The following is a 71,359-nucleotide window of genomic DNA, read 5'->3' on the forward strand; positions in this document are numbered from 1 at the left end:
ATAATCTACTACCTTGGGCATACCCCTAGGTAGACTGCCGACCATATTTCGTCGACAGTGGCGCGCCAGGTAGGGGGTGTGCGTACTGCTCTCTAAGCAAACAAGATGGTCATCATCTCCGGCTCCATGGCTATGCCCAACGGCCTCACGTTCACCGTTGGCCAGATCACCTGGACCACCGGCTCCGACGACTCCATCGCCATGACCACGGAGGAGGCGTGGTTTCAACCTGCGCCGACGACTACTTCACCTGCATCGGCTACGGCTCCGACCACGGTGAACATGGCTCCGACCACGGTGAACACGGCTCCAACCACGACGAATACAGTTCCGACCACGATGGATCTGGCTCCGACCATGGTACATCGGGCTCCTGACCACGCCTACAGCCATGCCGACAACCCGTCATCCGCTTCCCCGCTACAGAGGAAGGCAGATCGACAACACCGACCTGCTCGACTCCATCAATCGGGTTGGCATCAAACTCGCTGAAACCCTAGCTCTGGTAAGTACGATTCAAAGCCAACCTAATGAGCAGGTAATAGCTCCCCATGACAGATCTACCCAACCAGCTCGGACCAGTCGTCCTACGCAACTTGGAACAGATCTCGTGGTCGTATCTACTCCTGAGGGGCGTTTCGCTCGCCGCCAGCCAGCCTTCGCGATGAGTCTCCGACTCTGCGAGTACGAAGTCCCAATGGAAAACCACCTAGGTCCAGCCCTACAGCCTGCAAAACGTTGCCTCCAGCTACGCGTACAATCTACTGACGCCGCTCAGATCTGTGTCCTATATACCGATCTCAGCCGAAGCCATGCAACATCGTCAACATGGTCCAGATTGAAGATTATCAAGAAGGATCCATCCACACGGTCTGAGAGGGTGACTCCAGCTCCTCATCCGGCATTGCATCCAACGCATCTGTCCACACCGAGCTTCAGCATCATGAAGATGAAGGCGTCAAATACGATCTGGATCTACCAGACCACGCCCCGGGTTTCCCCCAATTTCCGTCTTTCCCACCAAGATGAGGGGACTTGATCCACGTTGTCAGTAATGACGAGCCGCCAGAGTTGGCGAAACAGAACAAGAAAAGACTGCACGCGAAGCACGCAATATTGACCGGTTTAATCGCCAGCAAATCGAAGCTGAAGCAGACCAGGAGGCACGACGCATAAGGGTTCAACCACGTGACCTCAACAATGCTTTCGATAGGGTGGGGGACAAACAAGTCTTCAAGACTCCAAGCGCCAACATAGCCATTGCCATGGCGACAATGCAGCGGCTGCCCAACACTCCTGAGACCCAAGCAGTCCGTGATGACATACAAGCTTATCTGATAGCTGCTATGGCTTAAACCGCAGAGATGAATCAAGCCCGAGCTCCATCCATTTCAGTTGAATCAAGCCACAGCCGCCAATACTCAAGTCGCTCATAGCCGCTCAACCAACGTGGCTCGCACAACAACGACCCGTCGGACCACCAGTCAAGGCGGAAACATGTGGTCATGATGGTGGTCGGGATGAAAACCGCCGCCAGGAGGATAACCGCCACGACGTTCGAGGTGACAACCGCCGAGATAACCGCGACAGTCAGCCGTGATAACCACGGTCGTAGGGCTAATCTAGATGGCAATTGAGATCGCCAGCGATGGCAATAACGATCTCTGCCATTACCTCGGTGCACGTGATCTGCGTGCTCGCATCAACCAGAGAGCCAACGATCGTGCATCCCATGAAAGCTATCGCCGTATGGAGTATGACACCACCCACGGCCCGCCGGGTCTGAAGCAGTTCACTCCACACCTTCTCCAAGTCATATGGCCCAAGAATTTCAAGCTCGAGAAACTTCAGAAGTACGACGGCAAGAAAAACCCCAAATTATGGGTCATGCTCTACTGAAACTGCATGCCGATCAGCCATGGCTGACTGAGCACGTCATGTCTAACTACTTCCCAGTCGATGTTGGTCATATAGGTCACCAATGGCTGGTTAGCTTGCTAGCAAACTATTTTGACTCTTGGCAGGAGCTCAAGCAGGCCTTCATTCGACAATTTCATCGCTACTTGTGAACAACCCGGCAACAAGTACGATCTGCAACGGATCCGAGATCGGAAAGACGAACCACTGCGCGAGTATGTTCGGTGTTTCTCGGAGATGCGCATCAAGGTCCCATCAATCTCCAACAATGAAGCAATCGAGGCTTTCATCACCGGCCTCCGCTTCCACGACGCCCTAAGAGACAAGCTCCTTCGGAAGAGACCTGAATCAGTTACAGCGCTCTTGGCCACCGCTAAGAAATACGCGGACGCCGACGACGCTAAAAAGATAATCGTTGACTGAAGCAGCAAGGGTTCCACGCTCCGACCACCCTCCACACCGCGACAATTACCGCGGCAATCGTGGTCAGAATGACAATTTTGACCACCGCAACCGACATAATGACTCCTGCGACCACCGTGACCAATGTAATCAGCGGCGCAACCGCCGTGACGATTACAGGAGCAAGCATGCTCGGGAAGACGACGGCGAGGTCAATACCGTGAAAAAGGGCGGCGGACGTCATAACTACGAGGACGACTACGCCAAAGCATTGAAGGGGCCCTACCAGCTCCATCCTAAGTCGAACCACACCATGGAGAATTGCCGCGTCCTCAAGACTATCTACACGCGTCAACAGGCTCCAGATACGTCCGACAAGCCTAACGATGCAGGGGGAACAGCGCAACGAGGACAACAACGACGATGATGCAGACCCTCGCCATAAATACGTCAAGCCGACTGATCGCGTGCACATCATCATCGGTGGCAAGGTGTCCATTGAGACCAAATGAGAATGCAAGCTGCTCGCCCGCGCTTGCTTGAACGTGGCAAACACCGACAACCTTCTCACCGATCTGCGGCTTCCTCCGTGGTCTCACCGTGAAATCCACTTTAGCAGGAAGGACCAATGGGCCGCCATACCTGAGCCAGGGCGTTTTCCCCTAGTCCTCGATCCTTGTATCAACAAGGTTTAGTTCGACAGGGTACTGATCGACGGTGGCAGCTCCATTGATATACTATTCAAGAACAGCCTGCCCGCCCTAAAAATATCCAAGGCGGACCTGAAGCCGTACGAGGCATAGTTCTAGGGCGTTCTCCCGGACTAGAGCTCTACACCTCTCGGGCAGATCACGCTACCTGTGCAATTCAGGACCCCGGACCACTTCCGCACCGACTACGTCAACTTCGTGGTCGCTGACTTCGACGGCACCTACCATGCTATTCTTGGTCGACCGTCGCTCACCAAGTTCATGGCCATACCTCATTATAGGTATCTGGTGCTCAAGATGCCTACCGAGAAAGGAGTTTTAACCCTCAGGGGCAACGTATACGCAGCTTATACCTAGCGAGGATGACAGCTTCAAAATAGCAGAGGCCCACGACCTCTCTATTCGTATGGTCTGAGACCATGCTCGATGCTAAGAAGACCTCGGTCGACCACCTGGAGATCCTAGAGCTCGAGGCTCCATGCAAGAACATCAGGTCCAAGGAGCACAAGATGATCTAGCTGGTCGATGGCGATCCCAGCAAAACGGCCCTCATCGGGGCCAACCTGGATCCCAAATAGGAAGACGCGCTCAGTCAGGTTCTTGAGGAGCAACGTGAAGGTGTTTGCATGGAAACCTTCCGACATGCCCGATGTACCTCGGAACTTGATTGAGCACTCCTTAAATGTCAACAGCAAGGCCAAACCAATCAAGCAGAAGCTACGATGGTTCGCTCGCGACAAGAAGGAGGCGATTAGGGTAGAAGTTACATGGCTTTTGGCAGTCGGATTTATCAAAGAAGTGTATCATCCAGAATGGTTAGCCAACCCGGTTCTTGTACGCAAAAAGAATAATGAATGGAGAATGTGCGTTGATTACACTGATCTCAACAAACACTGCCCTAAGGACCCCTTCGGCTTACCTCGCATAGACAAGGTCGTAGATTCAACCGCTGGTTGCGAGCTGCTCTCCTTTCTCGATTGTTACTCTGGTTATCACCAGATCGCTCTCAAAAAGGATGATCAGATCAAGACATCTTTCATCACGCCTTTCGGCGCCTACTGCTACACGACTATGTCGTTCAGGGCTCAAAAACGCCAGGAGCTACCTACCAACGCGCTATACAGGCTTAGCCTCAACGATGAGATAAGAGACGGCCTCGTCGAGGCTTATGTTGACGATGTAGTTGTCAAAACCAAGGAAGTACTGTACCCTTGTTGACAATCTGGAACGCACCTTTGCAGCCCTCAATACGTTCCAATGGAAATTAAACCCAAAGAAGTGTATCTTTGGCGTTCCTTCTGGCATACTGCTCGGCAACAGTCGTCAGCCACGACGGCATATGCCCTAACCCAGAGAAAGTCAAAGCTGTCTTAGACATGAAGCCCCCAAAAAAGGTGAAAGATGTCCAGAAGCTTACCAGGATGCATGGCCACTCTAAGCCGTTTCATATCAAGATTAGGAGAAAAAGGGCTACCGTTCTTCAAACTGCTCAAAGCATCTGAGAAGTTTGAGTGGTCAGGAGGAAGCAGACGCTGCTTTCACACAGCTAAAAGAATACCTCACATCACCCCCGGTGCTTACTGCTCCCAGAAAAGACGAAACTCTCCTACTTTACATTGCGGCGACCGATCAGGTGGTTTCCACTACAATGGTGGTCGAGCGCGACAAGCTGGGCCACGCCTACAAGGTACAGCGGCCAATTTATTTCATTAGTGAGGTACTCAACGAATCCAAGACTAGGTACCCACAGATTCAGAAACTGCTCTACACCATACTGATAACATCCCGAAAGTTGAGACATTACTTCGACGGATATCGTGTGGTGGTCATGACCGAGTATCCTCTGGGGGACATCATTCGCAATAAGGATGCGAATGGACACATCGTCAAATGGGCAATGGAGCTATGCCCCTTTTCCTTAGGAATTTGCAAGCCGTACTACAATCAAGTCTCAGGCACTCATCGATTTCATCATCGAGTGGACAGACTTAAGCACGCCTGCCTCTCCGGGATCTGACGAATATTGGACGATGTACTTCGACGGTTCTCTCAACATTGACGGTGCGGGAGCAGGAGTTCTTTTTGTATCACCATCCAAGGAGCAGCTCCGGTACAGTCCTTAGGATTTGTTTCCCAGCATCTAATAACGCTGCTGAGTATGAAGCGTGCCTACACAGGTTTACAGCATTGCGGTTGAGCTTGGTGTTAAATGTCTCTATGTCTACTGGAGACTCGGCTCTGGTCATCAACCAACTCAACAAGGACTGGGATACGACCAGCGAAAAGATGGACGCGTACTGCAAATCGATAAGAAAGCTGGAAGGCAGGTTCTATGGCATCGAGTACATACATGTGGTCCAGGACAAGAACCAGGGAGCGGATGCGCTAGTCAAAGTTAGGATCATCCTGAGCCAAAATCCCACATGGTGTATTCGTCCAAGACCTGCTCACGCCTTCCATCGAAAATGAAGATTCTACAGTCGACAAAACTCCAGATCAACAATTAGTGGCAGCGGTTCTGGCGCCTGAGCACAATTGAGCTGCTTTCCGACCACTCATGAGCCAGACTAGGAGAACACCTTTCATCAAGTACTTAACAGATGGTAGCGGTTATATCGATCGAACAGAAAACGAGCGCCTGATGCGTCGCGGTAAGCAGTATCTGCTCGTCGATGGCAAGTTATGGCGCAAAAACGCTAAGGAGGAAATCTTGATGAAGTGTATAACCCACGAGGAAGGCGAGCATCTCCTAGACCAAATCCACTCTGGCTTCTGCTGGCAACCACGCTGGCCTCAAGAACACTGGTCGGTAAGGCTTTCCGAGCAGGGTTCTATTGGCCGTCAGTAGTAGCCGACGTAAGAGAAGCTAGTCCACCGCTGTGAGGGTTGTCAGTTCTTCTCCAAGAGAACCCATGTACCAGCACATGAGATCCAGACGATTCCAGCCTCTTGGCCCTTCGCATGCTGGGGACTCAACATGATCGGGCCTTTCAAACCGGCTCCTGGGAAATTTACATGCGTCTTCGTGCTAATTGATAAATTTTCTAAGTGGATAGAATACATGCCTCTGGTATAGGCATCCTCAGAGAAAGCTATCACGTTCCTCGACTAGGTCATCCACCAGTTTTGGCGTGCCCAACAGCATCATTACTGATCTAGGTACTCAGTTCACCGGGAACGCTTTTTGGGACTTTTGCGATGAAAGGAGCATAGTTGTAAAATACGTCTCGGTGGCGCACCCCAGAGCTAATGGACAAGTCGAGCGAGCAAATGGCATGATCTTGGACGCATTGAAGAAGAGGATGTACAGAGAAAATGATAAAGCTCCCGGAAGATGGCTTAAGGAGTTACCAGCCATGGTCTGGGGCCTCCGGACTCAGTCTAGTCATAACACCGGTGTCTCACCATACTTTATGGTTTACGGCGCTGAGGCAGTCCTCCCACCAGATATAGCTTTCAGATCAGCACGGGTAGAGAACTTCGACTGAGGGCAAGGTCAATGAAGTACGGGAGCTAGAAGTCAACAGCGCAGAGGAGAAAAGGCTCGATTCTTGTATACGCACGGCCAAATACCTTGCTGTTTTGCGCAGGTACTACAACAAGAACGTTAAAGAGCTGTTTCTTCATGGTTGGGGACTTAGTCCTGAAGTGGAAGACGAACTAGGCTAGTGTCCACAAACTTGCAACCCCATGGGAGGGACCCTTCATGATCAAGGAAGTCACACGTCCAACGTCTTACAGGTTAGCTCACCTGGACGGCATGGATGTACCAAACTCAGTGGCACATCGACAAGCTTAGACGTTTCTATGCTTAACTACTGAGATATGTACTTTACTTGTATTTTCTATTTACTTTAATAAAGCAATTATGATTTCTCCGACCACTCTAATGTGTCACTCCGAATTTTATGGTTATTCTGACTTAGCCAGTACAAGTCGACCACCACTCCTTCTACGGTTTTCGGAGCAGGTCCTGTCTCCGGTTCCTCCCAACACGTGCACAGGATCCGCTCTCTACGTTGCGGGTGATCGGCAGGTCCCCCCTAGTTTGACTTGTCCGCGTCCACGTGTGCACAGGTCATAGTACCTCACACTCCGACCACATGCCAACTAGGGCCGCACAAACCCTTTAGGATGATGTGTCGAGCAAAACGGTACAACTAAACAGAACGTTAACACGTTCCCACTTAGTTACACCAACAAAAAATTTCAAGCTTAAATACGTTTTGTATAAAGCAAACAAGCTTATAATGATATACAGTTATGTTATTACAAGCTTGCTTGAAGAGGCTCAAGTTTACAATAACACAACTATGTCCTCCTTCTATAGCTCTAAGCCTATTACATTGGCTGGTCAGGGCGCATGGCATTTACTGCTCGCCGCCTCTAATACCCTACTCGAGTCTCGGGGACTCTTGCGCTAGTCGAGCTGAAGGGGATGGCCCCGCCGGTGCCTGGCTGGTCGAGACCGCAGGCTTCGTTGGTTGGCTTTCAGCTGATGGCATTTCCAGCTGGCTTGTCGACGGCATACCCGGTATAGGTGCTGTCCCACCTCCACATAGGTTAATATCGCCAATTATCTTTGACGACAAGTCCAGCTGGGCCGTCCGAAGCTCTTCTGCCTTGTCTGGGTCTATCTCCTTCGGGTACCCAGCCTCCAGGCATTTGAGATCGATCAGGGGGTAGTGAGCACGCACCATGCTTAGCACATGGGCACCCGTGTACTCACCCGCCTCCTTCACGAACTCTTGGAACCATCCCCATGCTTGTTTGCATCTCTCAACCAGTCCGAGCTGGGGACATCCTTAGCTCTTCCTCTATGAGCGCTGCGTCGATAAGATTGAGGACTGGGCACAATGCCAGTTGCCATTTCTTGGCACCGCTTGTTCCACGTGTCCCGCTCCTCGGTGGCCTTGAGGCATCGTACTCTCTAGTTGTCGCGCTCTTTGATCATGGCCTCTAGGTGCCTCTTAGCATTGACTTTCAAAACTGAACGTAGTACAAGACATTAAACGTGGTGACACGACAAGGCAAGGTGGGCGATAGAATGAGAAGGGTGATCTAGAATACTTACTTTTTAGGTCATCCTTCATTCTGGTGGTGTGGTCTTGGAGTTCAGACTGGCTGCGTGCCAGTTTCTCGTTGCCCTCCTTCAGGCGACCACATTCTACGGTCACACGGCTATTTTCCCCTTGGAGGCGGGTCACTTCAGCTTCTAAACCTGCATTACAGCTGTTACTACCAAGAACACAATAACACAAGTCCTGCACTTGCTATGATACGGTGAAAAACTTACTTGTTTTCTCCCGCTCTTTGTTATTGAGCTGGCCGACTAGGTTTTGGTTCTGTGCTTCTCGATCTATCCTCTCTTGGTCGACAGCTTCAAGTTGGCGCCGTAAGCGTTCCACTTCAGCCGTCAGCTCCTTATTGGTCGTCATGATTCCTTCAATCTGGTCGAAGCACCTTTTCCGGTATCTTGCAGTTTTCATCAAGTCCTACATACAGACAAGCTACGTCAGACAGTTTGACTACACAACAGGGTCAAGGACTCAAGCCAAATATACCTGGACTTTTGTCACCAGATGCTTGGCCACCTGTTCGACTCTTAAGGTCTCTTCGACCTCTGGGATTTCTTCATGCATGACCCATTCGTCGTTCCGATAGCGTGACACATATACATGTTGTCGCCTATCTTAGGGATGGCCTAGGACCTCTTCCACTTCTTCCTCTTCAGCCTCCTGTTCGGGAGGCAGCGCTGGTCTAGAGTTTGCAGACTCCACGACCACAAGGGCTTTTCCACGAGCCATTGCATTGGCAAGAATGTTCTAGGCCACTTCTGGCTGCTGCTCCTCGGCTAGACCCGGCTCCCTTGGCGCCATGGTATCCATCTCAACAGGGTTCGTGCTCGGAGCACTTCTACTCTACTCGGCTAGTCTTCTCGACCAGCTGCTCGGGGACTGGCGTCTGGTCGACCACCTGCTGAGGTCCAGGCAGAGTTCCTACTACAGGCCCCTCCATGGCTGGCTGCTGGGCAGCTTGTCCCTGCCGTTGCTGGCAAAGTTGTGCCGCACCCGGCTAGCTGGTCGGGGCTCTCGGTGGATGCCGATCTAATGCATCAGAGACAAGTTCAGACGATAATAGTATCCAATGCAAATTGCAAGCTTACATAAAAAATATAGATACTTATAGCTTCGATTTGCGGAATGATGTGGCGAAGGAACGTCTCCTCGACCGCCCCTGCTCCGCTTGCTCGGCAGTTTCCACTAGGACTCTTTCCATCTTCCGGTATAGGCGTTAGGGGTATGATGCTCGATGTTTCCCTCGTTTATCCTCTATGTTGCAATTGGTCGAGGGTGTGACCACTGCTGGCACAGAGGAGCCACCCTGCTCCGTCGACCCCATTTGCCTTCTCCTCTTTCGAGGGACTGAGCTGGAAGATGTCTGCATCCTCTGCTTCGTCAGTCTGACAGGGGGAAGATGGCTTGGCGTCGTTTGCTGGTAGCCGGACTGCTTGCCAACGGCTCTAGTCGATGCATCAGTCCACAGTCTCGAGTACCGCCCAGTGGACGTCGTCGATCCTGGCGCTGGTCTGGGCGGCTGGGCCTGGTAGCTTGCGGCCACTCTACACCGGGGGGAGGCAACACGAACACTACTGCCCGGTCATGACCATTAAACTGAGACACAAAACGGGGACAAACAGTTATTTTCTTGCTATAACATGACTCTACAGTTAAAAGGAGGCATCATTTACCTTTGGGGGAGGTTGAGCCAGCTTGAAGGCGTGCTCGATGGCGTTCAGCGCGACATAATTGGGATCGGCCAGGTTGAACAGCTCTCCAATCCTGGCTTTGATTTCCATCTTGTCAAGCGGCTCCTTTCTGGTCCTCGTTAATACCCCCAATTATGACTCAATTGCAAGAGTTGATTGATAAAGGTACTATCCAACCTAGTTCATCACCTTAGGGATGTCCTGCAATTTTTGTAAAAAAAGAAAGATGAGACCCTGAAGATTGTGTGTTGACTATCGACCATTGAATGAAGTGACAATTAAAAATAAATATCCCTTACCTCGGATAGATTTGCTTTTTGATCAATTGGCTGGAGCCAAGGTTTTCTCCAAGATTGATTTGAAGTCAGGATATCATCAAATTAAAATTAAGCCTGAAGATATTTCCAAAACAACATTTACCACCAGATATGGATTATATGAGTACCTAGTAATGTCTTTTGGTTTGATGAATGCCCCAGCTCACTTCATGTATCTGATGAATTCAGTGTTCATGCCTGAACTAGACAAGTTTGTAGTAGTCTTCATTGATGACATCTTAGTATATTCCAAGAACAAGAAAGAACATGCTGACCATCTTAGAGTTGTTCTGACACACCTAAGAGAACATCAGTTATATACCAAGTTCAGTAAGTGTGACTTCTGGTTAAAGGAAGTATAGTTCTTAGGGCATGTCTTGTCAGCTGAAGGAGTTGCAGTAGATCCAAGCAAAGTTAAGGATATACTAGATTGGGAACCACCAACCACTGTTCATCAGGTTCGGAGTTTTCTGGGAATGGCGAGTTATTATCATCGTTTTATTCCAGATTTCTCTAGAATATCCAAGTCCATCACGGGATTGTTGAAGAACCAAGCCAAGTTTGTCTAGTCACCTGAATGTGAAGAAGCTTTCCAGACTTTGAAGAGATTATTAACCACTACACCAGTGTTAGCACAGCTAGATATCGAGAAGCTGTTTGATGTTTATTGTGATGCTTCGGGTATTGGTATTGGGTGTGCATTAATGCAAGAAGGCTGAGTCATTGCCTATGCTTCCAGACAACTTAAGCAACATGAAGAACATTATCCAATTCATGATCTAGGAGTTAGCAGCAGTTGTCCATGCTTTGAAGATTTAGCGGCATTACCTGCTTGGTAATACTTGTCATATTTATATAGATCACAAGAGTTTAAAGTATATCTTTACTCAATCGGAATTGAATATGCAGGCAAAGAAGATGGTTAGAATTGATTAAAGATTATGACTTAGAGGTGCATTATCATCCTAGTAAGGCAAATGTGGTTGCAGATGCACTCAGTCGTAAGAGTCATTGCAATTGCCTGACAGTAAAAACAATGGATTTGACTTTGTGTCATGAGATGGAGAAGTTGAAAATAGAGATAATTCAACAAGGTAGTTTGACTAATATAATTGTTGAATTGACTATTAGAGACCAAATTATTGCCGCCTAGAAAGAAAACAAGGGTATAGCCCATATAAAAGAAAGAGTCAGGTAAGGGAAAAGCGGCATGCTTTAGAATAGATGATGCAGGTGTGCTATGGTTCAAGAATCGTTTAGTGGTACCAAAGGTTCCTGAGTTGCGATAGTCAATTCTTGAAGAGGCACATACAACCTAGGTTATCTGTCCATCCGCGAAGTAATAAAATGTACCATGACTTGAAATAGAGATTTTGGTGGACCAAAATGAAGATAGAGAATGCTCGATATATAGCCAAGTGTGATACCTATCAAAGAGTAAAAGCTATACATTTGAGGTCCACTAGAGAGTTACAGCCATTGCCTATTCCAGCTTGGAAGTGGGAGGATATTAGTATGGACTTTATCATTGGTCTACCCAAGACATCAAAAGGTTTTGACTCAATATGGGTTATTGTAGATCGACTAACTAAGTCAGCATATTTTCTTCCAGTCAAGAGTATATATCCTACTATCCAATATGCCAAGATGTATTTAGCGAGAATCGTAAGCTTACATGGTATACCAAAGACCTATTGTGTCGGATAGAGGTACATAGTTTGTCTCCAACTTTTGGAAACAATTGCATGCTTTGTTGGGTACCAAACTTCTATATAGTACCACTTATCATCCATAGACTGATGGTCAGACTGAAAGAGTAAATCAAGTACTTGAAGATTTGTTAAGGTGTTGTGTCCTTAACTATTCCAATAAGTGGGATGAATGTTTGCCTTTGGCTGAATTCTCATACAACAATAGTTATCAAGAGAGCATTAAGATGGCTCCGTTTGAAGCACTCTATGGTCGTAGATGTAGAACATCACTAAATTGGTCTGAACCCGGGGAAAGATGGTTCTTTGGAGTTGACCTTGTGAAAGAAACAGAAGAGAAGGTTAGGCAGATACAAAGTAATTTAAAGATAGCTTAGTCCTGACAAAAGAGTTATGTGGATAAACGACATAGACCATTGGTGTTTAACAAGGGAGATTTTGTATATCTGAAGGTATCACCAATGAAGGGAGTTACTCGTTTTGGTGTTAAAGGCAAGTTGGCACCTCGTTATATTGGACCATTTCAAATTTTGGAAAGGTGTGGAAAAGTGGCATATCGCTTGAAGTTACCAGAACATCTCTCAGCTATACACGATGTATTCCATGTTTCCCAATTAAAGAAATGTCTTCGAGTGCCTGATCAGAATGTTGAGGTTGAAGGAGTTGAACTTGAACCTGATTTGACCTATTCGGAATATCCTATCCAAGTTCTGGATCAGAAAGACCATGTCACACTGAAGGAGGACAATTAAGTTCTACAAGATACAATGGAATCAACATTCCGAAGAAGAAGCTACTTTGGGAATCTAAAGATTTCTTGCTAGAACGGATTTTAGAATTTCTTGTGTCAATATAGAATAATGTTAGTTGTGTTTGTCTTTATGAACCATGTTTTGTAAAGGGACCTTAGCTATTTTATGGATAGGTTTTGAATGTTTTTGCTTAACACATTTCCTTTTCCATTACTTACCCTACGACTCTAAATCTCGAGACGAGATTCCTTTTAGGGGGAAGATTGTAACACCTCTGGTGTTTTAAACCCTAAAACATGCCATGTCATCATATGCAATGCACATCATTCATGTGTTAGTGAAAACTTTGATATGCATCCAATAAAACAAGTTTACTTTTATGTTATATGTGTTGACTTGTATGGATTGAATCAAGTTCAAAATCTTTGTATTGATTTAGAATTTCCAAAAAACCCTAATTTTCAGCATTTAAATTCTACCCTAGGAAACCTAATTCAAAATCTAAGCACATTTTGGGGTTGAGTCTAAAAGGAAAAGTGTAGAGCTTGTCAAGGTGTACAAAGTTGGTTTTTGGAGTTTTCAAAGTTGTTATATAAAATTTGAAGTAATTTGAAAAGGCTGATAAGTTCTTAAAGTGCCCCCTTTTGATTTTAAACTTGTATTTCAAAATGTAGACATAATTTGGGTATGGCTATTAAAGCAAAGTTGTAGAACTTTGAATTTGGAACAACTTTCATGTTTGGAGATTTTTGAGTTACCATGCAAATTTGGGAGTAATTTGAGAAATTAGATGAGTGGCAATTCGGTAAATTCACTAAACAGTACTAGGCGGGCAACACCTCACCGTCGGTGAGCTTCCGACGGCTTCCAGTCGCGCCCATGGCCATCTTTGGCTTTGCTGCTGGCATAGGAAGGCCACTGATGTGGCTTCTCCTTGCTTCCTAGCCATGCTATAAAGCCTACGCCATCGTCGTTCTTCTCTCTTTCTTCTCCTCTGTTTTTCCCGTCATCACCGCCAGCTCCGACGAGCTTGCGCCGTCACCGTAGCGTCCACCCAGTCACTAGCAAAGCTAGTCATAGCTCCGCCTGCTCCTTGTGAACCCAGCTGACCAGTCCTTGAAGCCTGACTCCATTGGGAAATGTCGCGCGTTGCCTTTCTTCCTCGTGGCCGACAGCATCGCCATCGAGTGCGCGTCACCGTGGTCAGCACTCTACGGTGCGTCTTTGCTCTTGCTCAGGATAGTTCCAACTTCACCATGTTGCCGTGATGCTTTATGCCTTGTTGATTGATCCTTTCATCCACCGCAGCCACCGGAACACTACCGTCGACACCAGTTGAGCCGCCGTGACTACCTCGATCGTCGACCGGCTCCTCTGTTGCTCCTCTGGCTCCTCTTTCAGCTCAGGCGTGTTTGGGGTGAGCTACTGAGTCCTCCCAAGCACTTTATTTAACTGCTACTACCCTCACTTCGCTGGCGTAGCACTGGCCGCACCGCCGTGTCCTGCCATGGCCGGCGTCAAGCAAGGCTTGTGCAGTAATCGGTGCAATTAGTGCCACTAATAGGTGCGCCTGGATGTGGTGATCACGTTGATACCGTGGCCATCGTTGGAGACCTCACCGTCGGCAAGAAATCACTGGTCAGCGAGCTTTGCCACCATGGTCAGCGCGGGATACTATGCTGACGAGTGGGACCCCACTGTCAGTGACGGTTTGAATTAGAAATTGAATTTTTTTTTCTTTTTCAGAAATGTTTAAACAGTGTTGTGTTTTGTTTATTATATGTAGAATTATTTAGAGCTCAAAAAATTATGAAAATTTTTTTGTGACCTCTCTGAGATGTAAACTATTTAGGAAAAATATTAAATGTTGTTTTTCAGTACATTTTGAATGTGATAAAAAATGCTCAATTTAATTAATAAATGGGTTCCATGATTTTTCTAGGCTTAAATAATTATCCAAAAATTTTGAAAATTGTTTTGCCACTTAATTATCATGTGATGAGTCTTCACAAAAAAATTTAGCTCATTTGGAGAAAGTTGATTTATTTCATATTTATTAATTAGTTTTAATTAATAAAAACAAATAGTAAACCCTAATGACTTAGGTTTTGTTTGAAATTTTGGATTGAGTGATGACCTTGGGTCATTAGCATATGATGATCATTGGCAATTAAAGTAAGTACATGAGTTTATGAAAAGGTTTATTTAGTTGTTGGTTTGCAACTGTACCACGAAGGAAAGTTGTATTCCTGTTACTAACTTTTGCATCCATCGTCAAGCATCATGTTTTATATCGCGCATCATATTAAACATGGCATTGTTACTACGTGTAGTGAACGAAAGTGAGAACGTGGTAGTCAACCAAGTTCTTGTTTTAGAGGATCTAAGGGTAGGTTGGTATATGTAGGTTAGGGACCTGTATATGTCATGTGGTTGGGAATCCTCAGCTAGGTTATAATCGGTTCGAATCGTCGTTGCTCCTCAGTTATGGAGACTCCACTCACTGTTCATCATCGTAGTTAATAAATGAAACTTGAGAAAGGGTTTGATATGAAGTTCATGATCTCAATATGGAGCATGGCAGATTCATATATGATTTTGGTAAGGATTAAATGTTGAAAGAAAGAATCTTTTTAAAGAGCTTTTATGCAAAAGAACCTTGTTTATTGCTAAAGCCATACCTTGAACCCCTGAGCCTGCATTCCTGAGTCTTATCAGTTTTTATTTCAGTTAAGTCTTGTTGAGTACTTTTGTACTCACGGTTTGTTAACCCTTGTTGCAGGTGAGCCTCATGGGCAGGTCTGTCTTGGACCGTGCTGCACGACGGTTGTTCAAATCAATGATGCTGAGTAACGGTGTGGCCCTTGGGCAGGGCACTTTCTTTGTGTGTTATGTTTATGTTACTAATGTCACTCCACTACTATGGTTTGTAATAATAATCATACTTAGTTTGTGAAACAACTATTTTGTAACTAAGTTATTGTAAGACTTCCGCTATTTTACTCTGATGTATATTAATGAATAAACTGTTGTAATACTGCAATGACTCTGTAATGGGATCTTGCTCAAAAAATCATGGATGATTCAGGGTTCTCCGAGGACACCCGACAGTCTTCTTAAGTTACCGAGAACATATGCATAGTCGTCAGAGGTCATTAGACAGTGACAGGTGCATGTGGGCCCTATAACTTAGGAGGTTTTACCATAGTTTACTGGCCATCACTTCTAGGACTTCTACAAAGACCATTGCATCTCCATCAAATATGTCTCTGTTGCCCATCCAAGAGCCAACGGCCAGGTCTAATGGGCGAATGGCATGATCCTTGATGCCCTCAAGAAGCGACTATATCAGAAAGAAGAAAAGCACCCAAGCAGATGGCTCAAGGAGCTTCTAGTTGTAGTCTGGGGACTACGTACTCAAGCTAGTCGCAGCACCGGCATGACTCCATACTTCTTGGTCTATGGTTCAGAAGCCATACTACCAGCAGACATTACTTTCCGAGCACCTAGGGTGGAAAACTATGATGAAGAGCAGGCCAAGGCTGTTCGGTCAAAGGACGTCAATAGGGCCGAGGAAGAACGCCTAATCACCTGTGTCCACATAGCTAAATATCTGGTATGCTTGTGGAGGTACTACAACCGAAACATCAAAGGTCGTTCATTTGTTGTCGGCGATCTCGTTCTCCATAGAAAACAAAAAACTGAAGGGATGCACAAGCTCTCCTCCCCTTGCGAAGGGTCGTATGTCGTCAAAGAGGTTACTCGACTAGGGTCTTATCGCCTAAGTGACTTAGAAGGAGTCGATGTTCCCAACTCGTGGCACATCGAACACCTTATACATTTCTATCCTTGAAACACTCCAGATATGTACTCTCCACTTTTATATTAAGTAAAGTTTTGGTCTCCATAACTTGCCTCCGTTTTGTCTCCATTGTGGTTTAACATCCACTCGCGGTCGCCGAGCACCATGCTACTTCATAACGAACTCCAATATGTAATCGCCATAACTACACCGACCACGTTTCTCTAAATCGCCGACCACATTTCTCCAAAATCGCCGAACACATTTTCTCCAGCATAATCGCCGAACACGATTCCTCCAACGTTATCGCCGAACATGATTCCTCCAAAATCACTGAACATGATTTCTCCAAAATCGCCGAACATATCTCCCCTAAATCGCTAATGAATTTTGCCACATTTTTTCTCCAAATCGCCGAACACTTTTCTCCAAACCTCCAAGATATTTCTTCAATCAGCGAGCAACATACTTTCTTTTTGTTCCCTTCGGAGAAGACCCAGTCTCCGATCGCTCCCTACACATGCTATGGGCTCCGCGCTCTACATTATGGGTGGTCGGCTACGGTTCCTTGGTGACACCTATTTGTCCTACACATCTACGGGCTCCGCGCTCGATGTTATGGACTATGGGTCGGCTAAGGCCGAGAGTTCAGCATAGAATACATTGCTCGGACGCCGCCTATACTACTATTATCTACAAGTTCATACAGCAACCGCCGAACAGCACATGTTCCGTGCTATTTTCTATGGAAAAGACCCAGTCTCTAATCGCTCCCTACACATGCTACGGGCTCTGCGCTCTACGTCATGGGTGGTCAGCTGCGGTTCCTAGGTCACGCCTGTTACTCCTACACATGCACGGGCTCCACGCTCGACGTTATGGACTATGGGCTGGCCAAGGCCATAGGGATCAGTAGCAAACCAACTGTTCAGACGCTACTTGAACTATGCATAATCGCGTCAGGATTATAACTGTGGAGATTTTTTGTCGAAGTACAATCTAACCGCATACACATGCACCTTATAATATTTAAGTGTTTTTATGCCTTCGCGCGTTTTCACTACACTATCTAGAAATTACAGGTGATATCCGCCAGGCGAATCATTGTGCCTTGCCATCGCCGTCCATTTCACCGAACAGGTCTATATTGTTTGCTAACTTCTTCACTGCTTCTTCCACCTCATCCTCAAGTTGCTGGGTCTTCGCTTTGCTTAGTCCTTCTATGAACCCGCCCCCTATCGCCTAAAGGTCAGTGGCTGGATAGTGGGACCGAACCACAGCAAGGGCGTGGGTAGCAGCGGTAATAACGGTGTCACGGTTGAAGCCCTTGAAGCTCTCCCACATCGTCTGGCACCTTTAGATGATGATGTCTGGGCGCGGAGGCCTATCGTCGGGCTGAGAAGCCACTTCTGGTTGAACGCATTTGAGCACTGGTCTAATTCCGGCAACCATGGTGTTGAACTTGTCCCTTTGGGTTCGGGCGTCCTGCTCTAGCACATCGAATTGTGCCTTAACCCTCTAATGGTAGTCTGCAAGCAATATAAAGATCCATCAGGCGAGGAAGCTACTTCAGCAGTAACCCCAACTAGGGAATTCTCATCGTTCAGCTCCTCGACAAACTCGTTCGCTCACCCTATCTCCTTTGCCTTCTCCTCTCGGAGTTGCTTGAGGGCCTAGCATAGCTGACCAAGCTCTACATCTTGTGCTATAAGTACAATAGTCAGCACCAAAAGTAAGCATATCCAACTATGCAGAGCACTTTCGTCGATCACACATACCTTTCTTCTGCTCAGAGATTTTCTGCAGCTGTTCCAAATGCTCAGAAGTATCCTTCAGTTGTGTGGAGGCAGTGGCCAGCTGCTCGGACTTGATCTGCAGTTGCTCTTTTGCACTCGCTAGCTGTTCAGATAGGACTCCTTTTTGGTGCTCCAGATCCCACGCATTGGATTTAGCGAGGTCTCGCTCACGCCAGGCCCTCTGAGTGTGTTTCTCCAAGAGTTTTATTGCCTCTTTGAGTTTTTGGTTTTCCTCGGTGAGGGGCTCCATCCTCTTTATTAACTGATGCCGCTGCTCGGCAATCCGATTTATTCCCTGAAATTCACAAGGACAATAATGGTATTCGATCTCCAACTTCAACAACGAATGATCTGGATTCAATACTAACCTCGATTTGTTTTACTACTCCGGCGAGGGCAGATTTCAGCCTCCTTATTTCCTTAGGGGTGTCTTCTTCTTCTACAACCACCACCTCATCACCGTGCCTGCGGAGGATTTAGATGGATTGGGTTTGGGTTTCAGCGTAAACGATCTCTTCTACCTCGTCCTATTCATCCGCAGCAGCGGGAGAAACTATCAGGGGGCTTTGTGGCCGGACAAAGGGCTTGACCATGCCCTGTGACACCTTCGGGGGTGCCTTTAGCTCTGGGGGGGTCTGTCGGTTCGGTCGACCCGGACTCTGGTTTTTCGCTGGCAATTCCAGCTTCAGCTCCTGAATGTCCGACAGTAACCACCGTCACTTCAGGTGTTGTCGCCGACTCATTCCCTATCGGCGCCGACCTCTCACCATGTCCAAGTCCTCCCACAGCAGTGGTTAAATCTTCCGCTTGCTACCGAGCACCTAGGGACCCCGGCGTGGGAGCTAACGGTGTTACCTTCGCTCCAGGATCAGCCTAGGGTTGCTCGGACGGGTCAGGGTCCTCCGTTTGCCTTGCACTACATCAGATCATATGGTCAAGCAGCAAAATAGCTAAGACAAGACAGCGTAGTAACTCCAACACGAGAATACTAACCGTTTGGTCTGCCGATGCAATTTTTTGAATCGACGATGCCTGCCCGAGCCCCCAAGCGCGGCTGTGGGGTTGACCCCCTTATCCTAGGGTAAAGGTCTCGCCTCCTTAGTCGGCCTTTGCTCCATCTACTGCTCAGGGACTTCCGCTGCCTGCCTAGCGGGAACCTCTATCGCTTGAAGCTCAGGGACTTCATCGCTTCCCCTTGGTTGCTTCTCCGTGTGTGTATTGCTTGGAGGTGCTTGGGTGCTCGGAGGAGCAACCGGATCTTCATCGTCATCCAACCACTCGAGCACCGCGGTCCTTCATGGTCGAGTGGTCTGGTCGCCACCAATCGAGATGCCATCCCGTTTGCGCGGAGTGGCAGCTGCCATTTTTCTCTTCTTCTGGGCCAGCTCGTCTACCACTACCCTCTTTCCCTGCACTTTCTCCGTCGTCAGGGGTAAAGTTTCCGTCCAATCAGTGTTGGTGCCTCCGGATGCTGATGAGGTGCTAGCCGCATCTTCTTTAGACCGAGCTATTCACCGGGCATCTACTCCCCTCGGCCAATCAACCCTCGGGACATCGGAGAAGTACACCATTCTCCTGCGAATGGATCTTTGCATAAGTAAATCGGTTCATAGTTGGTCGATGTTTTAGGATTGACAGTCTTGGGAATACAAATTGAGATGATTACCTCCGGGGGCGGATATGAGCAATTGAAGGCTCTTGTTTGCTTTGGCCAGACGAACGAAATGTTGGACGCGAATAGCTCTGTGGCCCGCCCCATGACATCCTTCTTCATCAGTCGTTCTGGCCTTTCCCGGGTCCCGTCATCATCACCTCTGTAGTTAAAACCCAGGTGGGCCCTCTTCTTGCAGGGCTGGACGCGGTGCACTATGAAGCTTGCTGCCACCAGTTCGCCTCTAATTTCCACGCCTCTAATCAGGTCGAGGAGCTCCGTCACTTGTTCCATTTCAGCACTATTTGGTTTCTCCAACCAGCTCCTCTGGTTCTCTGGGATATGGTGGACGTCGCAGCGGATTGCAGGGTGGCTCTGCTTCATGTAAAACCATTTGGAATCCCACCCTTTCAGAGAAGTGCTCAGCGGTACGTTGATATACTCGTTGGTCATTCCATCCCGTAGCTGCAAGTAGACGCCGCCGACCACCTTGGAACCACCGCCGCCTTTCTTCTTCAACCAGAATAAGTGTCTGAAGAGGTTGAAATGCGGCAGAACCCCCAAAAATGACTCGCAGAAATAGATAAAGATTGAGATGTGCAATATGGTATTTGGGTGGAGATTGCACAAACTGACCACCCAAAACTCCATCAAATCCCTAAGGAATGGGTGAACCGAAAATCCCAACCCACGTTAGAAATAATTTTCAAAGACTACAACTTCATCGGTGTTAGGCATTAGGAATGGCTCACCAATGGCTGGCCACCATCCGGCGGATACGCGGTCAGGGAGAACGCTGGCTTCCACCAATCTGTTCAACTCCGCTTCTCCCGTACACAACGGCACCCACTCTTCATCTCGCCGTGCTTCGGTTCCCGCTTTCTTCAGGCTCGCCTTCTTCGATTTGGTGTTTCCCTTCTTCGGCGCCATCCCTCGGAATCAATTAGGGTTTGGTAGCGGAGGTTTCTGTGGAAGCGAATCTAGAAATGTGAGAGCTTTGGAGGAAGACGAAGTGGCAAAGGTGGGAGCCCCGGTGGCGGCCGCGCAGTTATAAAGCATTTTCCCCGCCTCTTCGTAGTTGAGGGTTTTTGGGAAACCGTTCCCGTGATTTACGCCTCTCCGAATCCTCCGTAACAGCAAGGTGGGCCATAACGTGGGCTCTCGCACAACCGCAGCCCACGTCACCCATTTATCACCGCTATTAGTTGCTACTCGCCGAATAATCGCCGACTTCTCCGCCATTTATTAAGGCTCAGTAATCGACACTGTACAGCCGTTACACCGGTTTTTTCTCCACGGTTTGATTTCTCCGATATCCCTGTTTGTAGCTCGGGGACTGGCTGCCTGCTCGGATGGTCTTTGATTATTTTCTTTTGTTTCTGACCCTAGCACCACGTGACTGCGTCAACTACTGTCAGGCTCGGAGACTAAGTGGGCACACTTCACCTTGCGGTGAATGTGCTTTGTCTCTTCTTTTTTGGGTCACACCCAGGGACTGGCTAACTACTCGGCTGGTTTCCTACTATTCTTCTACTTTCTGACCCTGGCACCACATGACTACATCATCTACTGTCAGGTTCGGGGACTAAGTGGGCACACTTCACCTTACGGTGAATGTGCTTGTTTTTTCTTGAAGACTCCGTGCCTCTTGATGCTAAAAAAGATTATCTCTTTTTCTCGTGGTCGGACTCTAAGTGGGCATACTTGGTTTACTGCGAAAACATTTTCAATTTTTGGACTTGAGCTCCCTACACCCTTATGGCAAGCCGAACTTGGAATATGTTACTCAGCTGCGGTTCACGCTGCTTGGCGATGGCGCACGAAGTTCGGCAACTGCTCACAACTGCTCGGCGACTCATCGCGGTGGTCGGACCATGAGTTTGACTGCTCGGCTTTATTCGCACCTGCTCGGACGAGCTCAAGATGGTGTTGCACAACGGGTACAAGGCGCTCGGGGACTAGCTGTGGGGTGTACGACCCCGGATACCCACAGCAGACCACATGGGCTGCGTCCACAGAGGTGGCCCAGCCCACAAGACGAAGCCTTGCGGGGCACGACTCTGCTCGGCGCCTTCCGCAAGACACCGGAAAGATATCCTGAAGATACTATGAGATCTGTTAGGATATGTATGATCTCAAGATTCCTGTAATCAGTTATTACTTTCCGGTTATCTCTCAGATCTAACCGACTTGTAACCCTGCTCCCCAGACTATATAAGGCGGGCAGGGACCCCCTCCAAACGTACGCAATATCATACGATAGCTAATACAAACCAACAGACCACACGAGTAGAGTATTACGTCGTACTGACGGCCTGAACCTGTCTAACTCGTGTGTCTCTGTTGCCTTCTTGTTCTTGATCTCACGCTCCTCTATCGATTAATCTATCTTCATGGGATACCTCTCGGAGGACTGCCGACGATATTCTGTCGACGAAGTTGCAAACCGAGGTCCTCAAGGACGCAATCTCCCAGGTCGCTGCAGAGGCTAGGGAGAAGAACAGGAATTTTACAGAGACCATCGAGCTCAAGATTGGACTGAAGAACTATGATCCGCAAAAGGACAAGCGTTTCAGTGGCTCCCATAAGTTGCCCCACATCCCTCGCCCAATGATGAAGGTCTGCATGCTTGGCGATGCGCAACATGTGGAGGAGGTACCTCTCTTACGGCGCTGCTGTTGGTTCATCCTTTTACTTGGCCAAATATATCATTATTATTGAACTATGATTGTCAAAACTGTGGTAGAACCTCCTTACGTCGCTGTTGACTATTGTGCAATGAGACCAATCTTTTATACTTCCTGTTGAAATCGAGATGTTTGAAACAGGATCATAAATCTTTGAACTTTTAGAAACTGTCTTCTGTGTAAAGTTTTCTTTTGTTTTTGTTCTGATGATGTCATGCTTGTGTGTTCATTTGTTTGCAGGCTGAGAAGATCGGTCTTGATTACATGGATGTTGAATCTCTCAAGAGGATGAACAAGAACAAGAAGCTTGCCAAGAAGTACCCTGCTTTCTTATAATCCGTCTTTTTCAGCTTCTCTTATAATCCGTCTTTTTCAGTTTCTCTTATAATCCGTCTTTTTCAGCTGTGTTTTCATCTCATAACAAATCAGCTGGAACAGTGTTTCGGCTTGTTTTTCCAGCAAAGCGAACGGGGCCTTATAGCATCTGAGGCTATTATCAAGCCATGTTCGCTTCTCTTATAATCCGTTTTTTTCGGCTTGTTTTTTCAGCCGGAACAGTGTTTTTCTCTCATAACAAATCAGCCGAAAATAGCGTTTCGGCTTGTTTTTCCAGCGAAGCGAACGGGGCCTTAGCATCTGAGGCTATTATCAAGTAGATTCCTCGTCTCCTTGGTCCTGGTCTTAACAAGGCAGGCAAGTATTCTGATCTGTCATCTGCTGGCTGTCACCATTCATAATTAGAATGACTGTTGCACTTGACAGTTAGAATGAGCTTATGTTCATGTTGCTATCTGCCCTGTACATCCCTGCTATTGTTGTTAATTATATGATGGTAATTTTGCCTTTTTTCTGTAAGAAAAAGTATCTTTTAGCCCTTTGTGAGCACAACTTCAGTTACGTGTGTGGCATTCCCTAAGCATACTCATATGAATATATGTCTGGGAATTTTTTTTTTTTGTACAGCATAGTTGGTATGTTGCAAGATTATGTACCTTGTTGGTTGTAGTGAGTAGTGACTCCACATGGTATGCCAAACTTGAAACTTCTATAATGGAAGCTCATTTTCTTTAAAACCGGAACCCTCTGTTTTGTGCTATATGTTCTACATCTTTTTAGCTAGCACTATATCATGTTAGGTTCTGTATGTGATGAGGAACGAGTTTTTATCATATCATAATCACATTTGATATCCTGGTATTGACCCTGGTTATTGATAATGTTTCAATGTCATCACAGGCAAGTTCCCCACTTTGGTTACTCACCAGGACTCTCGGGAATCAAAAGTAAATGAGACGAAAGCTACAATCAAGTTCCAGCTCAAGAAGGTTCTGTGCATGGGCGTCGCAGTGGGCAACCTGTCGATGGAGGAGAAGCAGATCCAGCAAAACATCCAGATGAGCGTCAACTTCCTGGTTTCGTTGCTGAAGAAGAACTGGCAGAACGTGAGTCATGTTTTACTTTTACCCTCCCTCTGTTTGGTTGCATCTTCTGGATTTGCTGCTCCAACACAAGTTGACTTGGCTTGGCCGTGATGTTTATTTTTGCAGGTACGGTGCCTGTACATCAAGAGCACGATGGGGAAGCCAAACAGAGTGTTCTGAGTTATTGTTCTCCTGGCGTGATACCGTAGTGGAGTTTGTTATATGATATAAGTTTAGTAGTGGAAGTTTTTGTGTCTAGTATTCAAGTGAACAAGATAGAACTGCTTTGCCAGTCTTTGAATTGATAGTGTTTTTACCTTCCACCAGAGCTGATAAATCAGTGTGGTTCAGCCTTGGCGGCTGGTTTTTATGCTCCTAGCGAAGCTGTGCTCTGTTTACGCTAACGCTCTGAGTTTATGTATGATGCATGTTTGATCTGTTGCTGTGATGCCATGCTCTTATTCCTGAAACGTTCAAAGAACAACTGTCGTAGTAGTATTATTATCGTAGCGTTGTCTATTGGAAAATATAGTAGTATATTACTATTATCGTAGTGTTGTCTTACTATTATCGTAGTGTTGTCTATTGGAAAATATACTGAATCTGTTTGAATCTGTTTGCTGAGGTTACGTGCCATACATTGTGATTTTGCTGTCAGCCTCACAAGAGAGGACAAAAGAGATCGTTCACAAGAACGCACTTACGCACACGAGGTCCATTGCGAAGGCGAAAGATAGGCTCAACACAACCCAAAGAGTTTTACCTATGTACCATTAAAAAAATAACCTTTTTCTACACATATCACTAAAAAAATTCGAACACAGACATCATAACATTTTATTTTATCTTTCTCCTGAGCCATTCCGTCCATTTTCGCTGGTGCCGGAAAAAGTCCCAATGCCTCGGGTCTGAACACGGTGCTTTGCCGAAGTGCAGGCGCGAGCTCCATGTCCGGCCGTCGGGGAGACGCCGGTGCGAGCTCCATCTCCGCGATTCCCCACCTGCGCGTGCTCGGGCGCCTCCGCCCCCACATCCTCCAACAGCCGCGGATGCAAGCGAGCGCCGCCCCCGCCACGCACGAGCTCCACGCTGGCCGGCTCCAGCCTCACCGCCCGACTGGCTGCGGCGTCCTCCATGAGCTGCGGGTCGAAGCGCGCGCCTCGCTCCGTGCGGGATGGCGGCGGGGCGCGCGGCCGGCGGCATCTGGGCAGCTGCGGCGGCGGCGCCATCTGATGTAGCTCGGGTAGTCGGGTGCAGCGGCTGTTCGCGCGCATCTCTGAGGCCACGGCGGCAGCCGGACTCGTCTATCTGCCCCAGCTCAGGCAGCGGCGCGCACTTGTCTCAGCGGCAGCGGCTGCAAGCAAGCAAGGTCGAGCCGCATCTCTTCCTATGCAAACAAGCAAGCAAGGGAGCTGCAGCGGCCAGCGGCGCCATGCGTCAGGTCAAAAAAAAGGAAAACATAGCGGCGGGGCGCGCGGCCGGCGGCGGGGCGCGCGGCCGGCAGCGGGGTGCGCGGCTGGCGGCGGTGCGGCGCACAGGGGCAGCGGGCTCCAGCCGCATGTGGCTCCTCGTCTCCAGCCCTGCCCCTGCAGAGGTGCACAGCAGAGCAGCAATGGCGATGCGAACGCTCCGTGCCAGCCAGGAAGTGGCTCACGGGGTCTTTCAACCTCACCAGTCACTTCACCCTCTACCTCCACAGCGACGCCGTCATCCTTGCCTCCGAGCTACGTGCGGGCAGCATCCAGCTCGGGTGACAGATTGAGGAGGAAGAAGGTGGGGAAAATTAGCTCAGTACCATTAAAAGATCCGATCTTTAGAAAACTACCACCGAAAGATTCAACGGTAGAAAAGTACCATGGAAAGCTTTCTCCGTTATATCTTTTACCATCCCCATTTACTGCACGTTAGCTGAAGGGAAAAATAAAAAAAGAACAGAGCCAACAGCAGAAACGCACGCAGCCTGAGAAGGTCTCGGACCTGAGCGTGACCTCGAGCGGCGCTCTTTCTCTCGCAGCGGCGGTCTTCCCCTCGGCGACAGCGCTCCTCCCCTCAGCGATGACAGCAGTGGTAGTGACTTCACAGGCCTATCCTCCATGGTGAGCCCCTCTTCTTCCCTACTTTTCTTGTTCTCCATTCTTTTTGTCCTCTTCTCATGGTCTGAACCCTAGGTATTGGGGATTTTGTAGTGCTGTGACAAGAGATTAGGGATTTGATTGAAGATGGATGCTACTGAAATTCCAGAAGGGTAATCTCCTTGGACACATTCTACATTCTTCCAATTTGTATCTATTTTGCTGGGTTTTTTAGGGTGGACATAGCTATCTAAACGTACTGAATGAGGACCTGATTTATTTTTGTGAAATTGGGCCTTACTGTTTTTCCTTTGTTCTATGTGTTTCGGACTGCATATCACATGATTGATCCAAAGAATGCTTGTAGAGTAGAGGTCACAGTGAACTCATACTTTAGTATTGTACATGGTAAAAAGGTCTACAATAGGGGCAGAGATGTAAGCTGGTTGTTGATTCAGAAAAATATTCAGTCATTAATCTAGAGAAGGATATTGCTTCGCACTTTGCATGGGACAACAACCAGCAGGCAAATTTCTGGGTTGTAAAAGGGATGCATTGGACAGACAAATTAATTTCAGATGATCAGCTTCACAGATTGCTAAGGGCATCTCAATTGGTGAAATTTATGATGATAGTGGGCAATCGTGTGGAGGGGGATGAGATGCCTCCTGCAGTGAACATGGATTGTGAGGGCATGCCTAATGAAGTGCCAGTTGTTGAGAAGAAGATGGAATTTGAGGGATTTGAATGGGCAGAAATACCACAATATGGAGAAACCATAGCAGGGCCACCAATGCCTGAAGAGGAGGAGAAGGAGCACTTCATGACTGTTGGGTGTGACCCTGATGGGGATGAGCCAACCGGAGTAGATGAAGAGTGGAGATACTTAAAACCAGTTGATGCTGCAGTTAATGATGCACAGCCAACAGAAAATATTGAAGTGGAGTTGCAGAAAAGAAAGAGGGCAAGGCCTGTTCTGGACTTTGATTCTAAATGTGTTCATGATGATGAGGCTACTATGCTAGATGATTATGCTGCACCTTTCACAACATATGACAAAGAGAATCCGATCATTAATGAAGGAGATAGTTCATCATGACCTTGAGGACATATGCCATAAAAAATGAGTTTGGTACTAGGGTTGAACATAGTGACAAAGAGAGGTACATGGCAAGGTGTGCTGATGCAAACTGCGATTGGAGAATTTTTGCAAAGAGACTTCATGGTGGTGACACATTCATGGTTATTATTCTTTCTTTATAGCTTATAATCAAATATTCGTTGTACAATGATACATTTTTTGCAAGCTGTAGCTTATAATCAAATATTCGTTGTACAATGATACTTTTTTTTACAAGCTGTAGCTTATAATCAAATTTATTTGCAGGTGGTCAAACTCTCAAAATTGGATGATCACACTTGTCCTAGTTCAGAAACGGTGAAAGGCCATCAAGCTTCTACAGCCTGGATATCTCAAAGAGCAAAACAAATTATTAAAGAAGATCCCACTCTTAGCGCAAAGAAGTTACAGAGAAGATTGGAAAAGAATTACAATATTGAGTTGTCATATTTTAAAGTGTGGTCTGGGAAAAAATCAGCAATGGATGATATTCATGGCACTTGGGAGGAGAGTTTCATAATGTTATGGAGATTGAAAGCAGCTCTAGAAGAAACATGCCCGGGTAGCATTGTTGAGATTGATTGCAAGAAGATCAAAGGCAAAATATATTTCTCAAGGATGTTTGTGTGCATTAGAGCATGTGTTGATGGTTTTTTGTCAGGGTGTCGGCCATATCTTGGTGTCGATTCTACTCACTTGACTGGAAAATATAATGGACAATTGGCTGCAGCAACTGCAATTGATGGACACAACTGGATGTATCCAGTTGCGTATGGGATTTTTGATAAGGAAACAAATGCCAACTGGGCATGGTTCATGGCAAACCTAAAGAAAGCAATTGGTACTCCACCTGGGTTGACAATCCATACTGATGCGTGCAAAGGATTAGCATATGGTGTCAACAAAGCCTTCAAAGGTGATGCAGAGCACCGTGAGTGCTTTAGGCACCTAATGGCTAATTTTAGGAAGAAATTCAGAGGTGAGGTGTTGAAATACATGTGGCCTCTTGCATGGGCATGTACAGCTCGAAGGCATGATGCATTGTTGGAGAAAATTGGAACTGAATGTCCTAAAGCAATTATCTTTTTAGACAACCATCACAAGCTGATATGGAGTAGATCTAAATTCTCCAAAGAATGCAAAGTTGATTATGGCCCCGTTCGCTGGTCTGAAACTTGGCTGAAACTGGCTGAAAAACACTGTTCCGGCTGAATTGTTGTGAGAGAAAAACACTGTTCTGGCTGAAAAAAGAAGCCGAACAAGCCATTTTTAAGACAAGCGAACGGGGCCTATGTTAACAATAACATATCTGAATGTTTCAATAATTGGATTAAGGATTATAAAAGACCTTCCAGTTGTTGATCTGATGGATAAGATCAGAGAGAAGATCATGGAAAAAATCTACACAAGGCAAGAGATAGCCGGCAGACTTCAAGGGCACATCCTCCCTAGTGTGATACATGAGCTGAACATGAAGAGTCGAGGGCTACAATATGATATCAACAAAAGTGGTCCAATGTCAGCTGAAATTTTAGGAACAACGAAGGAAGGAAAAACTTGGAAGTATGCAGTTGACCTTTCGAAAAGAGAATGTGGCTGTGGGCAATGGGAGGTGTCTGGAAAACCATGCACTCATGCTATATACTTATTTGGGAAAGTGAGGCAACTAAACATTGAGGACTTTGTACATGATTACTATTCTGTGGAGAGATTCAAGATGGCTTACCAATTTCAAATCGCTCCTATAAATGACAAGTCTCAATGGCCAAAGGTTAATCTTGGTTTTGAAATGATTCCTCCACCACTACAAAGGGCTGCTGGTAGACCAAGGAAACAAAGAGTAAAGGCTAGAGGAGAGCCAGGAAAAAGAGGACCATACCAATGCAAAAGGTGTTTTCAATTTGGACATATAGAGAAGGGTTATAATGCTACTCAAGCTGAATTAGAACAAGAACTTCCACCACCTCGTCCAAAAAAGGGAAAAAACAAAGGTAATATAATATTTTGTTTCTTTTACGTGCTCAAAAAGTAGTTTTACCAATCCAAATTTTCAAATGTAGGATAAACAACTATGAATCTGTTGGAGCCTCCACAACTGATGCTAGGACATCTAAAGTAGCTGTTGAACCCTCTCCAATGCCTCATTCAAGCCCGGGTGTAGCAACTAGAAGGATGTCATCCATTTCTCCGACTAGCCCAGGTGTAACAACTAGAAGGATGGCTGCAATCTCACCTGGTGGAATCAATCGGAGGCTCATCATTGAGTAGATGAATTAGCTATATTAGTACTGTAGTGTGTGAACTGTGGTTTTGTGTGTGTAATTTCTGGACAAATCTTGCTGAAACTTTTAGAGAAACCATGCTGAAATTTCTGTAATAAATTTCTGGAGAAACCATGCTGTAGTGTGTGAATTGTGGTCTTATATGTGTGTAATTTCTGAACAAACCTTGCTAGAACTTCTAAAGAAATCATGCTGAAATTTCTACCTTGACGAGTGTTATATCCTGTGGGTTTAGGCAAGGCAACAACATATATGCTGCAGTCAGGTCTGGAGGGCTACTCAGTGTTTGCTTTTTTTTACGTGTTTGCTGAAATGAATCAGGTGTGAAAGGTTGCTCAAATGAACCTTTCAGTAGGAGTTAACGTTGAGTTAACAGATGTGCTAGAAGTCTACGACGTAGAAAGCTTTCAATGGTATTTTTCTATAGTTGAATCTTTTAATGGTATTTTTCTAAAGATTGGATCTTTTAATGGTACTCAGCTAATTTTCCCAAGAAGGTGCCCTTACAGCTTGGCCCCACCGGGCAGTGAAAAAGAGCCATCTTTTTATGGTACACAACTAAGAACCCGTTTGGAGGAGCTCCGGGAGGCTCCGGCTCCGGTACTGTTCACACACTGTAGCATGGCGCCGGCGAAGCTCGAAATCGTGGCTTCGCCGGCTCCTCCTCTTTTCGGCTTCTTTTCAGTTCATTTTGCGGCTCGATTTCTGAAACGGCTCCTGCTACAGTGTCGCTACAGTACCGGGGTGAGGAGCCGGAGCCGCCAGGAGCAGCGCCAAACGCGTCCTAAAACTCTCGGACACAAACCCACGCCACTCTAGCTACGGAGCGAGGCAGCAATGTCGCCTGCGCGGCCTCCTCCGACCTCCCCTTGCCTCCGCGATGGAGTCTTCCCCTCCTTTGATGCCGGTCGATTCCCCAGTATCCCTGGACGCCTTAGTCTCCGCTCCTTCGCCCGCGCCGGCCGCGTCCTCTGCCTCTTCTCCGGCGGTGATAGCCGCAAGAAACAGGTGCGCGCAACGTTGATTGATTTGCCCCGCGAATTCGGGGTTCGTTGGTAGTTTGGTTTATCTGGGATGATTTTTCGTGGATTCCCGTCTTCATATGTGACGATGAGGCCCAAGTTCTAGCGTCGCGGGGTTGGGATTGAACACATTAAGCTGTACATAATGCCATAATGGGATCGATTAAGGGCGTAGCCTGTAGAGAGCTCCCGCTCTATGCGGGGTCTGGGGAAGGGTGTTAGTGGCAAGCCTTACCCTCGCATGTGCAATGCGAGGAGACCGCGACTCGAATCCAGGACCTTTCGGTCACAGGCGGTAAGACTCTACCGCTTGCACCAAGCTTGCCCTTCCCATAATGGGATCGATTAAATTTGTTTAAACTATTCGATATTCAAACGAACACCACCACAGGGCGGGGAGGGGGCGGGGGCGGGTCAGGAGGAAATTTCTATAAGAAACCCCTTATATAATGCCGAATGTTGTAATGTAAGCAGATAGTGACCGAATCAAGTTTGATATATTGCATTATTTAGGCCCCGTTTGGATCCTCCGGATTTTGAGAATCTGGCACAAAATCCTAGATTCTCATCCAAACAGTCTAGATATATAGTGATTTTAACTCTCCGATTTTTAGAATCTTGAAATCCAATAAAACTGTTGGGATTCTTTTTATCCGGATTCTCAAAGTCCCTTAGGATCCAAATGGCACCTTAATCTGCTACTAGTGTCATTTCCTCCCTCTTTACCCATTGCAACGAATATTTAGACAACCCCGTTGTTGCAAAATTTTACATTTTCTTGGAATCAGGTCTTCTGGCATGCGATGCTGATTTTCTTTATATGAAAAAACTGGCACTGTTATATGCAAGACTGTATTGAACTAGATACCACTCTTGATTTCTGAGAGAATCCAAAAATACGCAAAATATTGGCTAAATTGAACACAAGCTTCCTTTTTTTTTTAGGAAGTCAGGAGGGGAGGCCCCTACCTAATTTGTATTAATATGAAAAATAACTGTACATATGCAATGCCAAGGTGGCAAAGAAAAGAGAAGGAGAACAGCAGAAAAATACAACAACAACAACAAAGCCTTCAAGTCCCAAATAAGTTGGGGAGAAAAATAGAGGAGAGAAAAAAGAAGTCAAAGAGAGAGGAAAAGAAAATAAAAACAAAAGTAAAGATAAAAGAAGGAACACGGTACAATCTAAAACCAGCTTGATCATCTCAGTCTGAAGTTGTTTCTGAACTTCCAGCTGTTTGTTCCCAATTCTGTGTCCATGCTTCGATAGCTATTCTCCTTGCTTCTTTCTTGGTTCTATGTTTCCAGAGTTCTAATGTTTGTACAGAGTTATTTTTTATTGCTGAACATGAGGTTGTAACATTATCAAAGACTTTCATATTTCTTGCCAACCAAATATTCCAGGCCACTGCTATTATTGCCGTTGCAAGTTCAGAGCCTGGTTGATGTGTGTGATTTTGCTCTAGAGTCAATAAAGATGTAGCCATGTTTGTCCCTTGATTTAGTGTCAGACCTACTGCTGTCCATACCTGACTTGCATGGGGGAATGTGAAGAGCATATGTTCAACATTTTTCTTCTGCATTGCAGCCAGAAGGACAGAACACAAGCTTCCTCACAGAACGAAGCTATGAAAGTGCTGGGAATTCCTATTACTTTGCTTCTTATGGGGATATTGATAATGCTGAATGATGTAATACATCCACATAATAATAGAATCAATTTTGATCAGAAAGCTTTTTTTAGCAAGGAAAGGGGGGGGGGGGGGGGGGGTACGATGAGTCCCCACCTGATTATATTACCACAGATTCCAGACGTATCTGGTGGGTGGAGGGCCAGGGCCCGAGGTTCGACTTGGAGCCAATTACAAATTTGGGAGAAGGGAGAGGAAAAGATTACAACCAAACAATTGAGCTCCAAAAACTAGAGAGAAGGGGAGAGTTTCTAGGGATACGACATTGCCAGAGCTTCGCAGTGGACTTGCACACCATCACGAGTCGATCCACGCTGGGGGCGAGGCTTCGGAACACCACATCATGACAGTGTTTCCACAATTCCCAGCAGAAGAGAAGGATCAGTGACGATGCCGCTTTCTTCGGGGTTCCTTCGGGGGTTTAGCACACCATAGGTTCTCCACTGTCCAGATATCCTCAGCTCTCCACCCGATTCAGCCCAGAATTGACTAGCGAAGTCGCTGGCCGAGATGATGTGGTCGGCATCTTCATCGTGCATTTTGCATATGTCACAGGCGGACGAAGCGGGAAAAAATTTAGGAGGGGCTAAACAACGGCAATTAGCAAGAAAAGAGGTTCAGTAAATCTCAGCCCCTCCTACCTGTATATCTACAGCTGAAATTTTAGACGGCGGTTTTACTGGGCTTCGCTTGCTCGCGAGCGGTAGGAGGGCCCCACCGTTGGCTCCGTGCCTGGTCACAGGTTGCATCACTGGCCACTCCTTTCTTGTTAATTGATGTGGAGAGAAAACTTTTTCTACTTGTTAATTTCCCCTTTGTTCACTGATCTTCGAAATTTGGATAACCCCGCTGTAGCAAAACTGTAAAGTGCAAGGATTTAGTAGTCCCTTTTCATCTTGTAGTAGTTTATTTTGTAAATAAAAAAGGCACTAGTACTTATTAGACCAAGTAGTCTACAGGATTAAATTACTATTTTCCCTACAGGATGAAGCTAGAAAAGCACTGGAAAATGCCCTGGGGAAGAAGAAGGCTGAGTTTGGCAAATGGGGTGTGGAAATTGAAAGGAGGAGGCAAAGGGGCCAGCCTGGAGGTCCTGCTTCTGGTGGTGGAGGATGGTCAGGAGGAGGCAGGTGGTTTAGGCGGCTTACGGGTGGAGGTTTCTGGGATGCAGCAAAACAAACTGTTTTTACAATCCTTGGCATTATCGGAGCGGTAAAACAAAATAACCTTGTTACATTGTTTGAGCTCTCAGCCTAATGTCTGCTAAGTATATGCTCAATTTGTGTTGCAGTTTTTCCTGATTGCAAACTTCAATGTACTGGTGGCTGCTGTTATCAATTCGTTGCTGCTTGTGCTGCGGCAGATATGGTGCATACTCTCCTTCATAGCTCTCTGTGTTAAACAGGGCGCATTGGTTGAAAAGTCTGGACCAAAGTCAAGTACCCTTGGCAGTAGCAATGTGGCTGGAGTGCCTGTGAAAGAAAGAGCTGGAATGTCTGCGAAAGAAAGAGTAGTTAGGAAATGGGGAATGGACTGAAGTAGAGCACAGTTATATCTTGTGAGCTACTCTGACAACAATTTCTATGAAAATATGACCTTTTAATTTTATTTTATTTTTGAAACGGAACCGGCAGGAGAGCTGCCTATTGTATTAAAATATGACCTTTTAAATGAAGGTAACTGAACATTTTGAAAGAACTTTTAGGGTGAATCTAATAAGATCTATCTTACATTGTCAATATATGTTACACTCTTTTAAATGCGTCGCCTAGTCGTCTAGGCGGACCAGCTCGCCTTGGGGGTGTCTAGTTATGCCATGCCACGTAGGTGTCACCTACCCGGTTCGCCTTGGGTCATCTAGTCGCCTTTGAAACCATGAGGCAAGTTTTTATATGTTGATGATGGTCAGAGTTGGAAAAGTTTGACCGAAAGGATTCCTAAAACATGCATTTGAATCAGACGGAGTATAGTCTTGTCCAGAATTTTACTGACATTGTACTGATGATGTTTGCCAAATTGTTTGGGATGAAGACTGCAGCAGCTCAATTGTTCAGAGTTCTGATTAGTGTTTGTGAATTGTAACTTGGTCATTTCACAGTTGTAGCCTATGATCGATTCAATCTCTGAACATGAGGGGTTTTTTTTGTTTTTGTTTTTTTTTTTTTGTATCAGCGTTGCCCACTCAATTTGAAGTACGAAGTGTGCTTATTCGTGTTTTCAATTATTTACGTGTAACTTTTCTGATTCGTTCTGTAAGCTCTACGCACTGTAATCCTGGCTCTTTCAAAGCCAAATATTTACCCTTTATTTTCTGAGTTTTGGGTCATCCATCATCGTCACCAAGGTTCAAGCTAGTAGTTTCTGAATTTGAATTGTAGGCAGCTTTTTGTGGATGGTTTTGAATAGTTACAATAATGTTTTGCCTATACAAAAATCTAATGTCATTGCAAGAAGAATGACGAGCATATGTTTGTTCTGCCAAACCGACAACTTCTAAATATTGTTCAATTAGCGTCAGGCCTTCCATATTACTGAGACCTTCCTTGATGAAGGTTATACAATCATGTTGAACGCTTCATGGCTAATGTGTCAAATTCATATTGAACCCAAAATATGGAATATGCTTGTCCGGATAGACACATGGGATTGCAGAAATGTATGAAAGTCAAACTTTATAAGTACATAGAGCACTACACCAATAAGCACACAACACATTCAATTTCAACATCTAGAAAGACGTGAGCTATTCGAGGTTGAATAAAACCAGCAATTTGCCAACCGACATGGTGTTGAGATCACTTATAAAATCACCATTTCATCAGGTACAGAATTTTAATTGCACCATCAGCAAGCTGAAAACTGATAGGGCACTAGAATTATACAGCACCATATCAAGTCTAGAAAATGTTTTGCACTACAGAGGCAATATGGAGCACAGAGCAAATAGCCACATACTACTACCACTCCAGCAGAAAAGCTAACTGTCATTCTTTCTCTTTTTTATTGCGATTAAGCTACTCGTCAGTCTCCTTGGCATCATCAGCTGGATCATTTTCCTTCTGCGGAAGTGTCTCTTCATTTAATTTCCTTCTCTTTTCCTTTTGTTTTTTGTTTGCTTCTGACCTTTTGTCTGCATTTTTGTTTCTGAACTCTGAAACAGAAAGAATGAGGTCAAAGGATGAAATCAGATCAGATGGGCTATAGATAAAATAGACTTCACTACAAAAACCTCCAAAGAATTGTATACAAACTCATATGGGTTGGCATTCTCATTTGTAGAACAACCATGCAAACCATGGTTACAAAAACTAGGAAATTATTGGGATGGAATCTCCTAGAACTTGTGAGTATTGTTAAGAACCTTGACTCAACCTAATGGACTATGGCATTAAAGCTTAAGCAAGTATAGCAATGAGTAATGGCATGTGGTGTTTCAGCTAGGGATTCTGAAAAACAGCTTCGCAGATTGTGAAAAGCTCTGGATCATAGGGTTGTTTGATTGTGTGCGCGCCACTTGACGGGGTCTGTAACGAGTGGCATTGCAGGTAATTTCAAGTCACAATCCGTGAAAAGCAGGAGAAGACCGGCTTCTTGGATTGTTACAATCCAACGACCTAGGTTGTTGAAACTGGAGTCAAATGCTGCCTGTTTGTTTAAGCTTCATATTGTAAAAGGCACAATCCACAATCCAAAGCTCAAACTCATGCTGTTTTGCCCTGCATTACCTTAACATATCGATAACACCATGGAGCATCTAACAAGGTGCTAACAGGATGAAGGCAGCAAGACTAACCTTGCAGTGAAGTCCTAAGAGGCTCTACGAACTCTGAAAACTCCATCTCATCAAGCGCCTTGAGGACATCATCAGCGCTAATGGTCTGCCTCTTTGATTCCTTGCACATATCATTGGCACTGCAGACAAAATCATCACCGCATTATTATCCCGGATGCCTTAATAAGGAAGAGCTGATTATACTGAACTTGGAAGCCCGTTTTCCAACTGGAAAAATCGAGAGCCTCCAGGTTAGGACACGCAAGAACCCTTTCTTCAAAAAGTTAGATTTCACACATTCCCCTTTCCATACCCCATTCTACTTAAAAATGAGCTGAGATTGCTATCGGACAAAAACGCACTCCTATTTACTCTACTACAGTAAAATACATCACATATATTACTTAGAGCCTTGATTGATGGCAGCATTCTACAATTTTGCACAAAATACCCGGGATTCGATTGGATAAAATATGCTGTACGTCACTACTACTGTTCAACAAAATGGTAGTATCAGTCTATCAGATTACTGGCCTTCTCTTAGGAGTTCCAAACTTCCCAATGCAAGCAGAGAAACAGAGGATAATAAGAATCAGAGTAAAACCGGGGGCAATCTGGATCTGAATCAGAGAGTGGTGGGACTGAGGAGCGAGAGAATGGGATTTGGGATGTTACGGACGTGGCGGAGAGATAGTGGATGAAGATGCGGGCGCTCTCCGCGAACGCGGCCATTGCGTCCTTGTTGACGATGACCTCGGCTCCTTCCCCGCCGGCGACGTGGGAGAGCTTGTCCTTGACCAGGCGGCGAACAATGGCCCTGGGCAGCTCGTCCACCTCCGCCTCAGTCAACGCGGCCGCAGGTGCCGCCGGTGCCGGAGCGGGCTCCTCTTGTGGGGCGTCCGCCGGCTGCGGCTCCCCCTCCTTGGCCTTGGTGGCCTTCCGTGGCATCCTTCCTCCTCTCCTGCGCGCGACGGCTGTAGTGGTGAGGACTGAGGAGGCAGTGTGAAGCAGGATTGCAGGAACCGCAAACCCTAGCAAAATCCGTAGCCCTTCCCGCCCTCTTTTCTCCCCTTCCCGCCCACCGTGCCGGGGCCGTGCCGCAGCCCGCACCTTTCAGGCTGAGGGGAAGGGTGGACGCTAGGCTGAATCCTGTCCGTCCATTTGTTGGATCCAAAGGTCTAGGCAATGCGCAGGTCGCAAGTGGCAGCGTCGCGGCGATGCCGCAATGCGCCCCCAAGGGATAAACATTTTTAAAAAAATATAGAATCTGAATTATGTATAAAAAATCTGTTGAGATTCATTCTAAGATAAAAAATCAAAGGATATTTGGATTCATTCTAAGATAAAAATTCTGTTGAGATTCATTCTAAGACAATGCGCAGACCCCAATTCTAACAGAGTCAAAGGATACTTGGATTCATTCTGCAGTGATTAAGACAGAAACATTTGATTAAGATAAAAAAAATCAAATGGATAAACATTTTTTTTACCTTATTCTCATTTTCCAAGAGCCAAAGTGGGCCTAAGACTTAAGAGACATTGCACCTTCTATTCTTAAACCCAAATTTCGGACTGGGTTCCAACTTTTAGGAATTCTTGTACTAAAAGAAATCTGTTATTTAGGTATAACAAAGTTTAATCCAGATATGCTCAAAAAAATTGTACTACTATAAATCATGCTAACAAAAAAAAATGTTTAGGTAGGAAAGAACTTTATATAGTGTAGAACCAAGTTTGTGCAATGAATAAAATCATGAAAACTCAGTTTGCCTTGAGACAAAGTTTATACACTTGGAACAAGCGCTTCATACACCGGGTACAAAATGATGCAAGCCCGCAAACAGAATTTTTATGGGGGCGAAAGAATACAACGAGCTGCATTTCTGTCTTGTATGGCCACCAATGGTTTTCTAGTGCCTGTTTAGTTCCTAAAATTTTGCAAATTTTTTCAAGATTTCTCGTCACATCGAATCTTTGGACGTATACATGAAGCATTAAATATAAATAAAAAATAAAACTAATTACACGGTTTAGACGAAATTCACGAGATGAATTTTTTAAGCATAATTAGACTATGATTGGACACTAATTGTCAAATAACAACGAAAGTGCTACAATACCATTTCCCAAAAAAATTCGCCAACTAAACAAGGTCCTAGTAACTGAGCTTGAGCTTCTTTTTAGGATCAAGATTGGCTCTGCTTATGCTTGTGTATGAGGAGCGATCCAAGATGAGAACACAAAGAAGACACTCAAAATAGTACTTCGTAGGAAAACAAAGACCGGACAAAAGACGAACAACATGACACAAAACAATATCTAAATGATAAGATAGTACATAAAAAATCAATTCATTAGTCTTCTTCCTTCGATCGTCCACTTCCTGCTATAGCTTAATAATTGTATTGAAAATACAACAAAGAAAAGAGATACCTACAAACAACCTTGCCAGACTTCGAAGATCGCAAAAATCACTCACCACTGATGAAAGCTCTAGTTTAGTTTTGATGAATTGATGAAACCCTAAGTGCTAACCTAGTTTATCAAGTGATCATGAGATAGGTAGCACACTTCAAGTAGAGAAGCTAATGAAGATCATAGCATGACAATGGTGATGGCATGGCGTTGATCAAGGGCTTAAATTTGAAAAGAAGAAAGAGAAAAACAAAAAGCTCAAGACAAAGGTATAATATGTAGGATCTATTTTGTTTTGGTGATCAAGACACTTAGAGAGTGTGATCACATTTAGGTTTGATAGCCGTACTATTAAGAGGGGTGAAACTCGTTTCGGAATGCGGTTATCAAAGTGCCACTAGATGCTCTAACTCATTGCATATGCATTTAGAATCTAGTGGAGTGCTAACACCCTTGAAAATATTTGTGAAAATACGCTAACACATGTGCACAAGGTGATACACTTGGTGGTTGGCACATTTGATCAAGGGTGGTAAAGTTTGGGTGCAAGGGTAAGAAACTCCACCGGTGGAGTGTCCGCCCGTAGAGTGCGGACAGTTCGACGGTGCCACCGGCGCCCTAGACAGAAAAGACGGAGGTCACTGTGAGTGACCGGACGCTGGACTCGGTTAGACCAGAGCGTCCGGTCAGTAGCAGCAGAGGACATGCGTTTTGGTCTCATGACCGGACGCTTAGTCGCTCAGCGACCGGACGCTGGCAGGGTGCGTCCGGTCGGTGCTGACGTACGCTGACATAGGGCGTACAGAGGAGACATTGTGTGACCGGACACTGGCTGTGTCCGGTCAGGCATGACCCCGGACGTGTCCGGTCAGGAAAAATCGCGTTTGGAACCTTACTGGAAACAACCGGACGCTAAGGTCCAGCGTTCGGTCACTTTCTAACTGACGCGTCCGGTCAACTTGTCGACCGTTGATATCAAACGTTCACTGTTGAACACAGGAGACACGTGGCCGCCATCGGGCGACCGGACGCTGAGGAGCAGCATCCGGTCAGTAGGACCGGAGCGTCCGGTCACCCCGATCTGTACCTAGTGAAGGGGTACAATGACTCTATTTCATGGGGGCTTCTATTTAATCCCCATGGCCAGTTCAAGCTCACTCTCTTGGCCATTTGCATTGACATAGCAACCTTATGAGCTTAGCCAAAGCCCTCCCACTCATCTCCATCATTGATTCATCATCATAGTGAGATTGGGAGTGATCTAAGTGCATTGCTTGAGTGATTGCATCTAGAGACACTTGGTGTTTGTGTTTCGCTGCGGATTTCGCTTGTTACTCTTGATGGTTACCGCCACCTAGATGGCTTGGAGCAGCGAGGATCGTCGAGCGGAGGTGGTGATTGTCTCCGGCTCCGATCGTGGTGATTGTGAGGGATTCTTGACCTTTCCCCGGCGGAGCACCAAAAGGTACTCTAGTGAATTGCTCATGGCTTGTGTGATCCTCATCTTGTGTTGGTTGTGTGGCACCCTATTAAGGGTTTGGCGTGTTTAGCCAATTAGCGCGTGAACCTCCAAGTGAGTGAATCGCCACAACGAGAAGTAGCTTGCCGGCAAGCAAGTGAACCTCGGTAAAAATCATTGTGTTCATCTTTTGATTCCGAGGTGATTGATCTTCATTGTTATTCATCCTTGAGATTGATTGGTTCACTACTCTACACGGTGGTATAACTATCTTGATCACTCTCTTTACATTATCGCAAACTAGTTGACAAGCTCTTTAGTGTAACTAGTTATGAGAGCTTGCTTGCTTGCTTGGCGTGGCTCTTTAGTTAGTCTTTGAGAGCACACTAACATAGAGTAGTGTCATACCTCTTGTGTGAATCGACACTATCTAAACTAGAATAGTGGTAGGTGGCTTGCATTTTGAGTAGGCTAGCGCAACACTTGCTTCGCCTCATAATTATCTAACCTTTTGTTAAGTGTTGTTGTAGAAATTTTTATTAGGCTATTCACCCTCCCTCTAGTCATTAGGACCTTTCAACTGACAATAAGATTTAGTACCTACTAAAAGAACATCGGCTGGAAGAACCCTCCAGGGAATCCGGGTTTACAATCCTTCACCCATTAGAACAGAGATTTGAAGATGTCAGACCTTGTTGTAAAATAGACCAAAAGAAGAGGTCAAAATCGTCGCATAAAAAACTAACAAAATGCTTCACTGGTAAACACACCAACTGCCAGGATTTAAAGACAACAACCAACTTCCTGGTAGGAGTGGGCATTTGGTTTTCAGTTTGGTTTCTCGATTTTGAAGAAATTCAGTTCCTAGAAAATGTGAATGAGTAGGTTCTAAAAAGTTAGAGGAACCGAGCATTTCGACTAACCGATTTTTTCAACAGAGGTTAAGATAAAAAAAAATACTTACACATTCTAAAGCAAATTTAGACAACACTACCTCTATTTTGGATAGTAATAATTGATAAGGGAGCAATAACAATATAGTAGCACAAATATATAGCAATTTAAATATGAGACATCACACATAAACCAAACATAGTCTTACAAAATACAATAAATTGAAGTACTATTCATGTATTTCAGTTTTTCAGTAAATTAATTCATTAATCATGAACCGAATATTCTTTTGATTATTTTGGTTCCTTGCTACCTTGAACTAAATATTCTTTCGGTTTTAGTTAATTATGCCACCCTACTTACTAGCCCTTCGTCAACGCTAGATTGAATATCGTCAAGGTAGGAAGAGGCTGAAGAGACACTATTTCAATGCATCATGTTCGCCACCACATCGTCGATGACAAGAGACACCAAAACCCTAAGTGAACAAGGATCAATAAAACCTAAATCTAGTAAGGGGGTTGGGCCCTTGCTCCTCTGGCCATGGGCGTTTTTTTGAGCCCACCATGGGCGGGTGTTAGTTGGGAGAAATGAGGGGGGGGGGGACCGAGGATGGTATTGGAGATGTTTTGTTACACGGAGTTGGACTTGTTTGCCTGTTTAAAACAAATAAAACTAATGAATAAAAACACTTGTATATACTAAAAACAAATGAAACTAGTGAATCGAATTTGTTGAACCTAGACATGCTTGCCTAAAAATATAGAGGAGAGGGACCAAGGCGGTGGCGATGGTTTTTTACATGGAGTTAGACTTGCACTTTAGAAACAAATGATTTTTTTAAACTAAAAACAAATGAAATTATTAGTGACTAAAAAATCAATTATAATGGGGGTGTTGTGAGAATTGAACTCACAACCTCTCGCACCCAAAATGAGCACAAAATTAACAACTTGTATGTTTATTATAATTCAATTTAGAATTTTAGTCGTTAACATGGGTTTCTCAGACCAAACACCCAATTCACAATTAGTGAAATATAATGTAAATTCTAATAATTCAATATAGAATTTTAAGTGCTAATATGCGGTGCCCACTAATTTGGGAGGAGTGCCTGTTAGGTCAAAAGATTTACTTGACTACTTTTATTGTAAAAAATTAAAATAATGGGGTGTTGTGAGAATCGAACTGATGACCTCTTACTCCCTAAGCAAAGAATCCTACCACCGGACGAAACACCCAATTCAGAATTAACAAATGAAAATTTAATTTAATAGGTGATTTTAGTTGATAGCAAATTTTTGAGCGAAATTTGCTAACAAGGGGCGCCCAATAATTTCGGGTCGAACAGAAAAGCCCCGGCCCAATGGAAACCCTAGAGCCTTCATGCCGTGGGTCGAGCAGAAAAGGCCCGGCCCAATGAAAACCCTAGCCTTCCTGCCGTGCTATAAAAGCAGGTGGCCGCCGCCCTGCCTTCCTCACCCTGCCCCTCTGTGCACGAAGCCGACGAGCAGCCGCCGCGCTAAAGCCTCGTCCGGGGAGCTTCGGAGGAGGGCGGGTTAGGTCAAGATGCAGATCTTCGTGAAGACCCTGACGGGGAAGACCATCACCCTTGAGGTCGAGAGCAGCGACACCATCGACAATGTTAAGGCCAAGATCCAGGACAAGGAAGGTAGAGTGTCGTACGCATCCATTTATGAGTTTGGTTCTTTGAGAGCCGCCCCGCTTCACCTGTGGCTCTCTGGCTGATTTCTCTGCCGTGACGACGTGTGCAGGCATCCCGCCGGACCAGCAGCGTCTAATCTTCGCCGGGAAGCAGCTCGAAGACGGCCGCACCCTGGCCGACTACAACATCCAGAAGGAGTCTACCCTCCACCTCGTCCTCCGCCTCCGCGGTGGCATCATTGAACCTTCTCTCCAGGCCCTCGCCCGCAAGTACAACCAGGACAAGATGATCTGCCGCAAGTGAGGACCTTTCACCCCCGCGTCCCAATAATCATTTTGTATTTTTGGTGGATGTATTGATGTTGGCAACTTGTGATTACGTTCCTAGTTTGCTGTAGATATCTACACGGAGCATTTCTGTTTCTACGAGTTCCGTTCTAGTTGTGGTAGGATCTGCCGATCCTCGTGCTGCCACGTTAGTGGAACTGTGGGTTCTTAACTCGCTGACCTCTATGTGTGGCATTGGGTTCCCCATGGCTCCAGAGATTGACACCCACCCATACTTTGTCATCTGCCTAGTCCACTCCAGCAGTTGATTTTCACGGGTGGGACAATTTCCATTCCTTTGCGTCCATTTGTGACATTCCACTATCTTTGTTTCATTTGCATTCAGCGCAGTGGGCTGGCAGGGGTGATGAACCAATTAGATGTGCGAAGTTACCTTATGAGCTTAACTTTTGAGGCATACATTCAGTCTGACCTGCCAGTCCACTGATTAGTGCTCTTCTGCATTCTGCGACACTTGTGTATAAGTGCCCCATTGTTGAATATCGGTGCACTGCTGCTTTTGTGTTTTCATAGAATAGTTCATTGGCAAGGAATGATGAATCAATTAGATGTGTGAAGTTTCCTTATGAACTTAACTCTTGAGGCATACATTCTGTCTGACCTGCCATACCATTGTTTAATATTCTGCTACATACTGTGGCAGCTGTTTTCATTTATGCTGGCCCTCCTCATGTGCCCAATCTTGCATTGGCTTTTGCTCTTGACTGTTACCATTGCCATGCCAATGTTTAATATTCTGCTACATTCTGTTGGGGTTGTTTTAGTTTCATTGTCGCATTTGCATCTTCATTTTGTTCATGCCACACCTATCTTTCTTTTGTCAGCGGCATGCATATCTTTGCTTCATTTTATTCATGCCACACCTATTGTTCTTTACTCTTTGTATTAGCATATCTGTTGAATGTTACTAGAGCTCGTTGTGTTTGGGTAGTTTAACTTGTTCTATTGGGACTTGCGCTGTCCTAGGCTCCTAACACAGTTGGTTGGCTGGAATGATGAATCAATTAGATGTGTGAAGTTGCCTTATGAGCTTAACTTTTGAGGCATATATTTTGTCTGACCTGCCAATCATTCAGACTGTAAATCACAGCAAGTTTCTTGGTTCTTGTTTTGTGTGAGTTAGGTTGACTGTCTTGCACTTAATTTGCTTTGTTTGTGAACGTTGCCACAAAGGATAGTGTGTTTGATTTCCCCCCTGGATAGTCCTGTAAATAGTATTGCGTTTGCATTTGAAATTCTTATATTCACTATGAACCTAGGGTAATCTAATTGCTTTATGTCAAATATTTGATACAGGTGCTATGCGCGCCTGCACCCCAGGGCTGTTAACTGCCGCAAGAAGAAGTGTGGCCACAGCAACCAGGTGAGCAATGCTGTTCTAGTGCTAAATTCTTGTTTGTTGTGCCTTACAGTAACAATGTCAAATTTTTTAGATTTGTATAAGCAAGTTAATGCCAGTCAGCTTTGGACACGTGCGTTAGTGATGAACTTGGCATAAATCTTCAGAATTCATTGCATGAACCAAATCATGTCATTTGCTACTATATGACATTCCTTCAGAGTTTTCTAGGAAATATCATTGTTTGGAGCATTATTCACTTTATACTTTGTATGTTTGTCTAGTTACTGTCTTATCTGAGATACTAATTAAGATGTACACAGCTGAAAATCACAATCGAGGGCTTATTTATTTATTTGGTTCGTGTGGCTGCCTAATGTTTCTTTTGTTTCTCCCATTTTCAGCTGAGGGCAAAGAAGAAGATCAAGAACTGAAACTTGCAAATCGGTTCCGTGCGTCGTTTGGGTCAACAAGATGGCTAGAAGTTTCAAAGCTTTTTTCGCTGCATAATGCTGCTGCTTCTTTTCAAAGTCAGAACTTTGGTGTTCCTGTTCAGGGTCTTCAGCATGTATGTGCTGGCATAAATCGTGACAGAATTCTGGGTTAATATTATTACTATATCTATATGGTAGCATAACTCTTGGTTTTCCGTTGTTCGTTGCTGTTGTGTTATGCTGCTGCCTTCCGTAGACGGAAACGGTTGTAGTCTTTCTCCACCTCCTGTTGGCCCTAGTTTGCCCGCTAGATGACCCCATCAAACTCAGGGATGAAAAACGGATGCTGTTGTATTGTTTTTCACCGGTGGGCCCTGTTCGTTACCTAAGTGGATTGTAGGGATTAAATTAAATCACCTACCATTCACCAAGGGGATTGGAGAGATCGAGAGGGATCAAAATCATCTGCAAGTCGATCGTTCCTATGGCTATATTAAGCAGAAAACGGTGTTTCACCGAAATTTGACATTATGGTGTTGCTAATGCTGAAATGCTGTGATAGAAAAATATTTTTCGTTCGCAACAGACCAGTTGCAAGGAGCTGCCTGATGGTGCCATGGTCGTGGTTGCCTGCAAATCACACGAACACACCAGCAGCAAACTGACGGACACGGAAGCAACACGTCGTGTGAAACCGAGAGTTGCATCGGCCGTAGAGATGGAAACGGAGCGTCGTGTGTATAACTTTGTGATACGTCTGTTAGGTTTGAGGAATGAACTCATTTTAGATGGGGTGATGTATCATTGAGTTTATTTCTCAAAATTTAGTATAATAAACTTATTACTAGACTACTTATTAGTTTGTGATGAATGAGGTAATGGCGGACCAACTCATTTTATTCCATAGAAAAAAAGAGATGACGCCGAACTACCTCATTCCACAAAACAAACACCCCGTAGAGATTCATTGAATCTCGAAGAAATTTAAAACCGATCCTTAATATTTTCTTGAATGTCCTGTGAGAAAATAGAAACACATATACATGTACTACTTTTGTATTGATATTGCATTACTAAATTTTCCCGATGAGAAAATTAGTTTAGAAAATCAGTTAAAAACTCATGTAAGCTTAGAGTGCAATATATGATTTATGGACGGGCATAACATAGGGAGAAACTCCCCGTGAACCTTACAAATACCTAAAATGACGATTACTAATTTCATGAACATATTTTTGGAACATGGTTGTTGGTAACTGTTTAGTGAATAAATTACCAGAATTGTCATTATACTTGATTTGAAATTGTTAATTTTCCCATTTTATTATAACTCATGAGGATAGAATAACTTCATAGCAATATAGTTAGTGATATTGCATTGCTCTTAATGTATCATGTTTCTACATGCTAGATTACCTTCATATATGATGGCAGGTGACTTGATAAAACCAATACCACATGACTGTTGTATGTGTGGTTAATCATTATATGTAGCCACACCATGGGTAGATGCTGTATATAGACATGGGTGTACGGATGTACGCCCTAATATGAAGGTGCACCACTGGACAAAGTTGTAGATATTGTCCACCCACACTATTTTGATTAATTGTTTGGTGTCTATCAACATGAGGTTGATTTGCAATTACTGTTTTAGAAGGCTACTGTAACACCTCGGGTGTTATGAGTTGCTTAGAACCTAGATTAAGGCCTAAAAGCAATTAACAAAAAAAAGAGTTTCTCAGATTTTAAATTTAGAACACTTGAACTTATGTTTAAAAGTAACGTTTTTGGCGAGATATATTGAACAAACTAGTTAAGTAGTTCTTAGATGTTTTATTTCTACGAGTTAGTATGACCTATGGACTAGTGTATGAAATGCCTAGGGGTTGAAATTAATTAGGTTTAGGCATATTAAAAATTTCAGCAAAAGCGCTAGTAGATGTTAGTTCAAACTAAAACCTTTAATTTTCTAAGTATGGAAAGGTAGTAGACAATGCTATTTTGGTAATTAAATTCTAGCTAAAATACCTAAACACTAGCTTCAGGTAATTGTACAGTTGATTGCATAAGGTGAGTACTTGAGTATGGTATAGATTGTAGTCACGATGGGAGTCACGCTGTGCTCATAACAATTGCCCAAATTCCTTAGAACGCGTGGTGAATCACATTTCAGTGCTGAAAGGTCCTTGTTTGGTTTTGGTAGTTGAGTGACAATCTTAGGTGGACTAATGTGTTTAAGTGAGATACACATGTGATTAATCCACAGGTACATGTGTGTGTGCAACATATGCCATGATGGTGATGATGGCTCAAAGATGTTGCAAAGCTCACACATGTGATGATGAAGGAGCTTATTGCATATGAGACATGACATGGAGTCATGTGATCAAGGTGGAGAAGATCAAGACATGACTTGGTTTGATGGACCGATTGCAAGCGTGAAGGGCAAGTCGGAGGCTTTGGAGTGATGGACCACGTGGCGGTAAAGCTTGAGTAAGACTTGGCGCCGATGGATGAAAGCAATGGTGAAAAGCAAGTGAAGTCAAGATCGATGAACCAATATGATCACGTGATGATATGAAGTGGATCATATCATTGTTGATCGTGTTGGTGCATGTGTTGCATCAACATTGGAGGAGATGGAATAGAATGCGTAAGAAAAAGGTATAACCTAGGGCATTTCATTTCACCGGTCATAGGTGTGTAGAGAAGTTGATGACCGAGTTTAGGATAGATGGTCATACTATCAAGAGGGGCAAACTTGTTTGCATATCGGTCATCTAGTGCCACTCGAGTGATCTAACTTTGCATCGTCGCTAGGATCGAGTGGCGTGGAAAGTTGAGTGGCTAATCCTTTGGAAAATGTTTGTGAAAAGCTAACACATATACACATGGTGGTGTACACTTGGTGGTGTTGGCACTTTTGCAAAGGAGAAGGAGTTGGAGTTGAAACGGATCAACTTGGTGAAGAAACGAAGGCGAAAGGAGGTCACTGTGAGTGACCGAACGCGTAGGGCCTACGTTCGGTCGCGTGTGACGTATGGTGATGTAGGCGACGCTGGAGTTGGCGCGCAGGCACAAAGATGATTGGACGCTGGTCTGTGTTTGATCATGTAGCACCAGACGCGTCCGGTCGCAAAACAGAGGCTCGGGGAGCTCTCTAGAAACGACCGAACTCAGACGTAGCATCGTTTGGTCATCCTCGCGGTGCGTCCGGTCACAACTTAACCGTTGAGATCAGGCGCTCAATATTTGAAGCTAGGGATGACATGGCAACCATTTGTTGACCAGATGCTGGCAGGGTGCGTTCGGTCGATCTGACCGACGCATCCGGGTGCCCTGAGCAGTGCCGAGTGAAGGGGTACAATGACTCTATTTTCGTGGGGGCTATAAATAGAAGTGTTGGTTGGCCTTTGGCCAGTAGCTTAGTAGAGCTGAGCACACTAGAGCCTTGGTGGCTTATGTGGTAGTGCTTGGGAGCCCTCTAACTCATGTAAGCTTGATAGTGTTCATCTGATCGAGTGAGTGAGCGATTCTAGTGCGATTGCATTGAGTGGCACTAGGTGGTTGTCTTGCAAGCCGATGGTGCTTGTTACTCTTGGAGGTTGCCACCTCCTAGACGGCTTGGTGGTGGTCTCCGTCGAAGCCCATAAGAAGCTTGTGTGGTGCTCCGGAGAAGAGCTTTGTGAGGGGTATTGTGCTCGTCCCGCGGGAGCCGCGAAGAGCAACTCTGGTAGAGCGAGACGCGAAGGGCGACAAGTGGTTTGACTGGGTCAAATGCTAGATCTTGTGGTAAACACTCCATGTGGGAGAGTGTGACTTGTGAGTCACCACTAGCAAGAGGACCGGCAGCAACCTTGGAGCTTGTCTCAACGGGGACGTAGCGTGTTGGCAAGCACGTGAACCTCGGAAGAAAATCACCGTGTCAACATTGTTCTTCCTGTTGGTTTGCAATCCCCTTACACAAGCTTGCAATTACTTGCATATACATTATGCTTGTGTAGTTGCTCTTGCAATTAGTTAGCTTGTGTAGCTCACTAGTTACCTTCTTACTTGTGTAGCATAGAAGTAGCTCCCTTGCATGGCTAAATTGGTTTGTGTAACCTTGTTAGTCACATTGCTTAGTTTGTGTAGCTAAGTATTTGCGCTCTCTAATTTGGCATTGGTTGCCTTGTTATTGAGCATTGCTAGTGAGCTTAGAAGCTTTGTACTTTTGCTTACTAGAATTGTATAGGAGCTCCCCGGTGTGCAAAATACTAGTGGTATATGTTTGTGTGACCTTGCTCATAGAATTGGATAGGTGAGCTCTAGCTAGCCCGGCACCTTTATTGCCTAATTAGGATTTTTATAAGGTGCTTGTGAACTTTGATAGAGGGGTGTAGTCTTGGCTAGACCGATTGTTTTAATTCCGCATTTGTTTCGGTTAGCCGGCGTGATTAATTTTAGAAAGGACTATTCACCCCCTCTAGTCCGCCATCTCGACCCTACAAGTGGTATCGGAGCTAGGTCTCTCATTTGTGGTCTTCACCGACCCGAGAGGATGGTGTCTAGTGGGCTAGATGTTTGTGGGACACACATTTTTGATGGCACAAACTTTGCACATTGGAAAAAACACATGCTTGATCATTTTCGTGCAAAAGGACCTAAGTTTTGGTGGATTGTCACTAGTGGTCTCACTCATGTCTTGGACCATAAAAATCTCACCAAAGCTCAAAGAGTTCTCTATGAACTTGATGCACATGCTTGTTGTTTTCTAATGGATGCTTTGAGCTTTGATTTAATGAAAAGGATAAACTATGTGGGAACCGCTCATGAGATATGGGAATCAATCAAGCACACCTTCGGTGATTCCTGCATGTGGGATGATGGAAAATTCAAGAAGGAGGAGCCCAAGGAGGAGGCACATGAGCATGTTGAGCATGACCACAATTTGGTGATTGTGGAAGATTGCTCCACCTCATGGTCAAGTGATAATGATGATGATGCTACCACAAAATCACTTGACAAGATTGATGGTGATGCCTCAAGTGATGTACATGATGATCCTACCCTATGCACACTTGATGGTGATGTTGTTTCATGCTCAAGCCATGATTGTGATGCTACTACAAGCTCTCCAACTACATCACATTGCTTCATGTCACAAGGTGACACCAAGGTATCAAATGATAATGTGGTTGATCATGTTGATTCATATGATGAGCTTGTGAGTAGACTTGCTAGCATGACTATGTCTTTAGAAAATGAGAGAGCTAAAACAATGAAATTGGAAAATAAAAACTCATTTGTAAAGAACTCTTGTGAAGAACATAAGAAATTACTCGATGTTCTTAAATCTTCACATTGTGAGCTAAAATTGAATCATGAGACACTACTTGCATCTCATGAAGAATTATTAGAACAACATGCTTCTCTCATTAAAGTGTTTACAAGGAAACTTAAAAATAATGAGAGCTCATCACATGGATCAAATGATAAATTGCAAAATGTTGCTAACCCTTGTGATGTAGGCAAGAAGCATGTATCCACCTCTTGTGATGATTTATTAGATATGCCATGCTCTTCACATATAGATGCTTGTTCTACTTCTATGTCTTGTGAGACTAACATTTTGAAGGAGAACAATGAGCTAAAAAATGAAGTGAAGAATTTGAGCAACAAGTTAGAGAGGTGCTACAACTCAAAAGTCACCTTTGAGCATATGTTGAAGACTCAAAGAAACTATGGTGATAAGTGTGGTCTTGGCTTCAAAAAGAAGATGACAAATGGCGAAAGAAAGAGGGAAAGAAAGATGAAGAAGCTACAACAAAGAAAGCTCTCTCATACCATGTGCTACCGGTGTCATGAAGTGGGACACCTTGTGAATGGTTGCCCTAACATTGAGAAGCTCAAGAAGATGAAGGAAGAAGAGAGGCTAAAGCATGTGAAGTGCTTCAAGTGCCACACTTGGGGTCATCTTACCTCAAAGTACCCAACCAAGCAATTGGTGAAGCAACTAGAAGAGCCTCAACCAAAGCCACAAGCTGAGCAAGAGAAGACACCCCAAGAGCATATCAAGATCAACCATGAAGATGGCGGTGACTTGATGAAGAAGAAAACAAGAAGAGGTGGAAAAGCAAGGCATCCAATGCAAACCCAAGATGCCAAGATGATGAGCAAGACACAAGATGAGAAGAAAATCTATGCTCACATCAAGTGCTTCAAGTGTGGAAATACAGGACATTTTGCCTCTAAGTGTCCTACCAAGCTTGAGAAGAAGGCTCAAGCAATCCATGAGAGGCAAGGCAATGGGAAGCACCATATGAGCAAGGGAGAGAAGGCTCAATCAAAGAGAAAGTGCTACTCATGCTAGGAAAGGGGACACATGGCACATTCATGTCCCCTAGGTAACACTCCTAAGTCTATTTCAATTAATGATGATTCTATGCTTAGGAAGGATGGTAATGATACCTCTATGGTTGCTATTGCAAAACATTCTGCTACTCATACTAAGGATTTGCCTAAGTATATTGCTCCTAACTTGAGAGGACCCAAACTTGTTTAGGTACCATCAAAAAGTGGATAATTGTTTGAAGGTACCATTGGCATTGGAGACTTGATCCAATTGATTCCATATTGATCATCATATGTTGAGTCAAGATATGAAGCCTAGTGCACATCCAAACCCAATGCCATGATAATTGAGTAAAGTCCAAATGTGCTACATCATACAAGTGCTATAATTCAAGTTAATGGTGATTCATTGGATATATTTGATGGCTTGCAAATAATTGAGTTGAAGCTTGCTAGTTGGATGATCATGATTTAACCAAGGTATATCTCTTGTTGATCATTTCATTTGGGTGCATATGAGTTGATTGAATTGGATAAATATGCAATGTTGCTTGCTATAAGATGATTGAATGCATAATTGCTTAGTAATCAAGTTTGAATTGATTTGTGTTGGATAAATTCATAAGATGCCATTTAGTAAGTGGATTGAATGAATTTATGTCTTGTCGAAGTGTTCAAACAAGTTGGTTTCAAGTTTGATTCATATTTGATGAAGTATAGCTCAACAGTTGAAATCTATCCTATATTGTAAAATCTGAGATAGCTGTGATCTTAGCCATGTTTGAGTAACCAAAACTTATTGTATTGGCATAAAAATTGATGTACATGCTTTAGACTTATGGTATAAGATTCTGTAAAAATTTCATGAGAATTGGATAAGAGATGCTTCGGTTTTGGAGTGGATCTTGCCAGCTATAGTGCAGCAGTTTTCAGCATATAACAGTGGTGGAAGAATTGAAATCTAGTAGCAATCTAGAAGTCAAATGAATCTCAAATTTTTACAGCTCCTATATAACTTAGTTAAGCACATCTCAACCAAATTTTGTTGTATTTGTATTTGTACGTTGGGAGATATGCATTTCTCATTAAAGGGTACAAAATCTGCCAGAAAAGTGACAAATGTTAGATTGATCTAGAGTCACTTTGATTGAAAGGTCCTCAAGTTGGAAACATGTTTATAAGTGGTTGAGGTACCTAAGTTTGGTTTTGAGATGATCTAGAAGCATAACAAGCAAAGAGTACAAGGCCATTTGATTGTGGAGTGTACTTTGCACATATTTGGTACTCAAATTGGAAGATCAAGATCAAACTGAAGATGAAGATGAAGTTTAAGTTTAAGTGACTATTGGAAATCATTTGGTAGAAAGAAAAGGACTTAAACAAGTAAGAAAGAAAATGACTTAAAGAAGGAATCAAGATTACTCATCAATTTAAGTCCATCACTTGGATCAATCAATCAAGTTATTTCAAGTGAGCGTCAAAAATGGTTCTTGGAGAAAGGTCACTTCTCCCTAAGTGTAGCGGCTTGTCGCCTATGTGTAGGTAAACCAAGTGTGGTACTTGGAAGGCTAACATGGAAGTGGTGATCTGAGGGACATTTGAGATGCTTAGTTGAAGCAATCAAAAGGGTTGATCAAGGAAAGCAAGCAACACCCAAAAAGAGAGCAAGTAATTGCAATTCAAGTGGTATTCCAAATAGTTCTCTCATGCAAGCTTTGATCAAAATATGAAGCAAGCTAACCACAACAAGTTAGTGTACTTGATCACAAGTGGTATTCATTTCATATAGGTGAAGAATGTAATTCAAAATGGTATCTATTGGTCTTCACCAAGCTTATAATTGGACTTCACATTGCTATTGGAGTAATAAATTAGAATCTATGTGACTATCCTCTACTCCAACATAGCAAAGGTATCATTGTAATGTGCATGATCATTTCATCCCTTACTAACATGCGATTAGTGCATATAGTACATGCTTCATAGGATCATGCATAACAAATGAAATGTTTAAATTGATAGCCTACCACTATTGCTTGAAATGATTAGTTGATCTAGTGGTTAGTATATGATTTTGTTCATGAGCTAGTGAACCCAAGTACTTGATTTAATTTGGATTGCCAACAAGTGACAAGTACAACCTCATTAAGATAACCTCCAAATGAGTGTGAAGAAGCTTAGAGAGGGTTCAAACTAGACTTGGAAGCTTAGGCAAATCAATTTAGTTCAAATCAACTTAGATGCTCATGATAAGTGATAAGAGTACAAGCACAAAACAACAATGCAAATGGATATCTAGTTTGTTTGTTTCAAGTGGTATCTAGACTCAAGTATTTCATCAAGAATTCACAAGTGATGTCTAAATCAACTCACAAGTGATATCCTATAAGTGGTACTCATGAAGATAGCAAAGGTTCAAGAAATGGGTTTTTTTGATAAATCCAACAAGTGGTTCCATACTAGAAAATTCTTTCAAGTGGTATCACATCTACACATGGTATCAATCATGCAAGACGATGGTTCCACAAGTGATCCTCAACTTTAAGTGATCATCAAATGAAGAATGCATCCCTCATGTACAAGAGCTCAAGTTTATCAAAGGGATGACCCATGCTATGACATAGGGGGAGGTGTCCCACAAATTGGTATCATGGTCATAGATCCTATGTGTGGTATCTCAAGAAGCTATACAAGTGGTGTCATTCCAACAATCAAGTGATGTACATAAAAAATGCAAGATTCAAGCCTCAACCTTCTACCCCAAATGCAAACCTTTGCATCAATGAGAAGCACACCTTTTATGGAAATTGATGACAAAGGGGGAGAGATTGCACAAAGATATGAAAGCTTCAGGAGAGATTGAGACAAAGAAGTAGAGGTTGGACATGGACATGAACAAAGAGGGAGCAACATTGAGGAATTGAGAAGGATCAAAATTCTTGGACAAGAGAAGCACACAAGTAGGGGGAGCAAGCTCATGAACTTTGATTGATTGCATTTGATATGTGCATATTCATGTGCTTGCTTGCATTGCATAAGCTTTTAAATTCAATATGCATGCTTGTGTGGTGTATGCTAGTTGTAGAATTTGAATGATGATTTGATAAGTAGCATACATAGGATGTTAGCTAGACTCATATTTTTACACGTGGTACTAGAACCTTGCTTATAATATTGATCTCATGGGGTTTCTAGTGTTTTTGTTGTCTAGCTACTCATGATGCTAAGGATGGTGTTAAAAGTGCAACTCCGATTGGTGTCATGCTTCAAAGGTTATTCTATACACCTTAGCATCACTTAGTAGTGATAACACTCCCACAAATTTCATATTTATGCATGTGTGCAAACTTAAAACCAAATCATTTGAGCACACATGTAGGGGGAGCTATCACTACCAAGTCGGGTTTTATGATGCATATCTAAATCTTAACATAGAGCTTAAATGTTGGATAAGTGGCATAAAATCCAAATCAAGTTGGCAATTTACACTTGTGTGAAGTGCTAGCTTGAAAAGAGCTTAATTCCCATATCTTTGTAGAGTTGTCATCAATTACCAAAAATGGGGAGATTGAAAAGTCCTTGTTTGGTTTTGGTAATTGAGTGACAACCTTATGTGGACTTGTCAATAGAATATCATTGGCAGTCCTCCTAGGGGTATCCCACGAAGGTAGATTGATTGGTAGAGATGCGTGTAATCGAGAACAAGAAGGCAACCTAGACACTCGAGTTAGACAGGTTCAGGCCATTAGTATGACGTAATACCCTACTCCTATGGTCTGTTGGATTATATTGACTATCGTATGATATTGCGTGAGTTTGGAGGGGGTCCCTGCCTACCTTATATAGTCTAAGGGGTAGGGTTACAAGTTGGTTAGATCTAGGAGATAACCGAAAAGTAATAACAGATTACAGGAATCATGGGATCATACGTATCCTAACAGATCTCGTAGTACCTTCAGGATATCTTTCTGGTGCCTTGCAGGAGGCGCCGAGCAGCGTCATGCCCCGCAAGGCTTCGTCTTGTAGGCTAGGCCGCCCCTGGGGGCGCAACCCATGTGGTTTGTCGTGGATATCTAGGGTCATACCCCCACAGCTAGTCCCCGAGTGCCTTGTATCCATTGTGCAATGCCGTCTTGAGCTTGTCAGAGCAGGTGTGAACAAAGCCAAGCAGTCAAACTCATGGTCTGACCACCGTGATGAGTTACCGAGCAGTTGTGAGCCATCGTCGAGCAGCATGAACCATCACCGAGTAGCATGAACCATCACTGAGTAGTGTGAACCATCGACGAGTAGTATGAACTATCGCCGAGCAGTGTGGACCGTCGCCAAGCAGTGTGAACCATCACCGAGTAGTGTGAACCATCACCGAGTAGTGTAACCCAAGTATGGCTTGCCATAAAGATGTAAGGAGCTCAAGTTCAGAATCGAAAATTTCTTCGCAGTGGACCAAGTGTGCCCACTTAGAGTCCAACCATGAGAAAGGGAGATAATCTTCTTTAGCTTCAAGAGGCATGGAGTCTTCCAGATTAAAGCAAACACACTCACCGCAAGGTGAAGTGTGCCCACTTAGTCCCCGAGCCTGATAGTAGGTGACATAGTCACATGGTGCCAGGGTCCAAAGTAGGAGAAAAGTAGAAGACCAGCCGAGAAGGTAGCCAGTCCCTGGGCGTAGCCTCGAGATGAGAAAAGCACATTCACCACAAGGTGAAGTGTGACCACTTAGTCCCTGAGCCTAACAGTAGGTGATGTAGTCACGTGGTGCCAGGCTCAGAAACAGTAGTCAATAGAAAAAAAGTCCCCAATGCGCTGAGGAACCAAGACGTAGTGCTGATGCAGTCCCCGAGACATAAAAGGAAATCTTTGAGAAAACAAATCCTAGAGAAAAAACCAGAGTAATGGCTATACAATAGTAATTACCGAGCCATAACAAATGGTGGAGAAGTCAGTGAATATTCAGTGAGCAGTAACAAATTGCAGCGATAAATGGGTGATACGGGCTGTAGTTTCGCGAAAGCCCATGTAACGGCCCACCACGCTATTATGGAGAATTTGGAGAGGCGCAAATCATGGAGTAGTTTCCCAAAAACCCTCAAATGCAAAAGGTGGGGGAGTGCTTTATAACTGCACTGCCGCACCTCATGCTCCCACCTTTGCCATTTTGCCATTTCATCTTCCTCCTTAGTCCTCGCGCTTCCCAATTCACATCCACATGCGCATCCACCGCTAATCCCAAGCAAGATCTAAGAGATGGTGTCAAAGAAGGGAGCTGGTAACCCGAAGAAGGCGAGCACCGGAGTCAGCCGTGATGATGAGTGGGTCCCGTCATGCATGGGGGAGGCAGAGCTCAACATGTTGGTGGAGGCGGGCATTCTCTCGGACCGTGTCACTGCCGTATGGTGGCTAGCCAGTGGTGAGCCCTTTCCAATGCCCCATACTGATGAAGCTGTAGTTTTTGAGGATTATTTCTAGTGCAGGTTGTCCTCATTCATCCTTTCTTGAGGGACCTATTGGAGTTCTAGAGAATCAGTTTGTGCAATCTCCACCCAAACACCATATTGCACATATCTATCTTTATCCATTTCTATGAGGCATATCTCGGAGTCCTTCCCCACTTCAACCTCTTCTATCATCTATTCTGGCTGAAGAAGAAGGGTGGCAGTGGGTCCAAGGTGGTCGGCGGCGTTTATCTACAACTCCACGATGGGATGGCATGCAAGTACCTTACTATACCGCTGAACACATCGCTAAAGGGGTGGAACACCAGGTGGTTCTATATGAAGTAGAGCTAGCATGCCATCCGTTGCGACGTCGACCACATCCTGAAGAACTAGAGAAGCTGGTCAGAGAAGCCGAGCAGTGCTGACATGGAGCAAGTGAAGGAGTTCCTCGACCTAATAAAAGGACCAATGGTGGACTGGTTGTGGTGAGCTTCATAGTGCGCCGCATCTAGCCCTATAAGGAGAGGGCCATGCAGGCTATGACTTCAAGGGGGACACCGATGGCACCCAGGAGAGGGTAGAAATGCTGTCGAGGGACGATGTGCTAGAGCAAGCTATAGAGCTGTTCGCTCCATTTGCCTTGTTCAGCGTGTCAGGGCAGACCAAGCCCTTCAACTGTACCAACCTGCCTCCTTAGGTAATGTCGGCACAAAAATTTTGTTCCATGCCGAGGCACACGAGCTAGCCGGAAGGGTCCGCTCAATGGAGCTGGAGATCCACCTAGCTTCAACGCAGGGATTATCGATCCTGCTCACTCCTCCCAAGACGTGCCAGTCAATTTGACCCTGCAATTGACAAGAAGAGAAAGCTAATCAATAATTTAAGGCGAAACATGCCGGTGTTGCCAGATAGTCCCAAATGTGTGGCTCTGAGAGCCGATATGGAAGGAGATCGACTAAATAGTCGATTCCAGCATACTCATAAGAATAAATTAGTTAAAATTCATGGGGTTGTGGAAGAAAAATCGGTTATCATTTAGGATGAATATCGTTATTTAGACAAATATTAGTCAATGGCAATAGGACATCAACAATAATCAGTTTATGCTAAGCCAATGACTACAAGTAACCAAATCCCTTTTGATATAAAAGAAGCAACCCATTATGATTTAACCATTTTAGTAGAGATAAATCTAATGAACATATTAGATCTCATCTATCGTTATGACTAGTGGGGCATGAGGCAGAATCATGCAAGCCATAGAAATAGCGATAAACTCGATGACCCTAACTTATTACTAATATCAGTGGGGGCATGAGGTAGAATCATATAGGCTGTAATACAATAATAAGATCATGGGGCTAACACATCTTTCAACCTATCTTTACTTCAATGGTCTCGTGACATGAACTACATATGTGAAAACACTCGATATTGGCTAAAACAACCGATTCAGGCATAGCGCACAATTAAAGTCATACCCTATCAGGAACAGATCTACCAAATAACAATCTCCACTCCATGGTGGGGTGTGAGGCAGAATCACACAGGCCATGATAACGGGCCATTGAATGATTCTCGTTAGCCAATAGATCTATTCAAGACCAAACATGCCTTAACCGCATACTATGCACGATCAAGATTGACATAAAACAGCCGATAAAACACAACTCATCGTTTAAAGTACAGATTAGATCAATTTAGATTAATAAACAATGGGTTAAACATGATATAAGGCCGATCTAGATCAATCTCAATCGAGCAAAGTGATATTGCTGTAATCAAATAAATAATGAAAGCAATAAGCAATATCGATAACTTAATGAATCTATCCAAAGGACGCCACCCTTAGATAGAGCCGATAACTTGACCTTAATCTAGTTCGAGCAGTGGAGGTCGACCAAATCGATGCAGCAGTACTTGAACTAAACAAGAGTCGATAACTAGCTTATACCAGAGTCGCAGTGGAGGTCGACCGGATCGATGCAGCCGTACAAACAGAAGTATAAGCCATGACGGTACTTACAGACAAGCCAGAGGTCGGCCGAACCGATGCAGCCCTGCTCGCTGAAGAACTCACCGATATCTACTCTACTCCTACTCCTAGGGGTGGCCGGAGCCAAAAAAAGTAAGTAACTTGTATTTGATTGATTATGTGTGTTTACAATAGCCGGGGTCCAATATTTATACCCGGAGCCTAAATATGAATCCTACTTGAGCATGACTCATTACAATCTTCGACATAGAAGAAAACATTCCTAATTTAAGATAACTTGGACCCTAATCTTTCTCTTTTTGTAGAGTCCGATATGTAATTTCCTGGCGCCAACCGTAGCTCATCATTGCTATCTGCTGACGTCATCCAAAGAGATCCGATTCCAGAGTCGTATCTGAATCAGTTGATATCAATCTTTATGCAATCGATTCCTTGATCAACACAGTTTTGGAAGCTTCGAGTTCCCGTGCTTTTCTCTCCAAATTTTGGTGTAAACACATGCCCCCCAATTTTGGGATAAAAATAATTTTATTCCAAAATTCCTATTTATTTGTTTACCATGCCACAACCATTTTGCTCTGAGATATACGCGCGGCTCCTGACTTCTCGGGCCAAGTCTTATGTAATGTCCCAATAGTATCTTTTTTGACTCACTTGGCCTGTTTGCTTTCCCCTTCTTTCTCGAGCAAATCTCAAAAGCCGACGTCGCCATCGCCAAAGCTTCAACCCTAGCAAATCTTCCGCACCATCAAGCTCTTATTCAAGCGGTCTTCCTCAGATTCACATCTATCTCGGCGATAATGGCGACCAATGACCACGTCCCTAAGGTATGCTTTCAAATTCCCAATCTCAAAATGTTAGTTGCTACCCTGCATTTCCTTTGTCCTCAACTTTATTTTATCCGATTTCTAGGAAATGAGGAACGAAATCTTGATTCCATCAACTGTTACTTCCAATGTTTATTTTCTTGGGCCTATGGGTGATCCTAATCCATCTAATTTTATTCATCAAGAAACCAACCAAATCCCCTTCAAACAGTCTATAGTGGATTTGTCCTCTTGGACTATAAAAACTCCCTTCAGAAACTGGCCTAAAATGCCCAAGGGGTGGAGAGATTGGTTTCGTAGAGTATTCGAGAAAAAGGTCGGAGATTGGGAGGTGTATAATTTGAATCAATGTTTGACACTCTCGTTGTCTAGGATGGAGAGGAATGATTCACTCCTGATTTTCGCATCTTATTTGTGGTCTAATGCCCTGAACGCTTTCATTTTTTGTCATGGCCCGATGACCATTACCCTAACCGATATTTATATGTTGACCGGCCTTAGAATAACTGGACCTATGTAGCCTTATGAATACTTGAGTGCTGGTTCCAATAAATTAGACAAAATATCAGATTGCATAGGATGGGCAAGTTATATTCTAAACCATCTTGGAGACGAATCAACTGTCAGTGAAAGAGAATATGTGGCCTTTCTGAATATGTGGTTGGAGAGTCATCTTCTGTGGGTCATCCTGTGGTCCAACTTACAATCATAAGCTTATGGCATAGCATTTGGTAGTAGGCAAGGATATCCCTCTTGGAAAGTATTTGTTAGGGGCTGCTTATCATCTGATGCACCAGGTAGCTGCCCAATTGCTGAAGAACAAACACGTGCATACTATTAGTGGCCCTTGGTGGTTGATACAACTATGGCTCAACCTGTACATGCACAAGATTGTAAGGCCTAATCTCAAAAGTCTAAGTTTCCCCTCTTCCAACTTTGATGAGAAATATAGAGGCGAGGAAGGAAGAACCCATCAGTGCATGAGTTATGGGAAGGCTGCATCGGCCATAACAATTGATATCGATATTGGCCATCTCTTCAAAAAGTTTTATAGAGGGTTCGATGCAGCAAACTGACTTGACTACCATATAACGAGGATGAGAATGATGAGCTGATCTTCCCATTCAAATTTTGATTTGAATCAGGCTGCTCGGACGAGACATCGACTATAATCTTTAATTCCTTCATCAAGCCCTATGTTCTTCCAGATGAATTTCGCCATGGTCGTGGAAAAATGGCCACAGGCTCCTTCCTTCTAGGCAATCTTCCAACTTATGTGTTCTATTATCCGTCCTTCATAGCTCGTCAGTTTGGTTTTGGTCAACTTCCCCCTCAATTGTTCTTCAAAAACATACTAAAGCCAAGAGAAGATATCAGTGAGGTAATGGAAGCTTCTAGAGTCTTCCAATTGGGATAAGATCTTCCCTCCCTTTGCTTGCATGACTGGATCAGGGTTAGCTTCTCTTCCACTCTTTTTGACTCCTGGTGGCAAGAATGGTGCTCCTATCTTTTCTGTGGGTTAGTCCACCCTTTGTGCATAGCTCTGGACGGGGAATTCACTTCTGACAATGAGGTAACTTTCATCCCCTTTTTAGAGAAATTTCTTGATGGATCCCTCTGCCAACTATTCTAACTGACCCTTTTTGGATACTAAATTCAATCCTCTGAGCTTGGACAGGAAAGGGCATCCTATAGATTATTAGCCACCATGCCCAGTTTCAAGAATGGGATCAACCGCACCTTCATTGAGGAAATTGATGAAAACTCATGCTGCCCCTACCATCATAATATATCAATCTTCAAAGCGCAAGGTGGCTCAAGGGACAACCTAGAAAATCACTACTAGAAAAAGACTTCGTAGGATGAGACCATCAGCCGCTCAGGTAAACAATCCATGTTCTTCTCGAACCGATATTCAACTTCTAATCTTGTTCCTTTATAGTTATCGAGTATTGCGTCCCAATCTGCTCTTGGTGCGATACTACCATCCCAAGCATTTGATTTAGCACTAGTTGAACCCCTATAGGCTGATCCTCAAAAGGAGCCGATTTCAGTTGAAACAACCGATGCCTCCACAATAGCAGAGAACGTGAGTTTTATCCTTGATGTTCGTCGGAGTATCTTTCTTCAACTTCTCGATTTACTCAGTTTTTTCATCCTTCATCTAACTTCTTACCTTGCTAGATACTTCCTAAGGAAACATCCATGCAAGAGTAGGACCCTAACAACCTACTTAATGATCTTGCCAGCGCTGAGGGTGATCTTGTTTTTGTCGACACTCAGATTGTTGATTCCCTAGTTTGGCATATAACTAATGGTAAGGAAGTTATATGTTCAATTTATTTTCTCTACAAAAACATGAGCTAAAAATCTTTCTTGATGTTTGCAGATGTTAGTGTTGAGAGTCCAGAGCCAATTCAACCAAACATCACCAATGCATGATCAGCTATCCCTTCTCCTCAGATAGAGGCTATCATGGAAAAGGTATTGCGTTCATCTCGCCGTTCATTTCGTCATAAACTGATCCAATCCTCTTAATCAAGATTCTCTTAATTGTAGGCATTTGATCTTCTAGTCCTAAGCTACTCTTTCAATCTGGAGGAGTATCTTGATGAAGATAAAATCAGTTCGTCAGCCACCTCCTCCAAGGAAACCTTGTTAGAAGAGACCAAAAATCAGCTAAGAGATGTTCTGCCAATGCTTGAGAAGAATATAGCCGATTTGATCCAAGACACTGATCCAATGCATAGAGTTTTCTTGGCCATTAAGGGCAATCCATCCCTAGCTCTCTCCAGAGTCTTGTCTCCTTTATCTATCTTTGAAGATCAGGTCTTGAAGATGAAACAGGCTCAGAGGAATCTGTTTGATCATGAAACTTTATTGGCCAAGGGGAACTCTAATAGGCAAGAGGCTAAAGAGCTGACACAGTTGATTGATCATTTGAAGAATTCCTCCCTTAGTATCGACCTAGAATTGTCTCAACTGGGGGCCAGGCGTGTAGAACTTGAGAAGGAGCTAGAAAACATGAAGGCTGCCATTGATCGTCATAAGTCCACCCTGGCTCAAATACCTAATGCCATTCAACAAAAGAAACAGGAACTGCTGGCCAAAGTCAGAGAAGGCAGAGCCATCCAAAGTAGCCTCAAGAGCATTCCTGGATCAGCCAAAGAAGACAAACAACAGATTATAGAAGTTGATGCTATTTGGCTAGAAGTGTTGAAAGTCATCCAGGATGTTCTAGACTTGTAATTCGTGTATCAACATATGTCTTATGTAGAACCAATGACATCCATACTTTCCATTGTGTTGCTGTGTTTTCTTTGTTTCGGCTAAAGAGCTAATTTGAAAATAGCTGATTCTAGACTCCTGATCTCAATCCCATGTAGGTCTGAAACATGACCTTTATTAAGAGAACCCCTTGATCTTCTGTCTTTAGTCGCCCCACGTTGTATTCCCTTCGGTATCAGTGAGGTGGTGCTTTGCCTTCTATTAATTGCGATTGCCTTTTGCATGTCCTGAGGCGTCTATCTCTTTGCTTCGTGGCTTCAAATACTAGGCGAGGGCTCCAACCTTGAACACATCTACACTCGCTACAACTCCTATTCCTTTGCACTTCTCTGCCCTCATAGAACTCTATAGCAGCCTTCCTCCCTTCCTGTAGATCCAATCAACTTCATGGCTAGCGAGGACAACTGCAGCAATCATGCAGCGGAGGAGGTCCCAGAGGAGAATATGCTGATGAATCAGTGTCTCCGACGCATGAGGTGAGATCGACATCTTCTGCTTGTGATGATGAACTATTCTGATTTGTCTATAGATTCCTTTTGAATGATAGTCTCTGTCCTCTTCCCAGGGCCAGTGAGCCCTCTGACACTACATCTTCTACGCCAGCCTCGTCATTGGATTCTTCTGACTCCTACAACGGCGATGACACCCAGCGTTTTCTTCAAGAGTGGAGGGCAGCTTAGAACCGCTATGACGAGGTGACTTGGGAAAATGGCTAGCTCAAGATCCACCTCGGGGTCTCTTAGGCTACCCTTCATGCGGCCGAGGATGAGGCCAGTGCTGTTCAAGCGTGGCTGGCCAAGTCTGATGCCGTGGTGGTGGGTAAGATGAGTTCCATGAATGCTTCTTTTCTGATTTCCACTGCCTTTATCTTAATAGTTCTTTTATTTTCTGTGATCATCAGCCCTGACAGTGTAGTTGGAGTCCTTCGAACTAGCGACGAACGCGACCGTGGACACCGTTAATGCTTAGGGTCCCCTCATCAACGCTCGCCTCCAAGACATTCCAGCCCGCGTTTAGGAAATCGCCCTCCACGACATTCGTCATGGCGTGTCGGTAGCACTAATCGCGGCACAAGTCTAGACCGAGTATGAGCTCCACGCCATGGAGACTGGCTTCTCGATGGGTGATGGCCTCGAGGAGCATGAGGATTTGCTTGAGGAGTTTGTCATCACGATGGAAGCCATTGTGGACATCACATCTGCTCAAGAGGTGGTGAACAAGGTCTTCGATTAGCTTGTATCTAGGGCAAACTAATGAATGAAACCTTCTATTCTTTCATGAATGTATCTTAGTGCAATGCCCCTATATGTGCCATGAATGTCTTTGTTTTTGTTTTTGCTCTAGAGGTGATACATATCGTATCAGTTTTTATATATTCGAAGATCTTTATTTTTGAACTAGAGGCAATACCTTCCGGTACTGGCTATTAGAGTCGATGACTAAATGAATCGGCTATCAAGTGTTGATCAAATGCTAGGATAACATCCCTTTAAACATTTTTTGTCGATTGTTATTGGTAGGTTGCACCAGAACTTTTCAGACCAAAGGTTAAACAATCGATCGATCTAGGCCAAGCATCTCATTAAGCGAAATAAAACTTCCTTTAATAGATCTATCAACTCTGAATTGCACTTATGATTAGACTTACCGTTCACATACATCGACCTAAGCCTAACTCTAGGACTAATGCTTATTCTTCCTTAATCCAATGGCCGACGTGAAGCCGTGACTATTTACTAAAACAAACTCTTAGGGCCAATTGCTTGGATCAGCTGTTGGCTTTCATTGCTGATTTTAATGAAGCCTCCTTCCCATAACTTGCCAGAAAAGCATTCAAAGTCTCCTAGTTCCCAAAAGAACAGATCGACTGTTGCGATACTCATAGACTCATCAGCGTGAACTAGCTCGACATCATCTCCATGCCATTGAATCAAACACTAATGCATGGTCGATGGCATACAACAGTTCACATGAATCCAATCATGACCAAGGAGCAAACTGTACGACCCTTTTCCATTGATGATAAGGAATGTGGTGAGCAGAGTCTTACTCCTGATTGTCAGTTCAACATTCATTACCCTTCGGGTCTTAGACGCATTACCCCCAAAGTCCTTAAGCATCATGTTAGTCTTAATCAGATCTCCTGGTCGCTTACCAAGTTTGCAAAAAATGATGTAAGGCATGAGATTGACAGAAGCACCTCCGTCCACCAATATCTTGTTCATCAACTTCCCATCAACCAAACCTTTTACATATAAAGCCTTTAAGTGCCGATGTTTGACTGGTTTATCAAATATAGCCTACTATATAACTGTCAGCTTGACAACTATCTCTTCATACTTTGATTCATCGAAATCTGAATAAACTTCTTAATCTGCCAGAGCTCTGAACTCTGATGGCAATAGAAAAGCCATTTGAATATTAGCCAATGGTTGCCTTCTATCGGCTGTTTGCATAGCATGCCATACTTGAGGTTTACCGGATGCCCAAGCCTGTTCCAACTCTCTATTCCTTAGGTGTTGCACCCTTCTCTTCTATCTTCTTGTCAAACCTCCTAGACACCATTGGCCTTCCTGCCAAACATATTCTCTCTTATTGCCTTCTTCTTCATAATTAGCCCAGTCTTGATCAACAACTCTTTTTCTAAGCCGATTATGAACACTTCCATTTTTTAAGTGCCAATCCATGTTATTATGATGATACACATCTTGAGCATGGATAGAACAGCGGTTGGCTTGAGATTGCCTAACCTCCCAATATCAATAGCTGCACTCTGGATAGTTATTCCTGGTAGGCAACTTCAAACCTTCGTTCCAGCAATGTCTGAAGAAAGGACAATTCCAATGTGATTCAGCTTGCTTTCTTTCATACCTCTCTTTTTCCTATTGACGCTGGTATTCTTGCTCTTCTAACCAACATTGATAATCCTTTTCCTTCTGCCACTACCATTTCTTCAATAGAATTCAAGATGTAACCTGCGGCTTTGTCGCCCCATCTTTTGATGTTTCTCCCTGCTCATATCGGCTCTTTTGTTTGTCACGATTTCTTCTAATTTCTCTGTACTCGTCAGCCGATATTTGCATCTCGGGATCGACTATTCCATCTTCTCTTGATTTGGTTGATGTTAGGACCTTAGTCTTTCCTTTGGGCAGCCTAGCATCGACCATGTTTTGATCTCCTTGGAAAGGATTATCATCAACTTTTATTTTCTGAGGCGTATCAAATTTGAGTCTTCCTTGCTGAATAGCCCTCTGTATATACTGCCAGAAAATTCTGCATTCATTAGTGGAATGAGAAGTAGCATTATGGAACTTGCAGAACTTCTTATTCTTCAACTGATCAGGGGGCAACATAACATGATTATCAAGCAACTTGATCTGTCCCCTCTCAAGCAAGAAATCGAAGAGCTTGTCTGATTTTGTGATGTCAAAGTCATAGCTCTCCTCGACTCCTTTTCCCCAAGGATTTGGCACCATTACTGTCTTTTTGCCCCAATTCCATTCAGCCACGACAACCTCTTATTCTTCATCTTCATAGCCATCATCGACTGAATATGGATTATAAGCTTCGGCCACTATGGTACTCTTCTAGAATCGGGTATCTTTGCGTATACTCTGGAATTGGCTATTGAGCGCCGCCACTTGTTGAGCCAATTGACTCAAGTTGTCAAACTCTTGTCCTAGCAATTTTTCTTTCCATGTTGGCAGCATCCCTTGAACGGCCAAAGTAGCTAGCTGATCATCAGCCAAATTTAATGAGAAGCACAAATTCCTAGTCTCTCAAAACCTCTGAAGAAACTCAGTGCCCGATTCATTAGTTTTTTGCCTTATAGTTGTCAAATCAGTAATCTTCTTTTCTCCAGTCCCAGCATAAAAATATGTATGAAATTTCTTCTCTAGGTTAGCCCAATTGGCAATGGAGTTGACTGGCAGTGATGAAAACCAAGTGAAGGCTAGCCCTGACAGGGACAAGGAGAAGAAACGAACTCGATGGGCCTCTTGAACAGATGCTTCACCCAACTGTGTAAGATACCAACTAACATGTTCTATTGTGCTTGTGCTGTCTTGGCTAGTGAACTTAGCAAACTCTAGGAGCCTATAATTTGTAGGAAGAGCAACCAAATCATACCATTTTGGATATGGACGTTTGTATGAGAAGGCTAGCCCTTTTGGCTTTAGACCGAACTGATTCTTTATCATCTCAGTCACCTTTAGCAACAACTCGTCAGCATGTGAATTTGGATTTCTCTGCACTTGCCGACCCATCTATGGATTGAAATCCCGTGTGCCTTGATACCCTAGATTCGAAATCATGTGAAGGATGTTATAATCTATGCCATAATGATACCCCTATGGAATCTCTATCTGCTAGGTCCTTTACTGATTTGCTGCTTGAAGTCTCTAGTTATAGACATTAGGATCTATATCTCTACGGATCCTTTGAATTGATGGTGCTATTTTTTGAGCCGATGATGGTATGTGGACTGTTGTGCCAAAATTAATCACCTAGTTTTGACCTTGCCCCGCCGGCTGTTGCACATGCTGCATTGACGATCCAGGATTATATTGTATTTGATTTGTAGTAACACCTTAAGCTTATTGAGATGAACTTTGAATTGCCTGGACATCATCATTACCAGCTGGTGCTGCTTCTTGATGGCTGGTACCGGTTTGATTAGTCCCTTGAGTCGACGGATGTGGAATATTGTAATAAGCCGGTCTAACCTGATCAACTAGAAACCCATGAAACACCTCTTTCATGGGTTGTGGAATGTATTCAAGAAAATTTTATTATGGTTCGATATGGCATCATGAACATACATGTTTATAGCTTCCATGAAGAAACACCTATCTTCAGTCTAATCTACATCTGTCGGCCCATACAATAGAACTTCGGGTAGTGGATATTTTTGAACAATTGTATTGTCATGTGTTTTGGTGTAGGACAACAAACACTTGTTCTGAAATTCTTATATAGCTTTGCCGATGACATTTTTATTTCCATCAGGTAGGTCTTCATAAGGTATCATAAGGATGTCATTGTTGTTGTAAGCCGCCATGACGATTGTGGTGTCCCACTAGGCCTGCCAGAACGTGTGTTGGCATGAAAATTTTGTCCCGTGCCAGGGCACACGAGCAAGCTAGAAGGGTCCGCTCAATAGAGCTGGAGATCTGCCTAGCTTCAACGTAGGGATTATCGATCCTACGTACTCCTCCCGAGATGTGCCAGTTAATTTGACCATACAATTGACAAGGAGAGAAAGCTAGTCAATAATTTATGGTAGAAAATGTTGGTATTGCCAGACAGTCCTGAATGTGTGGCTCTGAGAGCCAATATGGAAGGAGATTGACTAAATAGTCAATTCCAACATACTCATAAGAATAAATTAGTTAAAGCTCATGGGTTGTGGAAGAAAAATTGGTTATCATTTAGGATGAATATTGTTATTTAGACAAATATTAGTCAATGGCAATAGGACGTCAACAATAATCAGTTTATGCTAAGCCAATGACTGCAAGCAACCGAATCCCTTTTGATATAAAAGAAGCAACCCATTATGATTTAACCATTTTAGTAGAGATAAATCTAATGAACATATTAGATCTCATCTATCGTTATGACCAGTGGGGCATGAGGCAGAATCATGCTGGCCGTAGAAACAACGATAAACTCGACGACCCTAACTTATTACTAATATCAGTAGGGCATGAGGCAGAATCATACAGACCATAATACAATAATAAGATCATGGGGCTAACACATCTTTCAACCTATTTTTATTTCAACGGTCTCGTGACGTGAGCTGCATATGTGAAAACACTCGATATCGGCTAAAACAACCGATTCAGGCATAGCGCACAATTAAAGTCATACCCTATCAGGAATAGATCTACCAAATAACAATCCCACTCCACAGTGCTAATAGTGGGGTGTGTGGCAAAATCACATAGACCATGATAACGGGCCATGGAACGGTTCTCGTTAGCCAATAGATCTATTCAAGACCAAACATGCCTTAACCACACACTATGCATGATCAAGATTGACATAAAACAGCCGATAAAAGATAACTCATCGTTTAAAGTGTAGATTAGATCAATTTAGATTAATAAACAATGGGTTAAATAGGATATAAGGCCGATCTAGATCAATCCCAATCGGATGAAGTGATATTACTGTAATCAAATAAATAATGAAAGCAATAAGCAATATTGGTAACTTAATGAATCTATCCGAAGGATGCCACCCTTAGATAGAGCCGATAACTTGACCTTAATCTAGTTCGAGCAGTGGAGGTCGACCGAATTGATGCAGCCGTACTTGAACTAAACAAGAGTCGATAACTAGCTTATACTAGAGTCACAGTGGGTCGACCGGATCGATGCAACCATATGAACAGAAGTATATGCCATGACGGTACTTATAGACAAGCCAGAGGTTGACCAGACCGATGCAGCCCTGCTCACTGAAGAACTCACTAAGATCTACTCTACTCCTACTCCTAAGGGGTGGCCAGAGAAAAAAAACATAAGTAACTTGTATTTGATTGATTGTGTGTGTTTAGAATAGCCGGGGTCCAATATTTATACCTAGAGCCTAAACATGAGTCCTACTCGAGCACGACTCATTACAATCTTCAGCATAGAAGAAAACATTCCTAATTTATGATAACTTGTACCGTAATCTTTCTCTTTTTGTAGAGTTCGATATGCAATTTCTGTGCGCCAACTGTAGCTCATCATCGCTATCTGCTGACATCATCCAAAGAGATCCAATTCCAGAGTCATATCTGAATTAGCTGATATCGATCTTTATGCAATCGATTCCTTGATCAACATAGTTTTGGAAGCTTCAAGTTCCCGTGTTTTTCGCTCCAAATTGTGGTGTAAACAGGTAAGCACCCCAATTGTTTTGTTCCTGATGCTTTTCATCCTTTACCATTGCCGAGTAGTGTGCTAATTCTCTTGTGGAAAGATCCATTCGCAGGACCGTGCGGTGTACTTCTCAGGCGTGCCGAGGGGTGATTGGCCATAGGCTTGCTCTTCATCATAATTTTCCACCCTAGGTGCTCAAAAGACAATGTTCGCTGGTAGTATGGCTTCTGAGCTGTAAACCAAGAAATACGGAGACACATCGGTGTTGCGACTAGCTTGAGTGCGCAGTCCCTAGACCATAGCAGGTAGCTCTTTGAGCCATCTGCCCAGATGCTTTTCTTCTTTCTGATATAGTCTCTTTTTGAGGGCATCAAGGATCATGCCGTTCGCCCGTTCAACCTTGCCGTTGGCTTTGGGATGGGCAACGGAGACGTATTTGATGGAGATGCATCGGTCTTCGTAGAAGTCCCAAAAATGATGACTAGTAAATGTAGTTCTAAGGTTGGTAATAATGCTGTTCGGGAGACCGAATCTGTGGATGATATCTTCGAAGAGCTCGACTGCTTTCTTTGTAGTGGCTGAAACAAGCGGTTTGTATTTGATCCACTTGGAGAATTTGTCAATGGCGATGTACACATACCAGAAACCACCTAGCGCTGGCTTGAAGGGCCCGATCATGTCTAGTCCCCAGCATGCAAAAGGCCAGGAAGCTAGGATGGTCTACAGTTCTTGTGTCGGCATGTGGATTTGGTTGGCGAAAAATTGACATCCTTCACATCATCGGATGAGGTCTTCAGCATCGGTGATGGCTATGGGCCAATAAAAACTAGCTCGAAAAGCTTTGCCGACCAAGTTTCTCGAGGCCGCATGGTTGTCGTAGGAACCAGAGTGAATTTCGAGAAGTAGCTTCACTCCCTCTTCTTGGGTGATGCATTTCTGCAATATCCCTTCCTTGGCACTTTTCCTCATCAAGTTCCCATCCACCAGCATGTAATGCTTGCTTCAACGGATTAGGTGTTCAGTTTTAGTCTTGTTGGTGGGTACTTCGGCACTGGTGAGGTACTTGATGAACTATTCCCTCCAATCGGTGACCGGTGAGGGTACTGTAAGTACCAGCTGCTCGGCGGGGGGAATTTTTTGCACTTCCTTCTCTTCCTTAATGGATGGTGCTAAGAGATCTTGAACAAAGACCCCAGGTGGAATCACGGCGTGAGAAGAGCCTATCTTGGATAGGTGGTCGGTGAGCTGATTCTGATCTCGTACCACGTGGTGGTACTCGATACCATAGAACTTCCCTTCGAGTTTCTTGATTTTGGTGCAATATGCATCCATCTTCTCACTGGAGCAGGACCAGTCTTTGTTGAGCTGGTTGGTGACCAGTGTAGAGTCTCTATATACCATGAGGCATTTGACGCTGAGCTCGATGGCTATACGGAGTCCGTGGAGACATGCTTCATATTCGGTGGCGTTATTAGAGGCTGGAAAATGAATTCAGAGAACGTATCGAAGCTTGTCCTTGGTCGGCGTAATGAATAAAATGCCAGCACCAGCACCGTTGATGTTTAGGGTGCTGTCAAAGTACATCACCTAGTGCTCAGGGCAAGTAGCGGGGATGGGTTCTTGGATCTCGGTCCACTTAGCGATGAAGTCAGCGAGCGCCTATGACTTGATGGTAGGCCTGCTTCTGAATTCAATAGAGTAAGTGCCGAGCTCGATAGCCCACTTGATGATATGACCATTGGCCTCTTTGTTGCAGAGGATGTCCCCTAGAGGGAACTCAGTGACCAAAATGATCTTGTAGTACTCGAAATAATGACGAAGCTTGTGCGACGTGATCAGAATAGCATATAGCAGTTTCTAAACTTGAGGATAACAAGTTTTGGGCTCATTAAGGACCTCGCTAATGAAGTAGACTAGACATTGCACCTTGTATGCATGCTTGGCCTCCTCGTGTTCGACAACGATAGCTATGATAACAACGCGAGGGCTGGCGGCATGTAGATGAGTAGAGTTTCGTCTGGTCGAGGCACCGTCATGATCGGAGGCTTTGTTAGAAACAACTTGAGCTACTTGAAAGCTGTATCTGCCTCCTCTAACTAGGAAAAGTGCTCGGAGGCCTTGAGGAGTTTGAAGAATGGTAGTCCCTTTTCACC

General features: G+C 44.3%; 3 protein-coding genes, 3 non-coding genes and 2 pseudogenes across 6 annotated transcripts; 7 read left to right on the forward strand and 1 right to left on the reverse strand.

Annotated features, from left to right (window-relative positions):
• Positions 1–21,378: 21,378 nt before the first annotated feature.
• LOC136548479 (large ribosomal subunit protein uL1-like) lies at positions 21,379–24,346 on the forward strand (annotated as a pseudogene).
• Positions 24,347–27,353: 3,007 nt separating this feature from the next.
• LOC136548480 (uncharacterized) lies at positions 27,354–29,393 on the forward strand (annotated as a pseudogene).
• Positions 29,394–30,233: 840 nt separating this feature from the next.
• LOC136551468 (uncharacterized) lies at positions 30,234–33,790 on the forward strand. The gene is made up of 3 exons (XM_066543018.1): positions 30,234–30,415; positions 33,105–33,332; positions 33,412–33,790. Exons 1-3 carry the CDS (start codon positions 30,245–30,247, stop codon positions 33,655–33,657), a joined length of 645 nt encoding a protein of 214 aa, XP_066399115.1. The 5' UTR covers positions 30,234–30,244; the 3' UTR covers positions 33,658–33,790.
• A 985-nt stretch (positions 33,791–34,775) lies between these two features.
• Positions 34,776–36,977, reverse strand: LOC136551469 (DNA polymerase II subunit B4-like). Its single transcript, XM_066543019.1, has 3 exons — positions 36,572–36,977; positions 35,914–36,032; positions 34,776–35,271 (listed from the first exon to the last, which is right to left on the reverse strand). The coding sequence occupies exons 1-3, from the start codon at positions 36,838–36,840 to the stop codon at positions 35,135–35,137; spliced, it is 525 nt and encodes a 174-aa protein (XP_066399116.1). The 5' UTR covers positions 36,841–36,977; the 3' UTR covers positions 34,776–35,134.
• Positions 36,978–42,139: 5,162 nt separating this feature from the next.
• Positions 42,140–44,649, forward strand: LOC136551470 (ubiquitin-ribosomal protein eL40z fusion protein-like). Its single transcript, XM_066543020.1, has 4 exons — positions 42,140–42,332; positions 42,436–42,625; positions 43,970–44,036; positions 44,417–44,649. Exons 1-4 carry the CDS (start codon positions 42,230–42,232, stop codon positions 44,444–44,446), a joined length of 390 nt encoding a protein of 129 aa, XP_066399117.1. The 5' UTR covers positions 42,140–42,229; the 3' UTR covers positions 44,447–44,649.
• On the forward strand, positions 43,006–43,094 carry LOC136553118 (small nucleolar RNA Z266). The gene has a single exon (XR_010783025.1). It is a non-coding gene; the product is annotated as a small nucleolar RNA Z266 (small nucleolar RNA).
• Positions 43,195–43,282, forward strand: LOC136553119 (small nucleolar RNA Z266). The gene has a single exon (XR_010783026.1). It is a non-coding gene; the product is annotated as a small nucleolar RNA Z266 (small nucleolar RNA).
• Positions 43,655–43,743, forward strand: LOC136553116 (small nucleolar RNA Z266). The gene has a single exon (XR_010783024.1). It is a non-coding gene; the product is annotated as a small nucleolar RNA Z266 (small nucleolar RNA).
• Positions 44,650–71,359: the final 26,710 nt, after the last annotated feature.

This window comes from Miscanthus floridulus, chromosome 4 (assembly GCF_019320115.1).
Source record: "Miscanthus floridulus cultivar M001 chromosome 4, ASM1932011v1, whole genome shotgun sequence".
NCBI classification, from domain to species: Eukaryota; Viridiplantae; Streptophyta; class Magnoliopsida; order Poales; family Poaceae; genus Miscanthus; species Miscanthus floridulus.

Excerpts from the sequence above, each read along its gene's own strand:
- LOC136551468 (XM_066543018.1), top strand. The coding sequence starts at position 30,245 with ATGTCGCCTGCGCGGCCTCCTCCGACCTCCCCTTGCCTCCGCGATGGA. Across the intron at positions 30,416-33,104 it reads GTGATAGCCGCAAGAAACAG|GATGAAGCTAGAAAAGCACT; the intron begins GTGCGCGCAACG and ends TTTTCCCTACAG. Across the intron at positions 33,333-33,411 it reads TCCTTGGCATTATCGGAGCG|TTTTTCCTGATTGCAAACTT; the intron begins GTAAAACAAAAT and ends TTTGTGTTGCAG.
- LOC136551469 (XM_066543019.1), bottom strand. The coding sequence starts at position 36,840 with ATGCCACGGAAGGCCACCAAGGCCAAGGAGGGGGAGCCGCAGCCGGCG. Across the intron at positions 36,033-36,571 it reads ATCCACTATCTCTCCGCCAC|TGCCAATGATATGTGCAAGG; the intron begins GTCCGTAACATC and ends TTTTGTCTGCAG. Across the intron at positions 35,272-35,913 it reads TCTTAGGACTTCACTGCAAG|AGTTCAGAAACAAAAATGCA; the intron begins GTTAGTCTTGCT and ends TTTCTGTTTCAG.
- LOC136551470 (XM_066543020.1), top strand. The coding sequence starts at position 42,230 with ATGCAGATCTTCGTGAAGACCCTGACGGGGAAGACCATCACCCTTGAG. Across the intron at positions 42,626-43,969 it reads GACAAGATGATCTGCCGCAA|GTGCTATGCGCGCCTGCACC; the intron begins GTGAGGACCTTT and ends TATTTGATACAG. Across the intron at positions 44,037-44,416 it reads AGTGTGGCCACAGCAACCAG|CTGAGGGCAAAGAAGAAGAT; the intron begins GTGAGCAATGCT and ends TCCCATTTTCAG.